General features: G+C 42.4%; 4 protein-coding genes and 1 long non-coding RNA gene across 5 annotated transcripts in view; 4 read left to right on the top strand and 1 right to left on the bottom strand.

Moving 5' to 3' along the window:
- The first annotated feature begins 5,071 nt into the window (after positions 1 to 5,071).
- LOC306921456 (saxitoxin and tetrodotoxin-binding protein 1-like) lies at positions 5,072 to 8,037 on the top strand. Its single transcript, XM_079498592.1, has 6 exons — positions 5,072 to 5,233; positions 5,508 to 5,650; positions 6,462 to 6,547; positions 6,648 to 6,785; positions 7,008 to 7,127; positions 7,914 to 8,037. Exons 1-6 carry the CDS (start codon positions 5,105 to 5,107, stop codon positions 7,973 to 7,975), a joined length of 678 nt encoding a protein of 225 aa, XP_079354718.1. The 5' UTR covers positions 5,072 to 5,104; the 3' UTR covers positions 7,976 to 8,037.
- A 12,827-nt stretch (positions 8,038 to 20,864) lies between these two features.
- Positions 20,865 to 22,843, top strand: LOC306922546. Its single transcript, XR_013789940.1, has 3 exons — positions 20,865 to 20,992; positions 21,743 to 21,831; positions 22,718 to 22,843. It is a non-coding gene; the product is annotated as an uncharacterized lncRNA (long non-coding RNA).
- A 203-nt stretch (positions 22,844 to 23,046) lies between these two features.
- Positions 23,047 to 30,164, top strand: LOC306928406 (saxitoxin and tetrodotoxin-binding protein 2-like). Its single transcript, XM_079508477.1, has 12 exons — positions 23,047 to 23,159; positions 24,255 to 24,325; positions 24,538 to 24,683; positions 24,831 to 24,916; positions 25,346 to 25,483; positions 25,672 to 25,791; positions 27,337 to 27,407; positions 27,637 to 27,782; positions 27,949 to 28,037; positions 28,678 to 28,815; positions 29,068 to 29,187; positions 29,997 to 30,164. Exons 1-12 carry the CDS (start codon positions 23,141 to 23,143, stop codon positions 30,035 to 30,037), a joined length of 1,185 nt encoding a protein of 394 aa, XP_079364603.1. The 5' UTR covers positions 23,047 to 23,140; the 3' UTR covers positions 30,038 to 30,164.
- Positions 30,165 to 37,569: 7,405 nt separating this feature from the next.
- Positions 37,570 to 47,151, top strand: LOC306920148 (saxitoxin and tetrodotoxin-binding protein 2-like; the record flags this gene model as incomplete). The annotated part of the gene is made up of 10 exons (XM_079496792.1): positions 37,570 to 37,689; positions 37,831 to 37,976; positions 40,669 to 40,802; positions 41,597 to 41,716; positions 42,396 to 42,466; positions 43,184 to 43,329; positions 43,465 to 43,550; positions 44,232 to 44,369; positions 46,196 to 46,315; positions 47,108 to 47,151. The coding sequence occupies 10 exons, from the start codon at positions 37,570 to 37,572 to the stop codon at positions 47,149 to 47,151; spliced, it is 1,125 nt and encodes a 374-aa protein (XP_079352918.1).
- A 20,864-nt stretch (positions 47,152 to 68,015) lies between these two features.
- The window catches only part of LOC306923782 (ecto-NOX disulfide-thiol exchanger 2-like), a 118,161-nt gene continuing 114,087 nt past the window's right edge, over positions 68,016 to 72,089 (bottom strand). Inside the window, exons 15-17 of the mRNA XM_079502090.1 lie at positions 70,919 to 71,074; positions 68,761 to 69,048; positions 68,016 to 68,476 (exon numbers count right to left, since the gene is read on the bottom strand). Coding sequence (XP_079358216.1) covers positions 70,943 to 71,074 — 132 coding nt within the window. The 3' untranslated portion in view covers positions 68,016 to 68,476; positions 68,761 to 69,048; positions 70,919 to 70,942. The remainder of the gene's footprint in view (positions 68,477 to 68,760; positions 69,049 to 70,918; positions 71,075 to 72,089) is intronic.

Consider the following 72,089-nt stretch of genomic DNA (forward strand, 5'->3'; position numbering starts at 1 on the left):
ACCCGTGCTGTATGTCAGAACAAATGCCTGCACACTGCTGTGCTGCTGTGCTGTGCTGTTGATAGTGTTTGTGGATTAACCTTTCGGTTCTTTGGCTAATGTTCTGATTGAACTGCACTCCTCAAATATTTATTTGTATCCACTATAATAGATATGAGAGAGGAGATACTTTTGGAAATGCTTTACTTTGTGCTGTTCACGTATATGTGCTTGCCCGAGTTGATGGATTATTAACCTCTCGTTTCCTTGACTTCTCTCAGGAGAGATTAATGCCCTGATTTAACTTCACTCATCAAACATTCAGTTTGATCCAGTATGTCAAATGTGAGGTAATCTGAATTCCAGGATTTTCCAGGAATGGGAGGGTCGAGAAGTGCATATAATGACTCGATCAGCTGTTTGTAACTGTATGTTGCTATTTAACTATAATATTTAAGTGTCCTGCCCTACAGAGACATGCAGTATGAAGCTGGGAAGGAAAGATCGTGTGTCGTCTTAAAAGGATCCGTAATGAATTGTATAAAATACCTTTAGATTTTGATATTCAATCATGTTATCAGTCATACACTCGATTTCCCTGAGTCATTAACTCGATTTGCATGAGTCATGACATGTGCTTACTTTTTTTGCAGGCTTATTTTGGCTGGACCATTTCTTTTGGACCATTACTGCTCCAGTCCCAAGCACAACTACAATGACACCCTTGCTTGCTTGCATTAATATTTGTCAGTATCCCCCTCTACTAGAGTGACCACATGTCCCCCTTTGCGTGGGACAGTCCCTCATTTCCAAGACATTTCAGGCGTTCCACAAATTGAGACCCAGCTGTCCCAACATTGTGACTGGCAGGCTCGAATGCTCAATAGTTTACAATTTACAATTTAGACATTTAGCAGACGCTCTTAATCCAGAGCGATTTACATTAAGCAAGAACAAAAAGCATGGGAATACATCACATATGTAAAATGTATTTATCGCGAAACATGCGTAAGCTAAGAACGTAACTAGAACATATCTATATAATGACACTATACATATAAACTATAACTAGAACATATCTATATAATGACACTATACATATAAACTATACATATATGCTATACTATGCTGTACATATATACTATGAAGTGCTATGACTACATACAATGCACTTATTGTGCTGTCTACATGACATGCTATAAGTCTGTTTCAAATGCTATATAAGTCTAAGAAGTGCTGTCTAAGGGGGTAGGGTAAGTGCTATGGGCCATGATGGAGTCTGAAAAGGTGGGTTTTCAGACTACGGCGGAAGATCGGGAGTGATGCTGCAGTTTTGGGGCCAGAAGGGAGAAGAGTTTGGGACGTGTGGAGCATTGTCCCGGCGTTTTTAGTGAGGGTATTTCCAGCTTCCCTGCGTTGGCTGATCTGAGTGCGCGGGAGGGTTTGTAGGGTTCAATCATGCTGGCAAGATATGGGGGAGCCATACCTTTGGTTGCTTTAAATGCCAGCATCAGAGTTTTGTATTCTGTGCGGGCAGCGAGAGAGAGGCTTCAGTGCACATGCCGGTAGGCCAGTAAGGAGAGAGTTACAATAGTCAAGTTTTGACAGGACTGTTGTCTGAATTAGGAGCTGGGATGATTCCTGGGTGAGGAACGGTCTAATTCGTCGTATGTTATAGAGTGTGAACCTACAGGATCGAGTGACAGCTGTGATGTGAGTTTTGAACGAGAGCTGACTGTCCAGGACAACACCAAGGTTTCTGGCTGTTGGGACAGACGTTACCAGAGCGTTGTCTACGGAAATAGTTAGCTCCCGCATAGGGCAGGACTTAGCTGGGAAGAAGAGAAGCTCAGTCTTGTCTGGGTTCAGCTTGAGGTGGTTGGAGGACATCCACTGTGAGATGTCAGCCAGGCAAGCAGTGATGCGCTCTTCCACCTGGGTGGCAGAGGGGGGGAAGGATAGAAACAGTTGTGTGTCATCGGCATAACAGTGATAGGATATATTGTGAGCAGAGATGATAGTGCCAAGGGATTTAGTGTACAGTGAGAAAAGGAGGGGACCAAGTACAGATCCCTGTGGGACCCCAGTTTGGAGGGTTCGGGGGATGATAACAGACCTTTCCAGGAGACCTGGTAGGTCCGATCGGTGAGGTAAGAGGAGAACCACTTTAGTGCCGTCCCGCCGATGCCTAGATCCGCTAGGGTGTCTAGGAGCAGCTGGTGGTTCACTGTGTCAAATGCTGCTGATAGGTCTAGGAGAATCAGGACTGCAGAGTGGGAAGCAGCCTGGGCAGCATGTAGTGCTTCTGTGACTGCCAGCAGGGCAGTTTCTGTGGAGTGGGCCTTTTTGAATCCGGACTGGTTGGGATCCAGCAGGTTGTTATGTGAGAGATGGAGAGAGAGCTGGTTGGAGACAACACGTTCAATGCTTTTTGACAGAAATGAAAGGAGTGATACCGGTCTGTAGTTCTTGACATCTGAGGGGTCAAGGGTTGGTTTCTTGAGGAGTGGTGTTACTCTGGCTGACTTGAGGGCAGATGGGACGCAGCCTGAGGTTACTGAGGTGTTGATGATGGAGGTGATGAAGGGGAGCAGATCAGGTGCGATGGTCTGGAAGATTGGAGACGGGACAGGGTCGAGAGGACAGGTTGTAGGTCTAGTGGAAGTCACTAGTTGTAGGACCTCGTCTGGGGAAAGAGGAGAGAAGGAGGACATGCATGGTATGTTGGGGTTAGTGTTGGTTGAGTCAGATGCCACTTTATGGGGGAGGGGGGGAAGGAGCTGCTGATATCGTCAACATTCTTCTCGAAGTAGTTGACAAAAACATCAGCAGTGAGGGATGAAGGTTGAGTGGGGGGAGGGGGCTTAAGGAGGGAGGAGAACTATTAGTTTGTCCCCTAATAGTTGGCTTTCTGTTCTTTCTGCTCCCATTGTCTCTTTACCTGCAAGAGACATTGAGAGCCTGTTATAGGCTACAGTACCAAGTTGACCATACCACCCATGACCCAGTTTAAAACAATGTGAGACACCAGAGGGGTTTAATAACAAAATAATATGCGATATTAGGCCTCTGGTCAAATATGACATCAAGGCATTTAATAGCATCTTAAGTAGGCCTATTAGGTTGATAACCCTCTCCCGTCCCACACAAGCGATACTTCTGTCCCTCAAATGAACAGTTTGGTTCTGGTCACCCTACCCTCTATATCAAGTATACCTGATTCATTTCCCACTGTTATTATTATACAACAAAGCATCTTAGATGGTCTACAGGTCTTAGAGCGAGGGTGCTTTGTCTACCCTGTGGCGAGACACTTTAATACAGCAGAGCATGAGATTCCAAGGCTTCGAGATGGTACAGTCTAAAAGAAAGGTGACTGTTTTTTTGTTGTTTTTGAGGCGCTAGCCCCTCCTATGTCCAGTTTTGATAGCCTGGCTAATAAGCCAGACTCAAATCACACTGTCGTGTGGTATTTGAGTCTGGAGATGCTGTGTATGGATCTTGTTTCCCGGGGGGCGGGTTCAAACATTTTATCTTTGACGCAATTGGTCAGAGCTACTGTCAGTCAAAGGTCTCAAGCATTGAACGTCACTGTACCAAAGCCCGCCCATATTGCATACCGTGTCCCGATTGGCCACACCAGTTCTCTGGTGTAGGAAATGGGCGTACAATTGAGCCTCTCCAGACCGTAATTTTTGCCAATGGCTGATTCGGTCTGGCTTATTAGCCAGGCTACAGTTTTGAGGGTGTGTGTAAACACAAACATTGAATTCCATTGAAAATGAAGGGCCAGTTTTGAGTGTTTGTGTAGACAAACATTACTGTAAACACAAACATTGAAGACAAAAGTGAGGCCACAAATTGTGATTGGCCGGAATGAGATGCTGTATGATGATGTATGATAAGAATGCCTCTCAGTTCACACAGGTGTGATTTTGTTTTTAAACTTTCAACTGGTATTTTGGATTTTTGTAGGTCTACGTAGCCTAATGTCCTCTGTCCAAAAGGGTTATGGGGACGTATGTGTGTATTTTTGATGAGGTCTCTAACGACAGACCGATTTCTGTGTTGCACCCAGGTCCCGCCATAATTGTCTTAATGTTTACATTGCCCATACACGCTGAGGAAGTCTTGATGCAGAAACACGATCTGTGTTTGCAGTGTGTGTGCACACTGTCTTAATTTATAGCAGTAGTTTATTAGGCTACTGAGGTTACAACGTTTCGGACTATTACCATTTTCATCAGGTATCGTCTACTAATTAAAAGTACTAGAAGGACTTTGAGTGCTGGCTACTACTTTCTTACTGCGGAGCTGCTTTGTGAAATTTCTTTTGAAAGAGGTGGCCGCCGGCAGAGTTACGGCAACTGGCAATAACAGCCGTGGTAGTGTTTCCTCTGCTCTCCCGACATGCGTGGCCGGACACATGCGTGGCTGGTTAAGACTCAGCCATGGCTCCCGACCTTGCATTGCAGGTTAAAACTCCACCGTGGCTTCCCTGTGACTGAGGTTAGGGTTAGGTTAGTGTTTGGGGTAGGCTGACGCTGCTGCCGGAGAATGCACTCGATTACTGAGCATACCCTGAGCTAATATCTTAACATCTTAAACCCTAACCACACCAAAGGGTCACCATGCAACTCCTCGGGTCAAAACGGTTGCAAGGAGTTAATGCTAAAACCGTCTTGACCCTTTGGTGTGGTTAGGGCTTTAGACTGATTTCCACAAATTTGGCCTCATAGCTCCCTCAACTATGCATGTCCTGATTAAGGTAAAAGGATGCTGTACAGATTGAGAATAAAAGTCCACTGCTCAGAATCTATCAAGGATGCTTCTTTGGAATCCAGACATGATTTCCCTTCTTCTATAATAAGACACACTGACACATGTGCGCACGCACACACACGCACGCAGTTGAGGAAGTCTACTGTGAAATGCTATTAAGTGAATTCTGGATAATTCTGTTTACATAAAGTGGGCACATACACTCACACACTTTGGACTTTGAGGTCTAAAGTTCAGGCCATGTAGGGAAGGCAGGAGGTCTTTATAAAGACCAGCAGGTGCACACATCAAACCAGGCTCAAGTCCCATTTCCACTGATCCAGCAGCAAGTGACGCTTCCACAATGTGTGCTCTGTACAAACTGATCGCACTGGTTGCACTGGCTCTGAGCTGCAGAGCGGAGGAGCCCACATACACAGAAGAAGAATGTGAGCCCTTGACTCATACTCTGCCCGCTGCTGAGGTGGACAAGGTAAGTCTAATTAATTCCTGTACTGTGTGCACTGTACTGTCTAACATCTACTATCTATAATGTCCACTCTCTAATGTCTACTGACAATTAAAAAATAATAATAATTAGGGGGAAAAACATTTGAAGTAGTGGTGAAAATAGTTTTGGAACCACTGGCAATGTCTTCTGTCTTCTTATCTTTGCATGTATTTTTTTAAAGCAAAGATTTTTAACACAAATATTTGGTTGCATAGAAGAATGGGTTAAATACAATGTAATGAATGTGACCCCTCAGATCTATGGCCACTGGGTGCTGGTTGCAGCGTTTTCAGATTTCGAGGCGGGTCTGCAAATGATCGGCAACATCTCCACATCTCATCTTGACATTGCTCTGAACCCCGACACCACCCTTCACTTCCACGAGAACAACAGAGACCTGTAAATACTTGTAACTTTAATAATATAATCTTGAATTGTCCCTTTATGCCCAGTTATGGTCCCATGTAGTTGTTTGTTTGCCTTTGCTGTTTTTATGCCATTGTTTTTAAACCCTGTAGCAATTTGAGGTTTGTGGAACTGTAAAGTGCATAACCTATATATTATTACTACTACTACTACTACTACTACTACTACTACTACTACTACTACTACTATTATTATTATGTATCTACTTAAAGCTGCTGTAAGTGATATTTCTGGGTAAAAACTAAAACATTTTTAGTAAAAAAAATAAAAATGGAAATAAGTTCTATATTCTGATAGTACCTAATCATTGTTATAGAGCAGGGGTCTCCCCGTCTCTTTGGCAAGCATAAAATACATTCACAAACACTATCGCAATATCTATTAGAGAATATATATATATATAGTTTTTCTTTAAGCCCTATATTTTGTTGTACGAGAAATAGCAAAAATCTACTAATTATCAAGCTGCAGGTGTCACATGGCGATGTGTTATGTATGTTATGTGATGTGTTATGTGTGATGTGTTATTAGATCTGCAAATTTCACTAGTTTGGCAAGGCAGAGCAAGCACTATCGCAGATTCCACACCACAGCTATTACAACGGGAATTTACAGAGATCACAGTCTAGGTTTTCAGCTCAGTGTTTGACTAACAGTGTGTGTGTGTGTGTGTGTGTGTGTGTGTGTGTGTGTGTGTGTGTGTGTGTGTGTGTGTGTGTGTGTGTGTGTGTGTGTGTGTGTGTGTGTGTGTGTACGCGCGCGCACGTGCGGTGTTGTCCTGCAGGACTGGCGTCTGTTCGGGTCGCTCTAGTGATGCCACTGTGGTTGACCCAGCGGGCACAGCTCTCACTCTGCATATTGGAGAATTTGGTGAGTTCCACACTATAGCATTGCCGCCGGGCAGAAACCGAGTGTGTGTGTGTCTGTGTATAATGAATTGTTTGTGTGTGTGTGTGTGTGTGTGTTCCAGTGAGGGAGCATGACGGCATTACGTCCAAGCACAATGCCTCAGCCGATGTGATCTTCTACAAGACCTGCCCCGACTGCCTAGTCAGAATCTACAAAGCAGTCTTCTTTGGACATGAGGCACGAGCCCTCTTCTTCTACAGTAAGTCACGTGCGCACGCACGCACGCACGCACGCACACACGCACACACACACACACACACACACACACACACACACACACACACACACACACACATTGTACTTTGTCATGACTATCATGCAACGACTGAATGTCCAGTGTAGTTGTCAATTATGTCTTTACAGTATATAGCCTTCAGTATGTTTATGCAGTGTGTCTAATGTATTTGTCGGTGTATATTAGGAACGGAAGGCAAACATCTCGAGGCTGATAAGCTGGTCACTTCTCACGAATACATTAAGAAACAAGCTGTATGTCTGAAGTTCTTGCTCGAGCGTCACTACATGTACGACGGGAAGTCTGGTATGTATTATTACTATTACTATCATCATCATCATTATTACTATTATTATTATTATTATTTTATAGTTATTCTGCTGTTTTCATTGAATAATTCAATAAAGAATTTGTGCACCTATATGTTGTTTCATCTATTTAATCCTGACCTATTTTTTTATTTCATTGCTAAATGAAAAAAGGAAAAACAATGTCCAAAATATGTGACCCAAAAAGTATTAACAAGAGCTTGTGACTAAATAATAACTACATTTGGATCCATTGGAACACAGCAACCGTTTTGGACATACAAATGTTTCCATCCAACATAGATGACATGCATGCACACATGTAGGCTACTGTACCTCACCACCCACTGGTGGGCTGGGAGGGTACTATCCCCCAATCTACTACTATCTCACTCTACTATCTCACTACTATCTCACTATCAGGCAATGAATCCTAGGCCTTGTAGTCGATGCCCTACTGCTACACCTCGCCTTCTTAGCTACGTGTACAAAGACGGAGACAGGGTAGAGTAATGTTACATAATTGGAACTGGAATATTCTTTCTTTAAAAGCTTGAAAGAGTATACAGTATGTTAAACAGGAGCTTAACTAACTACATTAGTACCATTGAACCAAGCCAGGAACACAATCAATTGATTGATAATTAAATCGTGTTTCACGTGCTCTGAAAATGCAGCCCATCCATCTGACCAGAATAGTGGGTGGGCTGCAAACACTTTGGAGATCCAGAACAGGTTGAGAACCACTGCCGTGTATATATGTCTCCTCTCTCCCCTCATGCAGAGATTTGCACCAAGAAAGCGGAAGAGCCAGAGGCAGAGGCAGAGGCAGCGGCAGCGGTCTGACGCCTTAGTAGGTGCAGTGGTGAAGTGGTTGTGGGCTTGAGCCCCATTGTGTTATTACATGTAATACACCTGAAAAATAAAATAAAAACTTTAAAAGATAACCAGCAACTCAATGTTCCATCATTCATTCTGTTTTGTTTGTTTTGCTTGTTTTTTTGTTTGTTTTTTCAGATTAATTAATTTACAGAGTTGGAAATGCACATAAGCGTTAGCATCTTATAATGTTTGGACAAAATCTGTGGGGGGACTCTGCACATATAGTCCGGCAGACATGGGTGGTGATACTTATAAGGGAGGTCGTGTCATGATTCAAATAATCCACTATGTTCCAAACCTTCAATAAGTGGTGTAAAGCAACAAAGTATATTTACTGAAGTATACTGTACCAATTTTCTGTACTTTTACTTCTGCTCCACTACATCTCAGAGTCAAATATTATACTTTTACTTCTGCTCCACTACATCTCAGAGTCAAATATTATACTTTTACTTCTGCTCCACTACATCTCAGAGTCAAATATTATACTTTTACTTCTGCTCCACTACATCTCAGAGTCAAATATTATACTTTTACTCCAATACAATTATTTGAAAACTGTTACATCTTACTTTTTTAGCCGACTTACAAGGTCACAATGCGTCGCGATGGGGCACATTGTAGGCTTGTAGATCTAATATTTTATACCATTTATACATTTGAAAACGTGTGAAATGGGACATTCTGCATGATGAGTACAGAGTTTTCTGCTTTTGGTACTTAAGTAGAATCAGGTAACAAATGTGTAAAATGTGTTTTTGTGCATATAGTTCCCATCATATCGTTATTTCCATTGAAAAATAAAAGGGAAGAAAATGACATATTTACACATAGTACCTGAGATAAATAAAGGTATGTGAGCGTAGCAGCAGATGTACTGTGCAGGACGTTAGTTAAGGTGCTAAAAAAACACACAAAGAGAAACTAGGTGCTTTTTTAAACTGTATGTAACTGCTATTTAAGTGTCTTACATACAGTATACAACTGGCAAGGAAAAATCATGTGTCATCTTTAAAAGGATCCGTAATAAATTAATTGTATTAATCTGAGAATAGATTTTGATATTCAATCATGGTGTAATTATTTAATTAATACACACATTCAACCCAATCCAATCTACTTTATTTATATAGCACTTTTCACAACTCTAGGTTTACAAAGTGATGTACTGAAAAATAAAAGCTAAATACACTATATAAGCTAAAACACAGAAAACAGCAACATCACAGTAAAAAAGAACAAAATAAACCACAAGGGAGACACATCATTGAAGAATATACGAGACACAGCAGTGTCAGCAGACAGTGAAACAAAAACATAGACCACAGAACTCTCAAACGGAATTAAAGACAAGGTGTAAAGGTGGGTCTTAAGGCGAGATTTAAAAGTCTCGATGGGGGCCAGTTTGATGTGGGAGGGGACACAATTTGGGCGCTACGACAGAAAAGGCTTGCTCACCTCTAGTCTTTAAACGTGTATTCTACTCTTCTTTATGACCTCAATTTACAACTGGCCTGCAAGAACACAATGACCTTGAGGGATTATAAACCTTTTTGAGTTCAGATAGATACTGAGTCACTGACTACCGGGAGCTAGGCCCAGCCCTCATAATATTTTTTGCTACATTTTTTTTCACTATTATTTCCTGTTAGCATATACCTTGGGCCATCTCAAAATGAAGGGACCACCCCCAACTCGGCTCCGTTTGGTTTCAGGGGCCCCAAAACCCCTTTTTTGGTATATGTCTCTGGCGAAATTGTGTAAAGGCAAATACAAATTCACTAAAATTACATAAATACACATGGAAGTGTGAAATTTGGCATGGAGTATCCTGACACATAGGGGTAAGTAGCATAATAGGATTTTGGGGAGCATCTACCATTGTATTCTTAAATATGCGCTTGACAAATAACAACAAAGATGGTTATTTTCCAGCACATTATGGTGAATATCACTGCCTCACTTGTATATAGAAAACTTCCCATATCCTTAATCTTCAATTTAAGACCAAGATGACCTTTCTATCTTGAAAATTGCTCTTTCTGTAGCCAAAAGTCTGCACTATACAGTACCTCAAATCGGTGAAAATTGTATATTCAGTCAGTATCAGCTATAGGCCTACTTTTAGAATGAAATTAATGAATGACTGGGTTTGAACTGACTCCACATTATGGAATATTTCTTGCTGTTTCTTACTTGAATAAACTATGTTAAAAAGTTTTGTCCCCGCTACCATTTTTATGCAAATTAGTGCTGCCATCTCAGCCAATATTGCACTTAAATTAACAAATAAGGTGTCTAGACCTACCGGTATGTTTTGAGGGTCAAGGATCTCAGTGAAACTATTCTTAAAGTGACCACATATCTTTACAAATATGGTATATAGACAGATGCTGCATTTTAAAGCGAGCATTATAGCAGTGGTTTTCAACTCTTTTCATATCAGGGTCCATTATTTGTTTGGCATTTGAGCCACGGACAACCATTTGATGAAATTTAGTCTCATACCCAAAACGTACAATGTTTTGTCCTCGTCGGATTGGATTTTGTTCACAATTCCATAATGTATTGATGTTGGTAGTGGTACTATAGGAGAGATAAATAACTACTGTGTACTGTTACATATTTGCCTGTGTACAGGGCAGAATACTGTAATGGATTGTGTGACTGTTTGTATTTAGTTCTGCATAGTGCAGGCCATTCTATAATGTGTATACTGCCGTATACTATTGTTCATTACTCTAATTATGTAGATTTCTTGTAATTTAAGTAATGCAGATGTTTAACAATAATTTAACTCTTGGTCCATCTGGTTTAATTTTACACTCTCAAGAGTTAAAGATCTAATAAGGGTCCATTTGGTTACCAACTCTCCATCATTTAGCTGGGGACCACCTGGAACCCCTCAAGGACCACTAGTGGCCTGTAGACCACTAGTGGTCTACAGGCGTGAAGAGTCTCCACATCCAACCACGGGGGACAACGCGGCTGGAGACGGACCTAATCGGCCACACCGTGATAGTTTACCTGCTATTTTTCCAGTCGACACCATGGCTCAATCAACCCCACCAGAGCCCACAACGAACCTGGACGAGGGACCCCATCCCCCACTCCCGCCACCCCACGACGACCCCCACGCACCCCCCACCCTCCCCCCACGGCAACCCGCGGCTACTACAGACATCAACAATGGCCCTCCGCTCTCCTACTTCACCACGGAGGAAATAAGCACCATAGTCAGAGCCAACGGACTGTATATCTTTCACCTGAACGTCAACAGCCTTGGACCCAAACTGGCTGAAATCAGGCATATGTTTCAATGCGGTAAGGCTAACATCATTAGCTTCTCTGAAACTAAACTTGATGAGTCAACCAAAGACCCAGAAGTTGAAATAGAGAACTATTCTTTGATCAGAAACGACAGAAACAGGCATGGTGGTGGTGTGTGTATGTATATTCACAAAGACACTGAATATGTTACTCGTACTGACTTACAGCATGATGAAATTGAAACTGTGTGGGTTGAATTAATTTTCAAAAAGGCTAAATCGGTATTAGTGGGCACCGTCTACAGACCGCCTGACCAACATGGGTTCTATGATATACTTGAGGGGTGCTTAGCTGGGGAGGAATGTGTAGAGAAAATCCTGATTGGCGACTACAATACAGACATGCAACGTAAGGAAGCACCTGTGTTTAAGTCATTCAGTAAGTTCAACCATCCCTATGCCCTTCATCATAGGGGTTTGGTTTTTCCACAATAGCTTCATCAGCTCGCTTGTATAAGTTAACATTAACGTTTAAGAATAGAAGAGAACCTTGACCATCAAAACATAGGTCTAGAGTGACACCTTATTTGATCTTTTAAATGCAATATTGGCTGAGTTACTGTATAGTGAAAATAGATTTTTTGAGTGGTGCTAGCGCCACTCAAACACACACACACACACACACACACACACACACGCACACACACACACACACACACACACACACACACACACACCAGGGAGGAGTACAGTACAGCATTTCTACTCAGATCTACAAGCTCACGTGTTGCCGTGCACACCACATGACAGTGGCACTCAACAACTACAGCACAGTACAGTACAGTACATCACAGCACAGTACAGTTCTATGAAGTACAGTACAGTAGTACTGTACTTCATAGAACTGTACTGTACAGTACAGTTATATGAAGTACAGTAAAGTACTACGAAGTACAGTACAGTACTGCAAAGTACAGTACAGTACTACAAAGTACAGTACAGTACTGTGAAGTACAGTACAGTAAAGTACAGTACAGTACAGTACTATAAAGTACAGTACAACAAAGTACGCAATTTTCAAGATAGAAAGGTCATCTTGGGCTTAAATTGAAGCTTAAGGATATGGGAAGTTTTCTATATACAAATGAGGCAGTGATATTCACCATAATGTGCTGGGAAATAATGTTTCTGGAGATGATGTAGGTCATATTTAAGAATATAGATAGCCCAAAAATCCTATTCTGCTACTTACCCCTATGTGTCAAGATACTCCATGCCAAATTTCACACTTCCATGTGTATTTATGTAATTGTAGTGAATTTTGATTTGCCTTTACACAATTTCGCCAGAGACAATGAGACATATACCAAAAAAGGGGTTTTGGGGCCCCTGAAACCAAACGGAGCCGAGTTGGAGGTGGTCCCTTCATTTTGAGATGGCTCAAGGCATATGCTAACAGGAAATAATAGTGAAAAAAAGGTAGCAAGGTAGTCCAAACGTGTGGAGATAAAAGCATGAATGACTCAAAATCGTTTGTAGCACTTTGTAGTCTTGCGGTTGTTGACAGTGAGAAAAATTATACCTTTGGCAAATTAGGAAAAAAGAGGAGTCCCAGCAGGCAATGTCCTTATTTCTAACTAGAATTGATTAAAGGACAAACATGATTACAAATTGTGACTTCAGGACTACATTTCTGAAAGAAGTGAAGTGCAGAGAAAACATGGCAAGCTTATATACGGGCTGAATATAGGGTGTCTGCTAGGGCTGTCTGAATTGACCAGTTTAATGTTTCTACGTGATATACATGATATAATATATATATATGGGGTAGTCAGATACTACAACTTAATTTGGGCAAGCAGCCTCAGATAATAAAAGCTGGATCTGACTACAGAACAGAAAAAAACAAGACAGAGAACATTAGAAGACAGTAGAGACAGAGGACATTAGAAGACAGTAGAGACAGAGGACATTAGAAGATAGTAGATGGTAGTATAGAGTAGACAGTACAGTACATACTGTACTCTCTATAGTAGGCTATAGAGATGTACATTATCGGCCGGTATTTGCAATTTTGCATAAAATTGTAATCGGTTAAAATGTATCGGTTTAATTAATTTAAATCTCCCGAATTTATTATAGTTTATTTTTATCTGGAAAACCTTACATTTATTAATGCATCCAGTGGGGCCTCACAATAAATTTACAATTTACAATTTAGGCATTTAGCAGACGCTCTTAATCCAGAGCGACTTACATTAAGCAATAACAAAAGCATGGCATACATCACATATATAAAAAGTAGTTATCATGAATCATGCGTAGACTAAGAACGTAACAGTGGAGTATCTATGTAAACTATACATACTATACTATATAATATATTATACATGTGTACTATAAAGTGCTATGACTACATAAAGTGCAATTCTAGAGCTGTCTACGTAACAAGCTATAAGTCTGTTTAAAATACTATCTAAGTCTACATAATGTGCTATCTAAGGGGCTAGGCTAGGGCAAGTGCTACGGGCCATGGTGGAGTCTGAAGAGGTGGGTTTTCAGACTACGGCGGAATAAAATTAGGTATAATGTGTTAATTCCACGACCGCATATATCGGTATTGGTTGATATCGGTATAGGAAATTAGGAGTAGGGCAATATCGGACAGTCCTTAGTAGGCTACATACATACATACTGTAGCCTACCGTACAGGAAGACATGACTTACCTTGTCCCCCGCAGCGGTCAGTGTATGAGTCATGGGCTCTCATTCTTCTGGTGTGAGCTCCGCTCTGCAGCTCAGAGCCAGTGCAACCAGTGCCATCAGTTTGTATACAGAGCACACATCGTGGAAGTGTCAGTTCTGGAAAGGAGTTTGATGTGTGCACCCCCTGGGCTTTATAAAGACATCCTGCCTTCCCTAAATGGCTCTTTTAGACCCTAAAGTCCAAAGTGTGTGTGTGTGTGTGTGTTTCATTTCTTTGCAAAAATAAGGTCACATAAATCGCATGTTGTTCAGACGTCAAATTGTTTTTATTTATTTATGTATTCATGTATGCATTTATGTATTTATGTTTGTTTGTTTATTTATGAATGGATGGATGAAAAGAATGATAATCCCCACCACTACTGCCTCACTTTAAGTTTGCTCATGGACAACTCAACACAACTTTCTCCATGGGACAGACAACCAGCAGCATGAAAGCTTTTATTGTGGGAGATGAGGATGGGATATAAGTCTATAAATCATAAGCCTATAAGTCATTCATTCAAAAAAAAAAGTTTGCAATACCGGTAACTTTGTTTTGAAAATTAAATAACATTCTGCATTCATAAAACATTCTCTAATGACCTCTGCTTTTGACAAATTAAACTGCATTGTTGCATACATATTTGAACACAGATTAAAGGTGATAATGCATTGTTGCATTGAACACAGATTAAAGGTGATAATGCATTGTTGCATACATATTTGAACACAGATTAAAGGTGATAATGCATTGTTGCATACATATTTGAACACAGATTAAAGGTGATAATGCATTGTTGCATACATATTTGAACACAGATTAAAGGTGATAATGCATTGTTGGGGTTTGGGGTCTTTCACATAGTAAGGGGATATACTGTACTATGGGCTTAAATTGACGAAAATATTATTTTGTACCTGTGCACCAAAAAAGTGCACTTGTGTTTGGTTTGTGTTTGAACTTGCAATTTTATACCTATAAAACTGTATTGTAATTATAGATATACATTTTACAATTAACATTTGTTAACAGAAAAAAATACCTCTACAAGCTGAACTCCTGCAATTGCTCAGGTACAGATTGGTTCTACAGATGCTCAGAATTGTTATAATAAGTTAAGTTAACGAATAAAAGTGTTCAACTTGTAGAGTGAAAACAAAAAACAAGCAAAGTAAAAGTATTAGTACAGATGTTACATAATTGGATTAATTATAGCAAACTCGGTTATCAGTTATCAGTCGCATGCTGTTGTATTATAGAGGAAAGTGCTGACTCAGCTTTCAGTCACAGGTCTTTGCTGCTGCTACGGTGTTCGGGGGCGGAGATCCATCGATCTACTACCTACCCACCTCATCATCATGATCCTATCACCAGCGGCCGTCCTGCGGAAGCCTACTTAAACCCAGCTGTGGCTTGCGTTTGTTGGCATTGTGTCTCCGTCTGTCATACGGTGCACACACTGTCCAGGGCGCTGCTGAATGATCATTTTCTAAACCTTAGAAGCTCTAAACACTACTGGGACTCTAAATGTTGAGAGCACCCCGAGTGGTTTATTGTTCCTCTTCCTCTGTCTCAGCATTGAAGTTACATTGAATTATACTTGAGTTGGTAAGGTATAATTTAATGGAGTATGGGAGCTTTCTTTCTGTAACCATCATTCTTTTTGGTAGGAATGAGTTAGAGTAGTGAGTTTATATAGTTCAAATATTTGTAACCCTTTTCCTTTTGTTGGCTAGGTTTAGGTAGAGGGTTTTTCTTGTGTTCAGTTCAGGCTTAGTTTGTTTTTGTTTGTTTCTCTGGGTTGCCCCATATATAGCCACTATATATAAGTAACTATACCTTTAAGTAATTGTAACGTCCGGCTCGAGCAGAGTGCTCGTCCCGTTTATTGATTTGGTTGGAAACCCATTCAATTACCATACTTTTAGTACATCACGGTTGTCTAGAAGAATATAGATATATATTGATTCCATGTGATTATATATTGCATTGTGTATTCTAAGTAAGTAAAAGTAAAGTAAAAATAAGTAAAAATACCTTGTTGAAGAACCGTGAATAAACTACACTTCACTTTCCAGCCTTGTTGCATCCTTTAACAACCCCTAGACCAACAGAATGCTTAGTTGGCACAGTGTCATATTCAGGTTTGTGGGAGAGTATCCTACAACATCCTTTTTATAAAGGAGTAGATTACCTTGCAGACCACATGTGATGCTTGCTGTCCAAATAGTTATTTTTTGTTCTCTTCATAAAGCCACTGTTCCACTAATGATTTGAGTTTGATCCACTAATGTTTTGAATTTGCTCCTACTTCTCAAATCTCAACCATGCTCTCCTGTGTTGGTTGCCAGTTTGGGCTATCCACACACTGTGTGCAAAATGTCACACACTAAATTTGCCTTAGTCATGAACTTGGTTTACCTTAGTCATGAACTTGGTTTACCTTAGACATGCGCTCATTTTGCTGAGTCATAATAATAATAATAATAATAATACATAAGATTTATATAGCGCTTTTCTGGGTACCCAAAGTCGCTTTACAGACATTTTAGTACAGACATTTTTATTAGAAAAACTAGTTTAAAAGGTTAAAAACTAGAAATCAAAAACAAAAAGGACAAACAAGAAGGGTGTGTGTGTGTGTGTGTGTGTGTGGGGGGGGGGGGGGGGGGGGGGGGGGGGTTATGTAGGGAAAGCCAGTTTGAAAAGGTGGGTTTTGAGTGTGCTTTTGAACATTTCGAAGGTGGGGGAGATCTGATGTGAGTTGGGAGTGAGTTCCAAAGAGAAGGGGCGGCCACTGCGAAGGCCCTGTCTCCCCAAGTTTGTTTGTTGGACTTGTGGGGTTCCAGTTGGTTGGCAGTGCTTGACCTGAGGGAGCGAGAGGGGACATGGCGGTTGTTGAGTTCAGAGAGGTAGAGGGGGGCCTGGTTGTTGAGGGTTTTGTAGGTGATGGTGCGTATTTTGAAATCAATTCTGGACTTGACTGGTGTTTACAGTCCTGGGATGTTTTGCCAGTCCTGGCAATATTTGGCTATTGCAATATTTGGCTGGACCATTTGGACCAGGGGTGCCCATTACGTCGATCGCGGTCGACCAGTCGATCGCAAGCGCTGCGCAGGTAGACCGCTTGGCCTTGCCATGAAAAAAGAAAAACAATCCTGCCTCAGGCAGGCGGCGGCGCGCCGGTGGCTTTGAAGGAGAACGTCGGGTCTGTTCTGTTGTTAAACAAACAAATTAAAAGGATATCTATCCATCATTGTTCATATAGAAAGATGCGCGCGGCAAAGAAGCCTAAAACATATCACTTCATAAATGGACTAGACTCCTCCGCGGGGACCCCCATTATCCGCGGACCCCCACACAGACTACCGCGGAGGCACGGACCCCCGCGGAGGTCGGCACGGACCCCCGCGGAGGTCGACGCGGACCCCCACGGAGGTCGGCGCGGACCACCGCGGAGGTCCGCGATAGTCTGCGTGGGGGTCCGCGATAGTCTGCGTGGGGGTCCGCGCCTCCACGGTAGTCTCTGTGTGGTCTGTGCGGTAGCATCATGATGCCATCATCCATGCATCACAACCAAAACAAACTAGGACTAGCTTTGATGGTTGCCACATTTCGTGACTGAGAGAGAAACAAGCAACCAGGTCTATGAAAATGTTAACAGGCCAGATCAAGTCAGAAAATCCGAAAAAGTCAGAAATTAAGTCTCTTCTTTGCAATGCGGGGAAACTGAAAAGATAAATAAATAGAATTGATTTTGAAACCTAGATTTTGAAAGTCCTAATGCCTTAATGTTATTTATTTATTCGCCATATAGGTACATATTTTGAGTATTTTAAGCAAAGGGATAATTATCTTTTGGTTGGTAGATCACCTTGAGCTGGCAATTTTAAAAGTAGACCTCAAGTCAAAAAAGTGTGGGCACCCCTGATTTGGACCAATACTGCTCCAGTCCCAAGCACAATTACAGTGGCATTCCTTGCTTGCATTAATATTCTTGAGTATATCAGTAGCCTCCATATTAACTTGATTAAACCTGATTTATTTTCCATTATTATTGCGACTGTAGGTCACAGATTACTATGAAAACCTGCAAAACCTGTCAGTCTGTCCATCCGTCGATCCATCAAGCCACCATATATGGCCATCAGTCCATCACGCCTCGTGCCACGCTCCATATATGGCCGTCTCCATATATTCAGCATATGGAATGAACTGGCCATATATGGAGCTTGTCTTGAGTGTACAGGGTTTGATGAGGTCAGATCAACATATGGAATATGTCAGAACAGGTCAGCTCCATATATGGATATCTAAGTATGGCAGCGGGGGCAGTGTTTCGACTGTACAGGGTTTGAAGTACAGTCTGTACAGGGTTTGATGTACCTGGGCCCTACATGGGCCCTACCGGGGTCCGGCCCAGGTAGGGCCCAGGTAGGGCCCAGCCTTAATTTCCGGGCCTGTTGAGAACTCTAGTTTTCGACGGCTGCCGGGCACGGCTTTGGAGCGGGCCCGTCTAGGGCAGGGGTCCTCAACTACAAATGCTGAAGGTCCACTAATATTTTGTGAAAAAGACTAAGGTCTGGTCCCATGAGCACGACGCGGGCCGCCGCGCGCCGACATTTTGGATTAATTAATTAATTACTGGGCAGACACTGCATGGGGAGGCACTGGGGAGACACTGGGGAGGCACTGGGGGGACACTGGGGAGGCACTGGGGGGACACTGGGGAGGCACTCAGGGGGACACTGGGGAGCCACTCAGGGGGGCACTGGGAAGGTACCGGGGAGGCACTGGACAGGCACTGGGCAGACACTGGGCAGACACTGGGGAGGCACTTGGTGGACACTGGGTAGGCACTGGGGGGACACTGGGTAGGCACTGGGGGGACACTGGGGAGGCACTGGGGGGACACTGGGGGGACACTGGACATTTCATATCACACACACCATGATTCACTACTCCCCCCCCCCCCCCCCCCCCCCCAGGGTCCACAGAGAGGTGGTCCGGGGTCCAGTCGTGGGCCGCGGTCCGCCAGTTGAGGACCCCTGGTCTAGGGTTTGAATGGACTGGTATCAGTCAAAAGGGAGACAGAGTTTTGCACAAAGAAAGCGGAGGAATGTGCACCCATGACTCATACTCTGCCCACTGCTGAGGTAGACAAGGTTAGTCTCATGTCTTCCGGCTATGTACTGAACTGTACCTATACATGAACTGTACCTACGTGAACTGTACCTACGTGAATTGTACCTACATGAACTGTGTTTTTTAAACTTTCGAGTGGTTCTGTTGAATTTGTGTATGCAATGTATCAGAGTCCTCTGTCCAAAAGGTGCAACACCTTACACCGGACTTAATGCCATGGTGTTCCCTCTCTGGAGCACGCACGCACGCACGCACGCACGCACGCACTTAGAATGTTTATCTTGGAATGCCTGGTCCATGTACAAATCAAAGACACAGCCCACCTCCAGAATCAGGACCTCCTTGTGACTGGTGTCAACAAAGACAACATCAGGTGTATTTGGGATGTTAGCAAAGACATCGCATGCACAGCTAAACCAATCTGGTAAGTTAACACTCTTGAATGTTTATACATTGCTGCACTAGATGGCACATACTTTCGAACTGCATCAGACACTAGGTCAACAATCTGGTCGTGGCGAGCAATATACACATTTTTGTATGCACTACATCCGTTTGTTATGTGTGCGATGGATTCTAGGTGTTGTTCAGAATCATGATGGTTTATACAGAGTGGAGTGTGGGTGTCGGGATACCAGATTGACAGATTATACTTGGTTGGTAATACTTGCAGTCTTGCTTTGATGGTGAATTTTAAAACATCCTCCCCAATAGCAGCATTTTTGTACATCGAATGTGAAACAGAGTGATCAGCTGAATCAACACAGGCCAACTTTCCCTGCAGTCTGTTTCGGGGTAGCCTTCACTACCACGCTGGAGTCTGTAATTAATCCATCAGAGTTTTGTTGGTTTTTGCCCATTTTAGCTGGACTCCTGTCCGATGATCTGATCGACGCATGCACGCGCACGTGCGTAAATTGTAAATTTACCCTTTATCCCCAGTATGGTCCCATGTAGTTGTTTGGTTGCCTTTGCAATCGATGTTTTTAAACCCTGTGGCGCACACACACACACACCCACACACACACACACACACACCCACACACACACACCCCCCCACACACACACACACACACACCCCCCCCCCACACACACACACACACCACAAATATTTACAAAACAAATATTTACAAGGTGCTTACAAAATGCAATCGGCAAATCTTGGACAAATACCTACAAGGAGTGGACTTTGAGGTCTAAAGATCAAGCCATGTAGGGAAGGCAGAAGGTCTTTATAAAGACCAGCAGGTGCACACATCAAACCAGACTCAAGTCTAATTTCCACTGATCCAGAATACAATCAGCAAGTGACAATTCCACGATGTGTGCTCTGTACAAACTGATGGCACTGGTTGCACTGGCTCTGAGCTGCAGAGCGGAGCTCACATCAGAAGAATGTGAGCCCATGACTCATACTCTGCCCGCTGCTGAGGTGGACAAGGTAAGTCTCATGAACCTCCTCTACTGCAGGCTATGTAACCTACTGTATGTATTGTCTATAACTTCTACTATCTTCTATGTCCACTGTGTAATGTCTCTACTGTCTAATGTCTATATTCTCAGGGCCACTCTCTGATGTCTATACACCGGTCTGATGTCCACTGTCTTCTGATGTCTACTGTATCATATCTACTGTCTGTTAAATACAATGTAATGAATGTGACCCCCTCAGGTCTACGGCCAGTGGGTGCTGGTTGCAGCGTTTGCAGATTTCAAGGCAGGTCAGCAAATGATTGGCAAAATCTCCACGTCTCACCTTGACATCTCCCTGAACCCTGACAACCAAGCCATTCACTTCCACGAGAACAACAAAGACCTGTAAGTACTTGGAACCTTTATTATTAATGTCATGAATTAATCTTGGGTCTTAACAAAAAGAGAAGCCCTGATTATACCTAGTTTTTAAATTGACCCTTTATCCCCAGTATGGTCCCATGTAGTTGTTTGGTTGCCTTTGCAATCGATTTTTTTAAACCCTGTGGCACTTTGAGGTTTGTGGAAATGTAAATGCGTTATAAATAAAATGTTTTATTATCATTACTTATCCACTTAAAGATGTTGTAAGTGATATTTCTGGGTTAAAACTAAAAGAAAATTTGTAAAAAAAAAAACAAGCCCAAATTGATTAAATCAATTCATTACCAGCTACATTATTATTATTATCTGCGGGGGTCCGCTATAACTGCCTCTGTGTCAGTTTCAGCGCAGTAGTTTAGGTAGGAACCACATTTCTTTAAGGCAGAACTATTGTGTTCTGAGTCGTTCATTGCCGCCCGGACATATTTGCGGTGCGCATACATCAGCCAATGAGAAAACCAGCTGGACTACAGGACCAGAGTAATCTAGTAAGAGAGTGGCGACACTAGCGTTGACTCCTATTGTAACAATGGAATGCGGAAGTGCTGATTCTATCTCAATGGGATCGTTCCAATGTTTGGAACTATAGCCCATAGGCACCCAGTTTGCGGCGAGATCAAAGCATGTCGCCACTCTCTTACTATTCCACTCGGTACAGGACTACAGACTGTGTGTGCTTGCGTGTATATGACATATATTGTTGTCCTGCAGGCATGGCGTATGTTCGAGTCGCTCTAGTGATGCCACTATGGTAATTGACCCATGGGGCGCAGCTCTCACTCTGCATGTTGGAGAATTTGGTGAGTTCCACACTAACATTTATGTTGGGCAGAAACCTCCTATCTCCATAATACCTTTTGTGTTTCTTAAATGAACGCCCTACTTGGATCATACAGTATCACACAAAAGTAGCAAAAATAGCAGATCTACAAGCTACTGTACAGTTTTGTACATATAGGAGACGATATAAGGCTACAAGAGATGAGATGCCTGCAGGAGGTAAATGTTGGTGTCATGCTGTCACAGTGGTGAGAAACAGGAGATGTACAGAATACAGATACGAGGAAGAGTCAATTAGGGACCAAACCAAGATAAGAAAATAAATACATAGTCAATATAAAACAAAATACTGAGTTGCTGGCCCTTTGCTTGATTGATTGAATACTTTAGTCGTGGCACAGTAAGACGTCAAAGCTAAAAGGATAACACAAAAACGTCCTGGGGACTCGTTTCCATTGTGGTCCTTGATATCTGCAGTGGATCTCCGAATGAATGAATGAATTAATCAATCAATGTGAATATCTATCTCCACACGCCCCTCACATACAGACACTATTTTACATCCAAATCATTGTTTTTTAATGATTCAAAGTTTTTTTCAGTGCTTTTTCAGTTTAAGCACAAAGGAATGTCTGAGAATGTGTATAAAAGAATCATACAAACAAACAACAACAAATGAAACAACTAGAGAGAAAAAAAATACAATATACACTACCAAACCTTTACAGACAATACAATACAATACAATACAATACAATACAATACAATACAATACAAAGACAATGCCAATGCCTTTGAACCTGGGTAATATTAAGTGTGTGTGTGTGTGTGTGTGTGTGTGTGTGTGTGTGTGTGTGTGTGTGTGTGTGTGTGTGTGTGTGTGTGTGTGTGTGTGTGTTGTTCCAGAAAGGGAACAGGATGGCATTAAGTCCAAGCACAGTGTCTCAGCCGATGTGGCCTTCTACAAGACCTACCCCGACTGCCTGGTCAGAATCTACAAAGGAGTCTTCTCTGGACATGAGTCACGAGTCCTCTTCTTCTACAGTATGTCAGACACATAGGCCTACATGTATGCACGCACCGTGTTACGAGCTAGCAGGCAACTCTCACATTGTACTTTGTCATGACTTTCATGCATTGACTGAATGTAGTTGTCTATTACAGTATATGTAATTACAGTATATACAGTATGTTTATGGAGTGTGTCTACTGTATCTGTGTATATTAGGAAGGGAAGGTAAACATCTGGAGATTCATAAGCTGGCCACTTCTCAGGAATACATTAAGAAACAAGCTGAATGTCTGAAGTTCTTGCTCAATCCTCACTACATGTACGACATGAAGTCTGGTATGTACCAACATTAATATTATTATTATTATTATTACATCATTATTTATTCTGAATGCTTTCTTTCACAGGAACAACAATTCAATAGGAATTTATGCATGGTGACAGCATGGTGTTGCTGCTGGGCAGAAATATTTCATCAATTAATCTCCTATTTTTTATTTCATTGCTAAATGAAAAAAGGGGAAAACAATGAGGATTTTAGCCTGTAATGTATATGTAAAATATGTAACGCCAGGTGGTTACGTCTGTCTGTGGGTTTTAAAATATTGAAACAATAGAATAGTATTAACAAGAGATGTTAACTGTATAATAACTACTTTGGATCAATTGGAACACAGCATCTTCTATTTTATAATAATAATAATAATAAGTAAGACGCCCTGAGGGCAAGAAGCGACCTCGCCCTAAAGGGCGTGCATGCATCCGTCTGGGTGACGGCAGACTACTGGGCAAGCGCTGGCGCTTTGGCATGGGGGGTCAGATCAACATTAGGAATGAACTGGCCATATATGGAGCGTGTCTTGAGTGTACAGGGTTTGATCAGATCAACATATGGAATATGTCAGAACAGGTCAGTTCCATATATGGAGATCTAAGTATGGCAGCGGGGGCAGTGTTTTGACTGTACAGGGTTTGATGTAGGCCCAGGTAGGGGCCGGGCAGGGGTGGACTGGCCACAGGACGTACCGGTCATATTACTGGTGGGCCGCGACCGTAGGGGGGCGGTTGTGGTGGGCCGGTCTGGGCAAAATTTGCGCGAAAATGACCGTGCCGAATTTTTGTCCCAGTCCATGGGGCCTTAATTTTCAGGGCCTGTTGATAACTCTAGTTTTCGCCGGCTGCCGGGCACGGCTTTGGGGCGGGCCCGTCTAGAGTTTGAATGGACTGGTATCAGTCAAAAGGGAGACATCGAAGAGGAAGGACAGGTGGGGAAAGATCAACATATGGAATGGAATTGTCAGAACAGGTCAGCTCCATATGGGTTTGAGGTCAGATGCAGAGTTGCTCCACTTTGGAGATCCAGAAAATATTCAGAACCACTGCTGTTTAGTTGACTGACAGCTGTCCTGCCTCCTCTCTCCCCTCATGCAGAGTTTTGCACAAAGAAAGCGAAGGAATGTGAGCCCATGACCCATAGTCTGCCCGCTGCTGAGGTAGACAAGGTTAGTCTCATGTCTTCTGGCTATGTACTGTATACTTATACCCTCTACTATCTTCTAATATCCACTGTCTGTCTCTACCGTCTTCTAATGTTCTCTGCCTTGTGTCCACTGTCTTCTATTGTTTACTGTCCACTGATGTATACTGTGTCTTCTGATGTCTGTATCATATCTACTGTCTGTTAAATACAATGTAATGAATGTGACCCCCTCAGGTCTACGGCCAGTGGGTGCTGGTTGCAGCATTCGCAGATTTCGAGGAAGGTCAGCAAATGATTGGCAAAATCTCCACGTCTCACCTTGACATCTCTCTGAACCCCGACAACCGAGCCATTCACTTCCACGAGAACAATAGAGACCTGTAAGTACTTCATTTGTTGAATTAATTAGTTTAAATTGACACTTGGTTGCCCTTGCAAGATGTTTTTAACCCTGTACTACGTTGAGGTTTGCGGAAATGTTAAGTGTGTTATAAATTAAATGTACATGCATGCGTGTTGTCCTGCAGGCATGGTGTATGTTCGGGTCGCTCTAGTGATGCCACTGTGGTTGACCCAAAGGGCAGAGCTCTCACTCTGCATGTTGGAGAATTTGGTGAGTTCCACACTATAATGTTGCTGTTGTGCAGAAACCTCTTATTGCAGATCTACAATCTACAATTTTGTACATATGATTTTGTACATACGACAGAGACGATATAAGATACAGATACAAGAGATGAGATTTCCTCCCTGGAGGTAAACACAGGTGTCCTGCTGTCACTAGTGCCTCTCTATCGATTCACCTATTGTCCGGATGTTCAATCGATATATTGCCATATTGATTAATTGAATGTACCAGCTGTCACAGCAGTGAGAAACATAGGAGAGGTACAGATACAAGCAAGAGTCAATGAATGAAGAACCAACCAACATAAATAAGAATAAAGTCAACATAAAACGAAATATTGAGTCGCTGGCCCTTTGCTTGTGTATAATGGTGTGTGTGTGTGTGTGTGTGTGTGTGTGTGTGCGTTCGTTCCAGAGAGGGAAAACCATGGCATTAAGTCCAAGCACAGTGTCTCAGCCGATGTGGTTTTCTACAAGACCTGCCCCGACTGCCTGGTCAGAATCTACAAAGGAGTCTTCTCTGGACATGAGTCACGAGTCCTCTTCTTCTACAGTAAGTCAGACACAAGCACACACTCACGCATGTATGCACGCACCGTGTTACGAGCTAGCAGGCAACTCTCACATTGTACTTTGTCATGACTTATGCATTGACTGAATGTAGTTGTCTATTACAGTATCTGTAATTACAGTATATACAGTATGTTTATGGAGTGTGTCTAATGTATCTGTGTATATTAGGAAGGGAAGGTAAACATCTGGAGATTCATAAGCTGGCCACTTCTCAGGAATACATTAAGAAACAAGCTGAATGTCTGAAGTTCTTGCTCAATCCTCACTACATGTACGACATGAAGTCTGGTATGTACCAACATTAATATTATTATTATTATTACATAATTATTTATTCTGATGCTTTCTTTCACAGGAACAATTCAATAAATAAGGAATTAATGCATGGTGACAGCATGATGTTGCTGCTGGGCAGAAATATGTCATCAATTAATCTCCTATTTTTTATTTCATTGCTAAAAGAAAAAAGGGGAAAACATTGAGGATTTTAGCCTGTAATGACATGTCCAAAATATGTAATGCCAGGTGGTTACGTCTGTCTGTGGGTTTTAAAATATTGAACCAATAGAGCGTCGCAGTCCCGCCCCCTTTCATGACGACGCCAGGCCCAGGAAATTCCCAATACATTTCAAAAAGTATTTATTTAAAGACCTTTTAAGTGTCGTACGAAGCCAACTCGAGTCGTGACAAATCATGACAACAAACAATATTTTGGACCAAACAAATAATTACAAAGAAGAAAAACAACAAAAAGTGTTGTAACCTGCCATTTTCTTCTTCCTTCTAATTCTTTGTTTGGCCCAAAACATTGTGTTTATTGTCATGATTTGTCACAACAAGAGTTGGCTTTGTCCGCGGCATAAACGTCTTTAAATAAATACTTTTTGAAAAGTCTATGAGGAAAATGAACGGGGAATTATTTTCCGGGTCTCTCGAGGGGGCGGGACTGCGACGCTCTATAGAATAGTATTAACAAGAGATTTTGACTGTATAATAACTACTTTGGATCCATTGGAACACAGCATCTTCTATTTTCTGAAAAGTAACAGTTTTGCGCAAGGTTTCCACCCAATAGGCTATTGGATATTGCAAGTGGGGCCGCAAATAATTGGCAAAACTCTAATAATAATAATAACCAGTAAGACGCCCTGAGGGCAAGAAGCGACCTCGCCCTAAAGGGCGTGCATGCATCCGCCTGGGTGACAGCAGACTACTGGGCGAGCGCTGGCGCTTTGGCATGGGGGGTCAGATCAACATATGGAATTAACTGGCCATATATGGAGCGTGTCTTGAGTGTACATATGTCAGTGTAATATGTCAGAACAGATCAGCTCCATATATGGAGATCTAAGTATGGCAGCGGGGGCAGTGTTTTGACTGTACAGGGTTTGATGTACAGTATGTACAGCGTTTGATGTACATATACAGTCTGTACAGGGTTTGAAGTACCTGGTCCGGGCCCAGGTAGGCCCCTACCTGGTTCCGGCCCAGGTAGGGCCGGGCCTTAATTTTCGGGCCTGTTGAGAACTCTAGTTTTTGGCGGCTGCCGGGCGTGGCTTTGGGGCAGGCCCGTCTAGAGTTTGAATGGACTGGTATCAGTCAAAAGGCCTGTCTAGAGTTTGAATGGACTGGTATCAGTCAAAAGGGAGACATCGAAGAGGAAGGACGGGTGGGGAAGGACAACATATGGAATGGAATGTGAGAACAGGTCAGCTCCATATGGGTTTGAGGTCAGATGCAGAGTTGCTCCACTTTGGAGATCCAGAAAAGATTCAGAACCACTGCCGTTTAGCTGACTGACAGCTGTCCTGCCTCCTCTCTCCCCTCATGCAGAGTTTTGCACAAAGAAAGCGGAGGAATGTGAGCCCATGACCCATAGTCTGCCCGCTGCTGAGGTAGACAAGGTTAGTCTCATGTCTTCCGGCTATGTACTGTATACTTATACCCTCTACTATCTTCTAATGTCCACTGTCTAATGTCTCTACTGTCTTCTAATGTTCTCTGCCTTGTGTCCACTATCTTCTAATGTATATTGTTTACTGTCCACTGTCTGATGTATACTGTGTCTTCTGATGTTTACTGTATCATATCTACTGTCTGTTAAATACTATATATGTAATGTGACCCCCTCAGGTCTACGGCCAGTGGGTGCTGGTTGCAGCATTCGCAGATTTCGAGGCAGGTCAGCAAATGATTGGCAAAATCTCCACATCTCACCTTGACATCTCTCTGAACCCCAACAACCAAGCCATTCACTTCCACGAGAACATTAAAGACCTGTAAGTACTTAATTTGTTGAATAATTTAAATTTACCCTTTATCCCCAATATGGTCCCATGTAGTTTGGTTGCCTTTGCAAGATGTTTTTAACCCTGTACCACGTTGAGGTTTGCGGAAATGTTAAGTGTGTTATAAATTCAATGTACGTGAATGTGTGTTGTCCAGCAGGCATGGCGTATGTTCGGGTCGCTCTAGTGATGCCACTGTGGTTGACCCAAAGGGCAGAGCTCTCACTCTGCATATTGGAGAATTTGGTGAGTTCCACACTATAATGTTGCTGTTGTGCAGAAACCTCTTATTGCAGATCTACAAACTACAATTTTGTACATATGATTTTGTACATACGACAGAGATGATAGAAGATACAGATACAAGAGATGAGATTTCCTCCCTGGAGGTAAACTCAGGTGTCATGCTGTCACTAGTGGTGGACGTTTATACGTTTATTGCCGTATCGATACGGGAACTGGCCATAGATCCGAAGTCCCGTTAGTCCGCACCGATACGGGAACTGCCCATACCGTAGATCCGAAGTCCCGTTAGTCCGAACATGCATTAAGGTTGGCGAACATGCACTGCTCCCGTGCTTGCGGTTATGTTTAGGTTAGGGTTAGAGATAGGGATAGTAATTTCGGAACAATGAACCTTCTGACTAATGACACGGCACGATTCACCTAACGTCCAGATGCTCAATCGATATATTGCCATATCTATTAATTGAATGCACCACTAGCTGTCACGGCAGTGAGAAACATAGGATAGGTACAGATACAAGCAAGAGTCAATGAATGAAGAACCAACCAACATAAATAAGAATAAAGTCAACATAAAACGAAATACTGAGTCACTGGCCCTTTGCTTGTGTATAATGGTGTGTGTGTGTGTTCGTTCCAGAGAGGAAACACGATGGCATTAAGTCTAAGCACAATGCCTCAGCCGATGTGGTCTTCTACAAGACCTGCCCCGACTGCCTAGTCAGAATCTACAAAGGAGTCTTCTCTGGACATGAGTCACGAGTCCTTTTCTTCAGCAGTAAGTTGCACGCACGCACGCACACACACACACACACGCACACACACACGCACACACACACACACACACACACACACACACACACACACACACACACACACACACGTACTAAGACCTAGCAGGCAACACTCACATTGTACTTTGACTACCATGCATCGACTGAATGTCCAGTATAGTTGTCTATTATAGTATGTGTCTTAGTATACATATATGTTTATGCAGTGTGTCTAATGTATTTGTCTGTGTGTATAGGAAGGGAAGGCAAACACCACGAGGCTGATAAGCTGGCCACTTCTAAGGACTACATTAAGAAACAAGCTGAATGTCTGAAGTTCTTGCCCGATCGTCACTACATGTACGACGGGATGTCTGGTATGTATTTGTATTATTATTATGCTTTCATTCACAGTGAACAATAATTCAATCAATAAGGAATTCATGCACCTAGACAGCTAGCATGCATGGTGTTACTGCTGGGCAGAATTGTTTTTATCAATTACTGTACTATATTTTAGTTCATTGCTAAATGAAATGCAGACACTATGATGTAACATTCTCCATTCATTGTCAATGGGAATGTAATGTTTGTGTAAGACAAAGTTTGTGGACAGACACCAAAAGCTGGATATTAGGAGCCTAGGAGGGGCTAGCGCCCCTCAAAAATATTGAACACATTTTTCAGTATTTCCTGTAAAGTAACAGCTTTGGGCATACAAGGTTTCCTCCCAACGGAGATGACGTGTGCGTGCACAGTTCTGCATACATACTGTACCTCAGATGAGCATATTGCAAGTGGGTCCCCAAATAATTGGCAAACTACTATGTGTTTTGTGATAATGTACGACCAATGTCATGGTGTTTTCTCCTTTCTAACCTTGAAAGAATATGTTAAATATAGGAACTAACTACATTAGTACCAATTACCCAAGCCCTGAATACGATTTGATTGATCATTAACCCATTAAAACCGGAAAAGCATCCGTGTCATTTTAGATTTTTTTTTTCATTGGATATTCAAAAATAGCAGATCTACAAGCGTGTGTCACTTTGTTGAGTGGGTTTAGAAGGCATTTGTAGAATCAGTTAAAATGGGCTGCGGACATTTTGGAGATTCAGAAAAGGTTGAGAACGACTGCTGTATTGCTGACTGACTCTCCTGTCTCCTCTCTCCCCTCATGCAGAGCTTTGCACTAAGAAAGCCTTCGCTCGGGCCGAGCTGTAACCCGCGGGGCGGGTCAAATTATCATGAATGCACCGGTCGTATTTTTCCCCAAGATTAGCATCACTAGCAGACGCATGAGGAGTTGCAGTGACATACCGTACTGGAGTGGATGTGGGCTTGAGTCCCATTCTATTATTACATGTCCTCATCATACAAACACACTGTTTACTGTTTACTGTACTGTAATACACCTGAAAATAATGTTAATAATAAAAATGATATACAGTATAACCACTGCCTCAATGTTCCATCAATCATTCAGGTGTGTGTGTGTGTGTGTGTGTGTGTATTAATTTACAGAGTTGGGAATGCACATACTGTAAGCATTAACGGTATATTCAGTGATTTCACTTAATTCAAATATCACTTCTATTTTTGTTTTGTTGTGATAATCCTCCCTACTATAGAATGTGTCAACCATAATGGAGTTCCTCCCTGTCCCCAGTTAACCCCTGGGGTCAAAAAACCTTAGGTTTCGTTTTTGGCTAGGTGGCCCAGCCTTCATTCGGGCAGGCTGAGCTATGGCAGAGTGTTCCGAGCTCTGTAGTCCCGGCTCTGGCGACGTCGTCTCGGCTAGCTTCTGGGTCGTACTCATGTCGTATCGGCACCGGGCAGGCTGAGCTATGGCAGAGTGTTCCGAGCTCTGTAGTGGAGGTTTCCCGGCTCTGGCGACGTCCTCCTAGGCTCGGCTACTCTCATGCACGGTGGAAAGCCTCGTAGAGACTAGTGTCTCAGTCGTAAATTCAGCTGTATTTTTTTAGCCTTTTCTCCCGCAGGGGCCCAGGAGTGTTCCCGGTACTGAGAGTACTGCCTCTTTTGTGAAAGTTTAAAGTACAAGTGATGAAAAACTCTTTGCTTGCGGACGGCCGTGCTAAAACAACTCACTGAAAGAAAATATTTCGCGCCAAGCTCTCTGCACTCCTCTGTCCGGGTTTATGCGTACTGTGGTTTTCTTTTCCCCTGCGCTGCTGGCGCTGATAAGAAAGTGGGCGTGTCTATCCGAGTTAGCATTGCAACAATGCTAACTCGACAAAAATACATGCTAATGCTAAAGACAAAAAGACATCTCTTTGCCATCTACTGTTGACGTCACGCAACCAACATCAACACATTCCGAAGATTTTTCCCAAAATGGCGGATGTAATGATTTTATTGTATAAACCTCAAATGTGTATTTCACCCCCAAACATTTTTTATATATCGTTGGAAAACTTAAAGGTTTTCTGAGAGACGTGTGTCAACAGTTTTGCAAATAAATAACATGTTACTCTTTCTTTAATTAAAAAAATCATTATGAAGGAGAAACAATGTAAATTTGAGTTCAGGCTGTTGATGTCTCTATGGTTGAACAAATGTTATTGTGCCTTTCTGATGATACATCTCCAGGCATTGACAATTTGGGATGGTACATTTCTCAAGGTGGCAGCTAAAGAATGATCTATTCCTATATGTCATATCTTTAACAGATGTCTGGCCAGCTCTGTGTGTCCTACACTATGGAAAGAAGCTAAAATAATTCCATTGCCAAAAGATTTTTAAAAAAGCTGCATTTTCTGGGGCTAATAGTAGGCATATAAGTCTACTACCGGTGCTCAGTAAAATGTTAGAGAGGATAGTTTTCAACCAAATACAGCATTATTTTCTAAGTAAGGAGCCAATTACAAAATGTCAACATGCGTACAGAGCTGGTCACTCAACTACCTCTGCTATAGTTCACATGTCTTACAAATGGTTGAATGAATTGGACAATAAGAAAATGGTTGGTACAGTGATGCTTGACTTCAGTGCAGCGTTCGATGTTATTGATCACGAACTGCTAAGAGCCAAACTGAAAGCATATGGTTTTCTATCCTCTGCCCTCTCTTGGATGGATAGTTATATGTCTGGGAGGAAGCAAAGAGTGTTTTTTAATGGTAGTCTATCTGAGAGTAAGGATGTAGAAAAAAACCTATATGGAGTTCCTCAGGGTAGTTGTTTAGGTCCACATTTATTTTCAATTATTACAAATGATATACCTATGTTTTAGATAAAGCAACTATGGTCATGTATGCAGATGATTCGACCATGTTTAGCGCTGCAACAACGTGCAATATACTGAATGAAGTTTTAACGAAGGAATTACAATTAGTGTCAAATTGGGTAAAAGAAAACAAATTGATCTTGAATGTCTTGGGCACTTTGTGCCCAAGACAAAGTGCATTGTCTTGGGCACTAAACATATGCTGGCTGGAGACTCCCGACTGAGTTTAACTATGGCGGGGACCCCAATACAGCAAGTTAATAAAATAAAGTTACTTGGTGTCACAATTGATGAGCGCTTGACTTGGTCGGATCATATTGATACTGTTGTAAAAATGGGGCAGGGTATTGCGGTTACACGCAGATGCTCTCCCTATGTTACACCATTCATTAGAAAGGAGGTAACACGTACAGGCATTAGTGCTTTCACAGTATGGTTGTGTGGTCCTCTGCTGCTAAAAGAGATGTAAAAAAAACTCCAGCTAGCACAAAATAGAGCTGCAAGAGTGCTGAAACCAATGCTGCGATGCACCACAGTTTAGTATGGCTAACTGAAGAAGCTAAATTAACTGCTAGTCTTATAGAATTGACCAGAAATGCAATCATTTCATGCAATCCTGTGTGGAGTTTGCATGTTCTCCCCGTGTCCCCTAGGGTAGGTACTAGGGATGTCCCCTATATATATATATATATATATATATATATACATATACATATATATATATATATATATATATACACACACATATACATATACATATACATATATATATATACACACATACATACATACATACATATATATATATCGTGTTGTGTTTATAGCGGACTCCTCACTTATGTGCACTTGCAGTTTGGGCAACTCCAAAGCAAACTCCACATGTCCCAACATTTGATTTGCCTGCCATAGTGTCAACCCCTTACCCCTGTGTCGGATCGGTGGTTACTGGTTAGACTGGCATATTCACCGATACCGATATGACCCGATATGACAAATAAGGACCGATCCGATACTTTACCCTCACAAAAAACATGCAGTAATCCTGGTCTCTAAACTGCCTCCCCCTGGCCAGCCGGGGCGCCTGATGGAGGGGAAAGGAACTGGTTGGAATAACGTGTTCCTTCCACACTCTACGTCCAACCAGGGAAACTCCCCCCTGTCAGGTATAAAGGAGCAACTTGGACACTCAGGCATGATGAGTTCAAGTCCGTTGATCTCCCCATGTCCCCCATATATGGGGACTAGGTTGGCGGAGGGTGTGTAGAGCCCAGGATCACATTAGATAATTGACACAGGGGTGAAAAATGGGTTACAAAATCGTGGGATAAAAAATATATATATAAAAAAATAAATGCAATCATTGAGGGAAAGCCAGATTTCTACAGAGATCAATTATTTAGTTCAGGTCTAAAACATAGATATCAAACTAGACAGGTAAGCTCAGGGTATTTGGAAAAATCGGTTATTTATAGAGCCACCCAACAGTGGAACTCATTATCTGTCAGCATAAAACAAATCAAAAGTAAATACTCACTTCACAAATACTCAATCACTTAAAAAACATTATTGGGAGAGGTCACACAATTGGACTGATGTGCTTTTGTACATGATATTGCTTTTGTACATGTGATGATATTTAACCTACATTATCTATATATCTTTGGTATTCTAATGTAATTGAATTTAGATTTAGACAGAGTGTCAGTTGTTGTTTGTATGTATATGGTATTGTATATGTTGTTTTTATGTTGTGATATTTTGTGTGGACCCCAGGAAGACTATAGCGACCGCAGCAGTGGAAGCTAATGGGGATCCAAATAAAGAGCTGGTCCATTTCACATTGCAGATATATGTATGTGCTGTAGCATACAATTTTTTTGGAGGGACCAGATTAATTGATTCAGGATACAACAGACACATGAGCTCATAGGCCTGTACTGTAGGTTATATACTTATTGACCAAAATAAACTATCCTACTATAAATGCGCCACGTCTCTTGTGTGTGTGTCTGCGTGTGTGTGTGTGGAGACACAACCCGCAAATTGATTACTTAACCACTCCACTTTTCACAGTCAGGGACTTTTAAGTGTGTGTGTGTGTGTGTGTGTGGGGGGGGGGGGGGGGGTGGGGGGGGGGGGGGGGGGGGCTTTAAGTTTTCAGTTGAAAAGACAATTAAACTAGAAAAAGTGCCCTTCTGGGAACAGGTCTCCACCAGGAGGATAGGAGTGTGTGTGTGATGTTTGGCAAAATGTTTAGGAGCAATATAAACGTGTGTGTGTGTGTGTGTGTGTGTGTGTGTGTGTGTGTGTGTGTGTGTGTGTGTGTGTGTGTGTGAGAGATGCGGCTTGGCCTGTTGTAGCGCCACCATGAGGCTGATTTGAAAACTGTCAAGTGGCATTTCTTCCAAAGCCTAGTGGGAATATGCATGCACGGTTTCACCACAATCGGACGCTGCGTTTAGTAGTTGTGGCGATTTGTAAAAACGGGCTACTCCTGAAAAGTTTAGAAGCCAATCATAGCCAATGAGGGTGGATTATGATAAATCAAACAAACCCGTCTTGATCACATGACTATGGAGAGCATGTGTACCGATTTGCGTGAAATTTGGATACAATCTGAAGGAGTAATATTAGAAAATGTGTTTTACATATGTCGGCCTCCTGGTGGCGCTATAAAGAGCAGATGTGAAAAATTCCAGTCAAAGGTTTTTCCTTGGCCTCTAGGGAGTTGGCATACAAAGTTATCCACAGATCCGTGCAGTTAGAGGTAAAAACACTTTTCGGCCAGTTATAGCGCCACCATGAGGCTGAGTTGAAAATGTTCATGTGGCATTTCTTCCTCGGCCTAGTGGGAATGTGCCTGCACAATTTCATGGAAATGACACGATGTGTTCATGATTTGCAGCATTTTGTTTTAAACTGAGCACTCCTGCGAACTTTGGAGGCCAATCTTAGCCAATCAGGATGGAGTCTGAGAAATCTGAAAGACCCGTTTCGTTGAATGGCTCTAGAGAGACTGTGTACCAATTTGCGTGATGTTTGGACAAAATCTGTAGGTGTACTGTCCAAAAACTTGTTTTGCACAAAGCAGCCTCCTGGTGGCGCTATAACAGGCCGTTCTGGAATTTTTGGGGCCGAGGTTCATCGTTGGCATCCAGGGAGTGTGTGTGCAAAATTTGGCATCGACCGGGTTAACGGTTCCGGAGATTAGCTGATCACAGACGGACGGACGGACGGACGGACGGACGGACGGACGGACACACGGACGGACGGACGGATTGCAAAACATACTCTCTCCCCATGCCTTCGGCCTGGTGGAGACAATGAGCATCTGGGAACAGGGGAATTGTGGTAATTTAAATCAGTTGTTCTCAACATGTGGGCCACGAGGGTATTGGGAGTGGGGCCCCTAATAATTGTCAAAACACTAACATTTTTGTCATAAAATAACAATAATATAAAAATAATGTAGAAAACAAAGTCATGGTATTTTCTATGACGGCTTATTAGCCCCATCATGTGCCAGGTGCAGAACCATTCTACAAGGCTGAAGTTTGTCATATTCAGGTTTGGAAGAGAGTATCCTACAGCATCCTTCTTTGTAGATTAGGATTACCCTCATCACACACCAGACCGTGTGTGATGCTTGCTGTCCAATGTTGTATTATTTATATATATTATTTTAATGTTGTTTTTTGCGGCTTTCGCCTTTATTTTATATTTTTAAGTGGTGCAAACCACTTTCTTAAGTGAGTATGTGTGTGTGTGGGTAGCTGGCTGGCTGGGTATGAGCACGAAAACAGCATGGTTGTTTTTCACCACCTGTGCGCAACCTAACACACACACAAACACATATTAACTGTATATATGGTGATTTCAGGTGTGCCAGTACAGTACAGTGACAGTACATTACAGTAGAGGGTACAGTAGAGGGACCCCCACACGGTAACTGTCATTTCTCAACTGTTTCGGACGCGGGCGGCCTATATGTGTTATGTGTACTGTCATTTTGTTGCAGTTGTTTTGTTTTCGTATGTCTTGTTTTGTCTTGTTGAATTGTCTGTAATAAAAATGTCTTTATGTATGAAGTGTAATGTTTAATTTGCGGACTCCCTTGAAAACGAGATGGTTCATCTCAAGGCGTTACTCCTAATAAAGACATTTCAGACAGACAGTTCTCTTCGTCCTTCATAAAGCCACTGTTCCACTAATGATTTGAGTTTGGTTTGTTCCACTAATGTTTTGAATTTGAGTTTTCAAATTCTGCCATCTCCTACTTCGACCATGTTCTCCTGTGTTGGTTGCCAGTTTGGGCTATCCACGCACACTGCAAAATGTCAAGCACTCAATTTGCCTGAGTCATGAACTCGGTTTACCGTAGTCATGAACTTGGTTTACCTTAGTCATGCGCTCGATTTGCTTGAGTCATGAACTTGTTTTACCTTAGTCATGCACTGTTTGCTTGAGTCATGTTTACCTTAGTCATGCGCTTTATTTGCCTGAGTCATGAACTCTGTTTGCTTGAGTCATGAACTCTCGTTTGCCAGAGTCATGTTTGCCTTAGTCATGCGTTCGATTTACCTGAGTCATGAACGCAAATTTGCCTCAGTCATGTGTGACACAGCAGTATTGGTGTTTACATAATCCTGTGATGTTTTTTGCAATATTTGGCTGGACCATTTGGACCAATACTGCTCTAGTCCCAAGCACAATTACAGTAACATCCCTTGCATGCTTGCATTATTATTTTTGAGTATATCAGTAGCCGCCTCTACATATTGACATATATAATAAATCAAGTAAACCTAATTTATTTTCCATTACACACTCTTTTACACTCACACAAGCACTGGCACCAATACAATAACCTGCAGGGGGACTCCCAGCATGTATAAACAATCTTGGGAATTCCAACCTTCAGCTCCATGGTGGGAGAAACCTAGCCTGGCGCGGCCAGCGAGGATTCACTGGATTCACTGACGCTTAAGCTATGAGTCTGGCCGCGCCAGGCTAGGAGAAACCATGTTGCACTCGCATACACTGATGATTTCGGGATGCATTGCCAGAGCCTCCTATGTGGCATGAAGTTGTTCGTTATAATTTTGATCCATAGAGTCTGAGCTGATATATTCAGAGTGGTGTAAGTTACATAGATCAGTGTAGGCTATATGTGTTGCATTTGTCACTACATTCCTGATCCTGTTTATGACCGTAAGTCAAGGGAGTGTACCTACATGAACTGTAGCCACATGAACTGTACCCACATGAACTGTGTTTTTTAAACCTTCGAGTGGTTCTTTTGGATTTGTGTATACAATGTACTGTATCACCCTTCAAGGGTAGCAGATTGTCTGATTACATGCACCATTTGGACTTTGAGGTCTAAAGATGAGGCCATGTAGGGAAGGCAGGATGTCTTTATAAAGACCAGCAGGTGCACACATCAAACCAGGCTCAAGTCTCATTTCCACTGATCCAGAATACAATACAATCAGCAAGTGACAATTCCAAGATGTGTGCTCTGTACAAACTGATGGCACTGGTTGCACTGGCTCTGAGCTGCAGAGCGGAGCTCACATCAGAAGAATGTGAGCCCATGACTCATACTCTGCCCGCTGCTGAGGTGGACATAGTAAGTGTATTTTAATATACGTTCAGCTGTCCACTGTCTAATGTCTACCGTCTTCTCAGGGCCACTGTCTGATGTCTATACGGTCTATTGTCTTCTGATGTCTCTACTGTCTGTTAAATACAATGAATGTGACCCCCTCAGGTCTACGGCCACTGGGTGCTGGTTGCAGCGTTCGCAGATTTCGAGGCAGGTCAGCAAATGATAGGAAATATTTCCACCTCTCACCTTGATATCTCTCTGAACCCCGACAACCAAGCCATTCACTTCCACGAGAACAACAAAGACCTGTAAGTACTTGGAACCTTTATTATACATTTTATGAATTAATCTTGGGTCCCGATTTCACCTTGTTTAAAAAATTAAAGTATGGTCTCATGTAGTTTGGTTGCCTTTGCAAGCTGTTTTTACACAAGTGTTGTCAAACCCTGTATCACTTTAAGGTTTGTGAAAATGTAAAGTGTGTTGTTCAAGTTACTTTTAAAAAGTAAAGAGTTATAGTTATAGTTACTTATCTAAAAAAGTAACTTTTTTTAGATAAGTTACTTTACTTTACTTTATGAAAGTAACTTTTAAAGTTACTTTACTTTAAAAAATAATAATATAAAAAACGATTTAAAAGAAGGTTTTTTGTTCTGTCGCACAGTAAGAGAAAAGACAACTCCCTCCTAACATTATGAAATTTAGTGGAACAATAAAACATGTTCAGAAATTTTGACAGGCATCTTTATTGTAGCCTCAACTTGCCTTCAAAACAAATTTGCAATATGAAAAAAATAATAATAATCAAATAAAAAATGAGTCCATATATCTGCAGTGGTAGAGAGATATTCTAATTCATCAAATGTATTTTTGAGCTCATCTTCCATTTTAGAATATTCACTGTTCAGGTATTTGGAAAATGTATTTCTGCACATTGGCCCTGCTTTCACTGGTATTTTGCTGACCAGTGCTCTGAAAGGAACAGACCACCGTTGAGAGGGGAAGCATTTCCTCAACAAAATACCTGGCAATCATTTTGTCAAGTTGACTCTTGGTGACATGCCTCTGTGGCGATTTAAAATCGATCTTTGTCTGTTACTTTACTTTACGGTGATATGAGGCAGCCTAGCTCATGGACTGATTTAAGATGCTTTCTTAGATTTGCATTGCTCTTCTTGGCTGTGGACAATGCTTTCTGTCCGTCACATAATTAGCATTTTCACCTCGATGTTTGTCTGGGGGGGAAGGGGGGGAGAGGGCAGCCCTATCACGGTGCCCATAGATAGTTTATATATATCTGTGCCCGGGGAGGTGGCCACGGTCCCGCGGGGATCCGTTAGCATGCAACGGTGTGCAAGGCTAACGCACGGCTAACGTCAGGCACTGTGCTGCGGCGCCCACTAGCTAATGCTGGCTAGCGCAGGAGGGTCCCTCCTGGAGGGATGCAGCAGCAATAATAATAAAGGAAGTGCGGGGAATCACACACAGCAGGGACACTCCATGGCATGTTAAAACATTTCCTTTACCCGCAAGTACTCAAATAATGCTTGTATTTCCAACCCACAAAGCATCCGATCTCGCTGTCGTAGCGTGTGGTAATAATGTTCGTTCAACCGGCCTTTTCTGTGTATGCGTTACAAGGGTTTGTTTGTCTGTCTGTGTTTACATACGAGTACATACGAGTAAGACCCGCCCTACTCTGTCAGACTGTCTCTGATTGGTTTACCCTGAAATCTGGCCCTACGTTAGCCAATCAATGACCTCTTCTGCGACATGCTTTGTTCATGTTAGGGTGCGTAGCCATGTGGGCTCAGAGGCTAGTATGAGAGCACAAACGAAACTGTCAACACAGTACAACACAGCGCTCTCTCAGCAGCAGTCAGCACAGAGCATGTATGACAGACTCACGGCGCTGTATGGGGAAACTTTTCACTTGGATCATACGTTGACATAATAACGCTATAACACGGGTAACGCTCGGACAATAACTATAAGGCCGTTATGGAATAGGGAAATGTAAAGCCTCGCTTACAAGTTACTGCAAAAAGTAGCGCCGTTAGGTAACGTAACGTGATGTAAGGGCGTTAGTTACAACACTGGTTATAAAGTGTAAAGTAAAAGAAAACAACGTCCTAATTCAAGGGGATGCAGAGTTCACACCACAACTATTAGGTCACAGTCTAGATTGTCAGCTCATTGTGTGTGTGTGTGTGTGTGTGTGTGTGTGTGTGTGTGTGTGTGTGTGTGTGTGTGTATGCATGTTGTCCTGCAGGCATGGTGTATGTTCGGGTCGCTCTAGTGATGCCACTGTGGTTGACCCAGAGGGCACAGCTCTCTCTCTACATGTTGGAGAATTTGGTGAGTTCCACACTAACATTTTGGTTGGGCAGAAACTGCCTATCTCCATAATACCTTTAGTGTTTCTAACGCCCTAATTGGATCACACAGTGTCAAACAAAAGTAGCAGCTCTACAAGCTACAGTTTTGTACATATAGGAGACTATATAAGATACAGATATAGGCTACAAGAGATGAGATGAGATTTGCTTGCTGGTGGTACATTTTGCTGTGATGCTGTCACTCACAGTGGTGAGAAACAGGAGATGTACAGAATACAGACACGAGGAAGAGTCAATTAAGAACCAAACCAAGATAAGAAAATAAATACATAGTCAATATAAGACAAAATACTGAGTTGCTGGCCCTTTGCTTGATTGATTGAATACTTTAGTCGTGGCACAGTAAGACGTCAAAGCTAAAAGGATAACACAAAAACAGTCCTGGAGACTTGTTTCCATAGTGGTCCTATGCCAAGGACCTATATGTGGTCCTCGATATCTGCAGTGGATCTCTGAATGAATGAATGGTTTTTGAATGGGTAGTGTTTGCAGTGCAAGCAGTATACAGAATGTGTGTTTGTATAATTTATGTGTCTGTGTGTGTGTGTGTGTGTGTGTGTGTGTGTGTGCACGTGTGCATGTGCGCGCATGTTCCAGAAAGGGAACACGATGGCATTAAGTCCAAGCACAGTGTCTCAGCCGATGTGATCTTCTACAAGACCTGCCCCGACTGCCTGGTCAGAATCTACAAAGGAGTCTTCTCTGGACATGAGTCACGAGTCCTCTCCTTCTACAGTAAGTCAGACACATGCACACAGACTCACGCATGTATGCACGCACCGTGTTACGAGCTAGCAGGCAACTCTCACATTTTGTCATGACTATCATGCACTAACAAAAAAACATTGCATGGATGCACCTGGGACGTATCCTCAGTGATGTATCCCAAGGTCTCGAACATCATACCCCTCACTCAGGCGACCCAGCCGGGGGCTATTGGGACGTAAGTCCCGACTTACGTCCCAGTAGCTACCCACTACTAGGGCAAAACCAGGGCCACACAATCCGTTGGAACTACTCCAGAACAACTCTGCCAGGGCTGGGAGGTATGCTTCTGGCGCATGGAAGGACTAGGCTCTGTGGGTTGACTCCTGTCCGGGCCTCTCCTACGTCTCACCAGGTCCCCTCCTGCTCTCACCAGTCCCAGGACCTGTGCGTTGCACCAGAGTTCCAGCACCAGACATGTTCATTCAGGAGTGGTGGGCAATGGTTCCACAGACTCCACCCGAGTGAGAAGGTGGTGCTGCGGGCTCCGCTTGCTGCTTGAATGGCCCTCCTAAAGGCCTCACCGAGGGTTTGTTGGGCTTCCTCCTCACAGAGGACACAGGCTGGGACTCTAACCCATACTGCTCACCCGGGTGTCGTCTACCGGCTGTCACCCGTCTCTCTGGTGGTCACCAGACTCTGGTTGTCACATAGTCTATTCCTATGAGTCACTATAAATAGAAGAACTGAATGTAGTTGTCTATTACAGTATCTGTAATTACAGTATGTTTATGGAGTGTGTCTACTGTATCTGTGTATATTAGGAAGGGAAGGTAAACATCTGGAGATTCATAAGCTGGCCACTTCTCAGGATTACATTAAGAAACAAGCTGAATGTATGAAGTTCTTGCTCGATCCTCACTACATGTACGACATGAAGTCTGGTATGTATACCATTATTATTATTATTTATGTATACCATTATTATTATTATTATTATTATTACATAATTATTTATCCTGATGCTTTCTTTCACAGGGAACAATTATTCAATAAATAATGAATTCATGCACATAGACAGCATGGTGTTGCTGCTGGGCAGAAATATTTCATCAATATTTTCTTATTTCATTGCTAAATGAAAAAAGTCGAAAACAATGAGGATTTTAGCATACATGTTCAAAATATGTAACGTCAGGTGGTTATGTCTGTCTGTCTGTCTGTGGGTTTTAATATATTTTACCAATAGAAAAGTATTAACTATTAATTGACTGAGTAATAACTTTGGAACACAGCATCTTTTATTTTCTGAAAAGTGGGGGCCCCAAATAATTGGCAAAACTCTAAGGTTTTAATGATAACATGTTTAAATAATAACAGTAATAATAATTATTATTATTTCATGGTATTTTTCTTTAAAAACCTGAAAGAATGTTAAATGGGAGCTTAACTAACTACATAGATTGAACAAAGCCAGGAACACAATTGATTGATTGATCATTAAATCGTGCTCTGAAAATGCACGCTGGCCACCCATCTGGGCTGCGGACACTTGGAGATCCAGAAAAGGTTGAGAACCACTGCCATTGACAGCTGTCCTGCCTCCTCTCTCCCCTCATGCAGAGTTTTGCACAGAGAAAGCAGAGGAATGTGAGCCCATGACTCATACTCTGCCCGCTGCTGAGGTGGACAAGGTTAGTCTCATGTCTTCCTGTACTGTAGGCCAGCTAGAGGTTCCCTACCACTGGTACTAGTACCACTGGTGGTACTTGAGTCCCCCTCTGGTGGTACTTGAGCCCCCCTCTGGTGGTACACAGAGGAGTCACCCAAAAAAGAAAACAAAAGTGGAATGAAATATTTATATTACTACAGGTAGTTCTTCTCACCAAGAAATTGGTTGAAATAGGCTCTGCAGCCGTGCTGAAATGAACATGACAGCACACCTAGGTGTTAATAGAAGATTTGAGGACGGATTAATAATGGAACGGAACAAAAAGAAAACAATTAAAAAATAAATTACATTGTCCTCCTGTGTTAATAGCTGAATAGGATGGTCCAGGTCTACGCTCCTGTATTTTAACATTAGTTATTACGGCGTGTACTTGGAGAGCCAGATATTTTCTGTGGTGGTACTTGGTATAAAAAGGTTGGGAACCCCTGCTGTAGGCTATGTGCTGTATACTGTCTAATCTATAGTATACCATCTACTATCTTCTAATGTCCACTGTCTAATGTCTCTACTGTCTAATGTTCTCTGCCTTGTGTCCACTGTATTCTAATGTACACCGTTTGCTGTCTGTACTCATGACTACTGTCTGATGTATAGGCCTACCGTGTCTTCTGATGTATACCGTCTACTGTATCATATCTACTGTCTGTTAAATACAATGTAATGAATGTGACCCCCTCAGGTCTACGGCCAGTGGGTGCTGGTTGCAGCGTTCGCAGATTTCGAAGCAGGTCTGCAAATGATTGGCAACATCTCCACGTCTCACCTTGACATCTCTCTGAACCCCGACAACCAAGCCATTCACTTCCACGAGAACAACAAAGACCTGTAAGTACTTCATTCATCATCTGATGAATTAATCTTGGGTCTTGATTTTAAATTGACCCTTTATCCCCACTACTGTCCCATGTTAAGTGTGCCAACTTATAAATGTAATGTACGTGCATGCGTGTTGTCCTGTAGGCATGGCATATGTTCGGGTCGCTCTAGTGATGCCACTGTGGTTGACCCAGCGGGGGCAGCTCTCACTCTGCATGTTGGAGAATTTGGTGAGTTCCACACTATAGCGTTGCTGTCTGGCAGGAACCTCTTATCTTGTTGTGTTTTATTTCTTTATTAACACCCTACTTGGATCATACTACAGTGTCACACAAATGTAGTAGATCTACAATTGTACATATGAGGTTTCCACCCCAACAGAGATGGTATAAAATACAGGTACTAGACATTAGATGAGATTAGATGAGATTTCCTCCCTGGAGGTAAACTCAGGTGTCATGCTGTCACAGCAGTGAGAAGCAAGAGTCAATTAATTAAGAACCAAACCAACATGAATAAGAACAAAGTCAAAATAAAACTAAATACTGAGTTGCTATAGCCCTTTGCTTTGTAAACAGCATGTGGTACAGTAAGTCGTTAAAGTTAAAAGAATAAAAGTCACAAAAACATCATGGGGACTTGTGGTCCTTGACATGTGCAGTGAATCTCTGAATGAATGAACGTACATTCTATCAATAAATATGCATGTATTAATGGATAAGACATGTATCACTACACCCCCCCCCCCCCCCCCCACACACACAGACACTAGACTACTTTACATCAGTCTTCTTATTAAAAAGTTATGTTAATTATACAATTAGTATTGTTTAGTGTGTTTGCAGTGCAAGCAGGATACAGTATATGTGTGTGTATACTGAAGTGTGTGTGTGTGTGTGTGTGTGTTCCAGAGAGGGAACAGGATGGCATTAAGTCCAAGCACAGTGCCACAGCCGATGTGGTCTTCTACAAGACCTGCCCGGACTGCCTGGTCAGAAACTACAAAGCAGTCTTCTCTGGACATGAGTCACGAGTCCTCTTCTTCTACAGTAAGTTGCTAGCGCAGTGGGCTTTAAGACTATTCAACTAGTTGACTAGTAAATCCACTAGTTGCCCTTGTTGGTACTACTTGACTGTTGATAAGAAAAGAAAAAAAGAAAAAAGAACTCCTCCCCCCCCCCCCCCCGTTTTTGTAGGCCTCAAGATCAGCTAGAATGCTAGATTATGTTTGTGTTTAGTTCAATGTTTGTTTTAAAAATGCCATTGACAATGAAGAGAAATTAATGTTTGTTTTTAGTTCAATGTTTGTTTTAAAAACACCATTGACAATGAAGGGAAAATGTACGTCATCTTGTCCCTAACACAAACATTAAAGGCCATTAACAATACAGATAATTTAATGTTTGTTTTACATCACCATTACATCACCTAATCAACATGAGTTAGACTTTAATATATTAGTGCCCCTCACGTCACACAGGTGTGATTTTTAAATAGGTAGTTAAACAACTAGTCGACTACTAAACTAGGCAAAATCACTAGAAGTGAAAGAGAACACTCTCACACTCACTCATTTTTTTTATTTAACCTTTATTTAACCAGTAAAAACCACATTGAGACTGAAGTCTCTTTTACAAGTGTGAACTGGCCAAGACAAGAGGCAAAATAAGTGACACAGCTCTGCCAGTAACAAAAAAAATACACAACAAAAAAACAGGACAGACATACAATGCTCATAAATACAGCAGTGTTGGGTAACTAACACTACGTAACTTAATATATTACGTAATATATTACCGGAATACGGTAACTTGTAATATAATACATTACTTAACAAAAAAAATTGTAATATATTCTAAAAATCTTTCTGTATTACTGCATTACTTTCTGTATTACTTTCTGTCTGTCTGTCTCGTTGCCCGTGGCTCTGTCTTGTGACATTATGTTAAAGAATTACGTATTTCCGCTCCCCACTAATAGTTCTCAAGTCTGGTGTTTGTCCTCTTTTTTTCTCAGTCGTGTTTTCAAATGGATTTGGCTAGGCGGCCATTTGACCTTGCCTTATTGTAGATACGCCACTGGTCTACGTAATGTATAATTTATAATTATACTAAATATTTAATTGTTCGATTTGAGCATTTAAAAAAAAGTAATATGTAATAGTAATATTAATATATTACTCTTGCTCAGACAGTAATATGTAATACAATATATTACTTGACAAATTAAGGTAATAAGTAATAAGAAATATATTCCAAATATAAAGTAATATACCCAACACTGAAATACAGTACCCACTACCAAGAAGCTCAAAGGGAGAAAAGGAACGTTTAGTAACGCGACCAATAAGGACTAATAAATAAAAACTAAGCATTGCTTAGTAGACTAAAAAGCAAGCAGACATGTGCTATACGTCAAAGCAGAAGTGTGCCCATGGCAATCCTTTTAAAGCTCACTAGGGGAATCACAGCAGCCAGTTTGAGTCTGGTCTGTAGGTCATTCCAAGACCAGGGTCCGAAATAAGCAATGCTTTTTTTCCCAGCCTCAGATTTTGTTGGGGGCTTAGCGTAACCAAGCATTTGATCTGAGGTTGAGAGAGTTTTGGACAAGTTCAAATTTAGAACCAATGTAACGTGGGAGATTACCAAGAATGGCTTTAATGAGAATATACACACACACACACACACACACACACACACACACACACACACACACACACACACACACACACACACACACACACACACACACACACACACACACACACACACACACACACACACACACACACACACACACACACACACACACACACACACACACACACACACACACCTATCAATGTGTCTAATGTATTTGTCTTATTGTATATTAGGAACGGAAGGCAAACATCTCGAGGCTGATAAGCTGGTCACTTCTCAGGATTACATTAAGAAACAAGCTGCATGTCTGAAGTTCTTGCTCGATCGTCACTACATGTACGACGGGACGTCTGGTATGTATTATTACGCTTTCATTCACAGTGAACAACAGTTCAATAAATAAGGAATTCATGCACATAGGCAGCATGGTGTTGCTGCTGGGCAGAAATATTTCATCAATTATTCTCCTATTTTTTATTTCATTGCTAAATGAAAAAAGGGGAAAACAATATTGAGGAATTTAGCCTGTAATGACATGTCCAAAATATGTAACGCCAGGTGGTTACGTCTGTCTGTGGGTTTTAAAATATTAAACCAATGAAAAGTATTAACAGGAGCTTGTGAAACAACTTCTTTGGATCAATTAGAAGACAGGATTATTTCCCCCCCCATTTCCTGTAAAGTAACAGCTTTGAAAATACAGCGTTTCCTCCCAACGGAGATGACGTGATTGTGCACATAATATACTGTACCTCAGATGAGCATATTGGTGGGCCCCCAAATAATTGGCAAACAACTAAGGGTTTTGTCATAATGTAGTTTTGCAGTTTTCTCCTTTAAAACCTTGAAAGAATAAGTTAAATATAGAAGCTTAACTAACTACATTAGTACCATTTACCCAAGCTGGGAACACAATTGATTGATTGATCATTAACCCATTAAAACCGTGTCATTTTAGATTTTTTTTTCATTGGCTATTCAAAAATAGCAGATCAAGCTCACAGTGCTTAAACCCACTTCGTTGAGTGGGTTTAGAAGGCATTTGTAGAATCAGTTAAAATGGGCTGCGGACATTTTGGAGATTCAGAAAAGGTTGAGAACCACTGCTGTATTGCTGACTGACTCTCCTCTCTCCCCTCATGCAGAGGTTTGCCCTAAGAAAGCGGAGGAGGCAGCACCTGCAGAGTAGACGCATGAAGAGGTGCAGTGACATACCGTACTGGAGTGGTTGTGTCCTCATCACATACAAACACACTGCACAGTACAAACACACTGCTGTGTCATGTACTGTAATACACCTGCAATAATAAGCGCAGCGATAGTTCATTGAGACACGGAAGGCATGAAGGTTTAATATATAATACCCCTTCATTCTCTATCAGCAATTCATTCTGCTCCTTTAAATCAGCTGTCTCTCTCCATGTCAACTACCCTCACTCTCGTTCGCTGCCAGCTAAGTCACTCACGCCCACATTCAATCAGGTGTTCTTTTTAAGCAGTCACTACCCTGTCCTCAGTCTTCATGCTAGCTGACTCTGTGGTTGTTCAGTCTTCATGCTAGCTGTCTCTGTTGTTCAGATGTCAGCATTCAAATTTCCTCCACCTCCAAATGTCCTCCTCCCTGTGGCATTAGTTCTGTAATGGGCAATTTTGTGATTATACATGTGATTTATGGATTGTACTATATGTGGTATCTAGTTCTGTTATGGGTATCCATGATTATAATGTGTTTTATGGATTGTATATATATATATATTATGATCATGTGATATGTTCTGTATCTATGTGATATGGAATGCATTGAAAGTTATGCTGTTGATGTAATGTCTTTGTTATGCTCTGGGGTTTGTTGTTATCAGAGCTGTGTCTCGGTGCACAGATAATCTGAGATATCAAATGTTGATATCGGAGCTGTGTCTCGGTGCACAGATAATCTGAGATATCAAATGTGATATGATATCAAATGATATGATATCACATGAACAGAGCCACACCGCCATACTAAATGCAATAGCTTTGCAATAAATGGTTAATGGTCATTCTGAGCTGAAGTGTTTCAATGAAATAATGTTAATAAATAATAACCATGCACTGCCTCGATGTTCCATCAATCATTCTGGTGTGTGTGTGTGTGTGTGTGTGTGTGCGCATGCGCGCTAGGCATGTAACGATATATCGTATATCGATATATATCGATATTATATCCCGCCGATTTATTAAAAATTAATATCGATTTTCAAAAAGAAAAACAAATATTTGTTCTTTTTTTAGGGGGTCTAGTGTGTGCTATTAAATGTGAGCTGTAATCATATTCCATCATATTCACGTGCTTTTGGAGAGAAATGAGACAGACTCCATGCAGTCACTTTCAGTAGTAGAGGCCTGCAGAGGGGACACAGGTATTGATGCTCATGAATACATCAAGCAATTATGTTTCTGCACTGTCAAATAGGTCTACATCTATCCTAAGATACCATCAAAGAAAAGAAGAAATGTTAAGTCGAGCTAGGTTTAAACATGTTTAACAAGCATGTTTACAGTTGTTGCACAGAAATTAAGTAATTTTACATGAAAAGTAATGCTACTTTTGCAATGTAGTTAAATAAAAATTGTGAAAAAAGCTTGGGGGGAAGATAAATCATATATAGCTGTCTCCTATAATCCATTTACTATGTAGCTGAACTTAGCAGCAGAAAGCTTTTTAATTGGACGGCTGCATCAAAGCAAATTCTAGATGAAAATTATTCTAGCGGTTGCACCACTCTACAAATGAAGGTGCTCACTGCTCAGTTGCATATCCCACATGCCATGATATAGTTTATCAGCCTTATAATTGACTATTCTAATTAACCAAAGCCTCGACCCCAGATGTCTGATCATGGCTATAGTGATGGTGCATGGTGTTCCCTGGCCCAGTTCCTAATTAATAAAGGAGAGGGGAAATCAAATTAATCCACTCCATTAGAACGACCACGGGCACAACATGTCACAACAACATTAATTATCAGGTCATAGAAGATTAGATGAGAGAAAACAAGCCAAGAGCCAAAAACAGCCACACTTGACATCATGGCCATAGGCCTATATACCACCCCATTCGACTGGTATCATCCATCTTATGGGCCCAGTATGTCCCGTTTATCATCCATCTTATGGGCCCAGTATGTCCATACTCACTGTTTCAGTATGTCATTATCAGCAATTGTCATTAGAACTGATGTCCTGACGGAGGCGCGCCGTGTCTGGTGGCCTTGAGCTACATGAGGCACCGCCGAGCGAGGCGCTAGCCGAGCGAGTCGCCGTGCCGAGCGTTGCGAAGGCCACCAGACCCGACTCAGCGCCGTCCAAGTTACGTCCAGATAGGCAGAGAATAGTATATATTAGTAGCCCCTAGTTTCCATGCGCTGACAATAGTTGGAAATGACACATCCACCAGGGGGAAACCTTGACCAGGCTATGGTGAGTATGCCAGTATGGCCATACTGGGCCCATAAGATGGATGATAAACAGGACATACTGGGCCCATAAGATGGTATGATAACTAGGGCCGGGACTTTAACGCGTTAATTGAGATTAATTAACTACATAAAAAGTAACGCGTTAAAAAAAATTACGCATTTAATCGCACCTTTTTTTTCCACCGCGGAACGTTTCTCACTGTGTTTCTAGTAGTACTGAATTGGCTGCGGCACGCGAGCAGCAGCAGCAGCAGCTGTTCACTCCAGAGTAATCCACTCTACACTACAGGCTACAGCTCCGTCAGAAAGCCCAAACCCAAATGAATCGAATGAAGAAGCCGCTTATATCGCTTTTGCTCCATGGATGGGACATTTAGATGTAAAAGCTATCGGATGGACGCGTGGATAGCGGCATGGCTGTGTGCAATGTCAGAGGGAAAGGATCCATTTATGACCAACGTTAGCTTATATGCTAGGCTTGCTAGCTGCTTCAGTTTAACATGTCTCACAGACCACCGGAGACGCGCGGTGATTTCACCACAGCACGAAGCTGTCAAGCTGTCCTCGATGCGAAACATACTGAAGTAGCAAGCGACAAGCGTGGGTCAGCCCCAACCTCATGTGAAATGTTTCCCCCATAATAAAGTTGTTTTTATTTGTTCTCATGCCCCGCCATGTAAAGCACATTTGAGTATTTCATATACACACTGAAGACACTATATAGGCACTTGCTACTCTTGTTTATCTGTTGGGATAAAAAAGTTGTATTGCTTAAAGGGGAATACCACTCATTTTCAACATTTTTCTATGGAGTTGTGTGCACTGGAAATAATAAAGTCCCCCCATTATGTGTTACCTATAGAACTGGAGGTCTGAAAAAAACAGTAACATTATGAAGTACATTTTTGTGATGTCACTGAGATGTACTTCATAATGTTACTGATTTTTTCAGACCTCCAGTTCTAGGCAACACAGAATGGGGGGGGACTTTCTTATTATATCCACACAACAACTCTAAGGTATATTAATGACAGTAAAATGTTGAAAATGAGTGGAATCCCGTAGTCACTATTCACTGGGATACCAAAAAACATTTGAAAAAAAAGGTTTCTCACTGTTCTCGGGTTGAATATTGATATGCGATTAAAATGCGATTAATTAACTACAAAGCCTCTGTTTAATTAGATTAATTTTTTTAATCGAGTCCCAGCTCTAATGATAACGGTCGAATCGGCTGCCTATACTCCACACTACAAAACACAATCTATGACAGTGTGTATGTGTGCGCGTCTGTCTGTCTGTCCTGAGCTAATCTCACAAAACTCTGCCAGTAGTCCAGGTACCTCAACTATTTTTATTCATCGTCACCTGTCTTTATAAAGGAAGTTAAAGGGGCCGTGCTCGCACTGAAACCTTGCCCGAATTTTCATACATTCGTCACAGACATTATTGTCGCAGGCTGGTCACATGAAGTCGGAGTAAAAGTAGAGCAAATTATTTACAGATAATTGTTATGAAAATTGTTACATTTAAAGCTAGACAAGTGAAATAACAAAAGCAACATGTCATACGGAACCCGCGACAGGAGGAAGTGAGGTGAAATTGCGAGGAAAGTAATGGTGGGCTTATAAGAAGACACTCTGTTCTGCACCACCCTCCCTCACCGTCCTCCTCGGCGCCCAGACACTTAAAGGGTTTCAGGCAGATGTTCAGGGCTCCAACACTCCCCTGATATTAAACTGTAATCACTCAAAGAGGAAGCACACAAACATTTGATTGAAGCAGCTGTGATTGATGTGGAGTTGTCCCAACCTGAGCTGGATCCATCCCTTCCACCATTAAGAGTAAACATCCAGACATATGGTTCACCCAACCCAGGGATGCACTTACAGATGCACATAAAACATGAAGGCCACCTGCAGAGGTGCATATAATGGTGCTGCTCAGCATGTCTGACTGGTTAACGCACAGGTTAACAGGGCTGCAGCCTGGGGCTTGGTGCCCCAGGCTGCATGACTTAAATTGGACATACTGTACAGTGTAAAATGGTAAATGGTGCATTTATATAGCGCCTTTATCCAAGGCGCTTTACATAGATTGTGCATTACATTCACCCATTCACACACACATTCATACACCGATGGCGACGGAAGCCATGCAAGGTACCAACCAGCACATCGGGAGCAATTTGGGGTTCAGTGTCTTGCCCAAGGACACTTCGACATGTAGACAGGAGGAGCCGGGATTCGAACCGCCGACCCAGGGCTCATTGGACGACCTGCTCTACCTCCTGAGCCACAGTCGCCCCAGTGTACACTACAGCATGTTATGGATTACTTTCACAGTGTGCTCTGCAAACCAGCGTTTAGTACAGTGGTTCTCAAACCTTTTCAAGTCAAGGACCCCCAAATTGCTAGCATGTAATTGGTGTTTTATGCCAGGGACCCCCAGAAGAGAAGAAAATTCAAAATTTCCAAACATTTTCGATATTTTTCAAAAATAACACTGAAGTACAAGCTTGCAGCGTGGTACAAAAAGTGGACATAAGGTTAAAGTTAGGACATAAGACCTGGTAATGAAAATGCACAAAACATGGCCTGTGTATATGTACCAATATGTACTGTATGTACGGTCTGTCTCCGTGTAGCATGAAGACCTGCAACCCGATTTCAACACAAACGGAACAGCAGCAATCACACTCAAAGACAGCATGCATGCCATGCATACACTGGTCACCACACGCACAGACACACAAGAGGGAACACACACTGATGCGCGCACACACACACAAACACATGCATTTGCACACAAGCACACAGCGTGTGTAGTTTTGATCTTTAATTACCAGTATATTGGTATAACTATGACAGTCGACATGAACCAACTCCTTACTGTGAAGGCAATGGATGACACGCTGAGACACACTTAAGCAACAAGCACAAATAAACACATCAAAGTCACCACTTACAAGCAACATAATGTACAGTATGTTGTTTGTCTTGTATCTGTGTGCTCTATCATGCAGAGCAAAGTGAGGGGATTCACTAATGACGTATTTGATCTAAATGCAAGGAGGAACAGCATGTAATTTGATAGACCTGCTGAACTCAAAGAGTATGTCATTAAATATTTTATTAGCTGAGCTAAAATCAGTGACAGCGTCAGCAATTCCATCTCATTATATTATAATTGTAGCATTTCAATGTTGATCCTAGGTGATTAAATATGTGGATGAACTAGGTTTATGTGCTTTATTAAAAAAAAGAACTGAGTGACTCTACAAGCCAAATGAGTATGTAGACCTATTTTTGAGGTGATTCATATGGATGAGAAAGGACATTATTTGGCTCTCTCTAGAGAAGCAAACATTGTTTACATGAAGGGAACAGAGTTTGTGTCCTACCTTTCTCTAAATAGTTTAACCACATTAACCCTAGTGTCCCTAATGTTGGCAAATTGTTTAAAAAATAAATAAAGTTTAAAACAAGCAATATTGACGTTATATTGACAAAGTGGGGCTTAATCCACTTTGTGGCAACAACCCCGTCTATATGCTCCCCTTCCTTCTCATGTAATCTGTTCTTTTATAAATCAACAGCAAGCATAAACCAAACAAACACATAAAATGTCATAAATACAACCTGACACACGGGACCTGAGGTTTGCCTGTTGGTTGTGTTGAGCTAAACCGTGTTTGCTCCACAGTGTGCTAATCCTGGAGCCTGGCCCAGTTCTGTCTCACTGCAGCTGTGGTTCAGAGAGCACATTAACATGCTTAAAGCCACCATCCGCAACTGTTGAACCCGGGTCCCCCGCGCAAGCGCCAACAGTTCTACTGTTGAGTGTGTTGTGTTGGTAGAGGGTTTATTGCACTTTGACCTTCATGCAATACCACTTGTCTACCAATATCCAACCCGACCACAGGATGTATACATTTCTCAACAGAAGAGCATGTAGGCCAAATACATCCACCACATTTAAGTTAGTTATATTGTGTTCAACACAAACTGGTCACAAATGTAATATCCCCCCAAAAAGTTATGGATTGCCGCTTTATGCTAACATGCCAGGAGAAACCCAACAGATTTCACCCAGCATATGGAAGCTCTTTGGGGGCCAGAACAAAAACAGCCTGCCCGTGATGCCCTCTGCACCTGCAGAAAACATTTAATCCTCAATTCTCTCTGCATCAGTGACTCCTGTTTGGACAAACGGTTTGCTGCACAGAAGTATTGGGGAGAAGACGGGAGCATTAATGATAAACTGAAAAGAAGCAACATGGCTGTTTGTTCACCACACGCTGTATTCTCCTTGGAGAATAGAGAGTACTCACTCTGCCATAATAAACAGGCAAAAATAGAGACAGGGAAAGAAAGTAATCTCATTGTCATACTTAGATGTGGTCATTTGAGATCAGCATTTTCCTTCCTTTTACATTTGAACTTCAAACAGCCTCCTATGGACAGGTGGTTTGTAGCATGTAGCAACACCAAACAGTGAATGTGGTCATTGCAATGTCTAATCTAATTCTACCATGATATTCACATCTAATACAATTATGGTCATTTTGTCACTTCATATGGACACCTCCATTAACTCTGACCATGATACGGACATGATATTGACCACGATACCAACAATGATACTGACATGATAAGCAAATTACAATCAATCAATCAAGTCTCTCCCATGTAATGGGTTGCAGTGTTCAATGTCATGATGTCAAGTCAGCTGTTGACAGTGTCTGTCTCCAGAGCATCTGCCTCCACAGAGAATCACATCAAGTGTATAGAACACCAGGGAACGTCCTTTCCCATAGCACAGCCATCTGTACATTATGAAATCATAAGCATACTTCAGAGTTGAAGCACTGATCAGATGGAAGGACCCTGTCAGCATAATTGCAGTGCTTTAGATTGACTGGTAGAGGGGGAGGAGTAAGACATGACAATAATTTGTTCCCCTGTTGCCTGTGAGAAAATATCACACACAGTAGCCTATCCATTTCACTGGTGTGTGCATATTCAGGAACACATCTTCATAAAGGTGCTTGTGATGAAGTGATGAAGTTAGTAGCTCAGAGGGGATGAGATGAGTCTTTGCTGACAGCGCAGTGGGAGCACATTTGGCATCAGTTGACATCTGGAAAACCGACAGGCTGCTGAGATTATTTCCACCAGGGGCTTGCGTCTCACTGTGGGAGCAAGGCTCCCTGCATGGGACAGAGGCCTCTGAGATGTGCCAGACTATTTCACTGGCATGTTAGGAATTGAGGTGGAAAATGCACAATACATTCACCTCACTTAGCCCATCATGTCACACAAAAAGAACAGTGGCGAGGGCATCCATCAAACAGCTGGTGAGAGATGGAATGCAGGAATGCAGCCATGATGATAAGTCAGATTCCCACCATGCTGAAAATCATCATGGTTGCTGGTTTTAACTGGTCTAACCTTGATGCCCAGATGTAGTTGGAATCAGTAAATGAGTTTCCCCAGCGATTTGCAGCTTCAGAGCCCATTTCAAGATGACACAGCCTCCATCTTGGATAGCAAAAATAGCATAGCATCTTTCCAAAACACCACCTGGGGGATCGCCGACCAACGGAGGTATGGTTACTTCTAACGTGACTACCGACGGGACCGCGATGGGCCGTCAAAAACACAATCTTGAGCCGTTTGAATATCACAGGTGATTGTATAGTCTGCAGTACTGGCTCTTTGTTCAGTTCAGAAAGACGTGTCATGTGTCACTGAGCTCTACTTGTGGACAAATTTGGTCCAGAGATTAAAACAGACAGAAGAAATTAAGACAAACAGATGTAGATGATAGAAAAATAAAGAAAGAAAAAGGTCAGAGTATGTTAACCTACAGTACCAAAGTGCAATAAGCTGTGTCTTCACAAAGCAAAGGCAAAGTCACACCGCTACTCGGTAGATTCAGAGTTAATCGCGTTTAGATTTTTAATCCCATCCATTAACTAACTGGACTTAACTTAACTTTCTAGGTTAAAGTATGAAGGAACAGCGAGGTGCCAAAGTATTCAGATAACAAAATACAAAATACGTCAAAGTAAATCTTGTATTTCCATTTAAAAATAAATGTGAAAAGATTATCTATAGGTGAAAGTGGTTTTATTTTAAGCCCAGTTTCCTCCCACCCCAACTTTACACCAGAAAAAAGTGACCTTTCAAATGACCAGGTTCGGATTTGAGTGAACTGCTGGTGACCAGAGGCCATGCAGATATGCCAGAGGTGACGAGGTCTATGTCCAAATTCACACAGTACACTATAGCCAGCATCCAACACAAACAGCATAAAGTACAGTACACCAAGCCAGCATCCAACACAAACAGCATACAGTAGCCTACAGTACACCAAGCCAGCATCCAACACAAACAGCATACAGTAGCCTACAGTACACCAAGCCAGCATCCAACACAAACAGCATACAGTACACCAAGCCAGCATCCAACACAAACAGCATACAGTACAGAACACCAAGCCAGCATCCAACACAAACAGCATACAGTACAGTACATCAAACCAGCATCCAACACAAACAGCATACAGTACACCAAGCCAGCATCCAACACAAACAGCATACAGTACAGAACACCAAGCCAGCATCCAACACAAACAGCATACAGTACAGTACATCAAACCAGCATCCAACACAAACAGCATACATCAAACCAGCATCCAACACAAACAGCATACAGTACAGTACACCAAGCCAGCATCCAACACAAACAGCATACATCAAACCAGCATCCAACACAAACAGCATACAGTACACCAAGCCAGCATCCAACACAAACAGCATACATCAAACCAGCATCCAACACAAACAGCATACAGTACAGTACACCATAGCCAGCATCCAACAAACAGCATAGAGTACAGTACACCAAGCCAGCATCCAACACAAACAGCATACAGTACAGTACACCACAGCCAGCATCCAACACAAACAGCATACAGTACAGTACACCAAGCCAGCATCCAACACAAACAGCATACAGTACAGTACAGCCAGCATCCAACACAAACAGCATACAGTACACCACAGCCAGCATCCAACACAAACAGCATACAGTACAGTACACCAAGCCAGCATCCAACACAAACAGCATACAGTACAGTACACCACAGCCAGCATCCAACACAAACAGCATACATCAAACCAGCATCCAACACAAACAGCATACAGTACAGTACACCATAGCCAGCATCCAACACAAACAGCATACAGTACAGTACACCAAGCCAGCATCCAACACAAACAGCATACAGTACAGTACACCACAGCCAGCATCCAACACAAACAGCATACAGTACAGTACACCAAGCCAGCATCCAACACAAACAGCATACAGTACACCACAGCCAGCATCCAACACAAACAGCATACATCAAACCAGCATCCAACACAAACAGCATACATCAAACCAGCATCCAACACAAACAGCATACAGTACAGTACACCATAGCCAGCATCCAACACAAACAGCATACAGTACAGTACACCACAGCCAGCATCCAACACAAACAGCATACAGTACAGTACAGTACAGCCAGCATCCAACACAAACAGCATACAGTACAGTACACCAAGCCAGCATCCAACACAAACAGCATACAGTACAGTACACCAAGCCAGCATCCAACACAAACAGCATACAGTACAGAACACCAAGCCAGCATCCAACACGAACAGCATACAGTACAGTACAGCCAGCATCCAACACAAACAGCATACAGTACACCACAGCCAGCATCCAACACAAACTGCATACAGTACAGTACACCACAGCCAGCATCCAACACAAACAGCATACAGTACAGTACACCAAGCCAGCATCCAACACAAACAGCATACAGTACAGTACACCAAGCCAGCATCCAACACAAACAGCATACAGTACAGTACACCAAGCCAGCATCCAACACAAACAGCATACAGTACAGTACATCAAACCAGCATCCAACACAAACAGCATACAGTACAGTACACCAAGCCAGCATCCAACACAAACAGCATACAGTACAGTACACCACAGCCAGCATCCAACACAAACAGCATACAGTACAGTACACCATAGCCAGCATCCAACACAAACAGCATACAGTACAGTACACCATAGCCAGCATCCAACACAAACAGCATACATCAAACCAGCATCCAACACAAACAGCATACACCAAGCCAGCATCCAACACAAACAGCATACAGTACAGTACACCAAGCCAGCATCCAACACAAACAGCATACAGTACAGAACACCAAGCCAGCATCCAACACAAACAGCATACAGTACAGAACACCAAGCCAGCATCCAACACAAACAGCATACAGTACACCACAGCCAGCATCCAACACAAACAGCATACAGTACAGCCAGCATCCAACACAAACAGCATACAGTACACCACAGCCAGCATCCAACACAAACAGCATACAGTACAGTACACCAAGCCAGCATCCAACACAAACAGCATACAGTACAGTACACCAAGCCAGCATCCAACACAAACAGCATACAGTACAGTACACCAAGCCAGCATCCAACACAAACAGCATACAGTACAGTACACCACAGCCAGCATCCAACACAAACAGCATACAGTACAGTACACCATAGCCAGCATCCAACACAAACAGCATACAGTACAGTACACCACAGCCAGCATCCAACACAAACAGCATACAGTACAGTACACCATAGCCAGCATCCAACACAAACAGCATACATCAAACCAGCATCCAACACAAACAGCATACAGTACACCATAGCCAGCATCCAACACAAACAGCATACATCAAACCAGCATCCAACACAAACAGCATACAGTACACCAAGCCAGCATCCAACACAAACAGCATACACCAAACCAGCATCCAACACAAACAGCATACAGTACAGTACACCACGCCAGCATCCAACACAAACAGCATACAGTACACCATAGCCAGCATCCAACACAAACAGCATACAGTACACCATAGCCAGCATCCAACACAAACAGCATACAGTACAGTACACCACAGCCAGCATCCAACACAAACAGCAGCACCCAACACCAACAGCATACACCACAGCCAGCTAGCCCGTCTCCGGACCCCCCGGGTTGAGCTCCTTTGGACCCCTAACCCGTAGGGTCCGGTCTCATCGACTTCAAGCGACGTGCTCATTTCAATACGCAGGCTGACTTTACCATCTCCGACGGGTCTCTGCGCTGTGGGTATGATGCTGACATATTCCAAAAGAAGCATATAAGAGCTATAGGAGACAACGAACCCTCTGACCCCTCCGCGAACGGCTCAGAAGCCGTTAAGTATTTTTAATGTTTGTTAGACCGTTTTGGCAGCTCTCTTCCTTCCTTCCTTGACTTCCTTATTGACATCCTATTGTACCGCCTCCAGCACCGTGGCTGGCTACCTGCTACAGAGGCAGGAACGCACAGATAGCCAGTTCCGGCGCTGGAGGCGGGACAATGGGATGTCAATAGAGAATTTCAGAGCTGCCAAAACGGTCTAACAAACATTAAAAATACTTAACGGCTTCTGAGCCTTTCGCGGAGGGGTCAGAGGGTTCGTTGTCTCCTATATAGCTCTTATATGCTTCTTTTGGAATATGTCAGCATCATACCCACAGCGCAGAGACCCGTCGGAGATGGTAAAGTCAGCCTGCGTATTGAAATGAGCACGTCGCTTGAAGTCGATGAGACCGGACCCTACGGGTTAGGGGTCCAAAGGAGCTCAACCCGGGGGGTCCGGAGACGGGCTAACAGCCAGCATCCAACACAAACAGCATACATGCATGTGATTATTTTTCTAAGTTTGGAAGCACTCATTTTTATTAACGGATCGCGCTGCTGCCAGTCCTGCATTATGTGCAGTGGCCGTTCAGTGACTTACAACGAGTGCTTCCAAACTCCAGCACTTAGAAAAATAATTACCTGCACAGAATTTCTTGACAGAAAGTAGCCTAGCTCATAACATGTCTACGGTGGATTTTTATGAAACAAAAGCTTGGCAGATTGAAAGAGGATAATTCAAGCTTGGCCTAGAGCTGCAATGTTGGTGAGTTTGTAACAATCGCCCTTTGTGAATTAAGGCAAATCGTTAACTAAGGAAAAATTAAGCGGGATCGTAGGTTTATAATTTGTATATTTTATATAGAGATGCCACACAAAAGGTAACTGATAGCACAAACGTTTCACAATTAAACCAGTGCACTTGGCAAAGTGCGAATGTCCCCATCTCTCTCCCTACAAAAGAAAATAAATACACAGGCAAACCAACTTACATCAACAAACAATAATACAGTTTCACAACCCCTCACGCCCCAAACGAATCCCGACGCTCTCTGCAACGCTTAGCGTCACGACGTCAACTATACGAACAACAAACAATAACCCCCCCAAAGTCAACGATGCAAACCCGCGCTCAGGGTTAAATAAATAATAAAGTCCGCGTCCTCCTCTTCTTAAATGAAGCGCGCGGTATTCAGTTCCTTTATCCACAGGTTCCAAAGAAGCGAAACGATCGGGCGTCCGCTCTAAACAGTCTGACGACGAAACTAAAATGTTCGGGGTTCCAAGTTTGGAAAGATCTCACCGTTGGCCCTGACTGTCACACGCACGCCAGCGACGGTGATTCCAAACGAGGGTCGCCTCTCCAACGGCAGCAGCAAGCGCGTTACTTTTCCGATGGACTCGACCATTCTTCACAAAGGCTGCAGATACACGCAATTAACCCTGAATAATAGTTAGTTTGCTATCTGGCGCCTGGAGCTCCACTTCTCCCGTGTAGGCCTACACCTTTCTTGAGTTTTTCAACACCTTTCCCCCTGTGTCACTTCCTCTATTTGAAACCTTGGGTGGGTGGCGACATCAGTCTCTGACAGCTGTCAATCACCCCTGTACGAGGTCCATTACCTTTCTCGTGAACAGGAAATAATTCTAATAGGCTATATTAAAAATCAGCACCACACGTTACATTTCATTTCAAAATAAATAACATGCACAGGATAAACAAAGCAGAATAACATAACAATGTGCTATGTTTAACGTTGTTTAATACAAGCAGTTTGATGAGATGCATTTTTACACACAAGTGCTGCAAGTGCAGTGACTACTTTTACATTGCATCTTATGGTCAGTCTTTTTCCCATGCAGCCTGTACCATCTATAGCCAGTGTAGATCGACTATCGGCCTTGAGTCGGTCGGATACACTGTTGTCCAGTCAGTGCAGAACCGCCAGAAAAGGCTCTGGCCAGGCTCTGCCAGTAGACCTAATGACCCCACACCTGTCCAATTTCCAGGCTCTGCCTGAGCCAATTGATTGACATGGCAACCCCAGACTATACTGCCAAATTCCCCACACCTGCCATTTGATTACTTTGATTACATTTGATTACTTACTGTACTCCACTTCTCAGTCTTCAGACATTCTCCACAGGTCTACGTTTACCACTGCAGAAGGACTTTCCACAACTACCGTTCAACTTTTCTCTATATAATAAGCAAATAAGCAAAGCCAAGCCAATGTTGGTAAAATGTATAACATTAAAAAGGAGCGGATATATCAATTCTATTGAGTCATGCATGTATTTGAAAATAAATTAAAGCAGCAATTCAACCAATAATATCAATAAAGAAAAGTACAAGTTTAGTAACTGAGCAGACAAAGCAGATTCTTCAAAGAGGGATCGAGGGACTCCAGGACAATGACACCTTAATTCTTTCAGCGCCATTGCCGTAGATGTAGGTCAATTGAAGCCTATTTTTTGATACTACGCTTACTGCCATTGCCGTTGATTAATGGCAATTGTGCTTTTATAGTGCATTCGATCGATCGAGCCATAATGCTACTTACTGTACGTTAGCCGGTTAGCTAGCTATGTTGTTGTCACAGCACTGGATCGTCCATCTTAGATCGTCGTCGCCATAATAATCCATTCTATCTGTTTCTTTCAATCGCCTGTGATGATCCGACGATGTGGAGCTCTCCAGTGCCCCTGTTTGGATTCATATTGTAAACAAGGCCTGTCCAGGCTCTGTTGAGCTTACTAGGATAATACTACTTCTGGTAGACTGGAAATGTGGCTTTTCAAAATAAGAGCTCAAATGGGAAAAATGCTGGCGTGAATTAGATCCTAATTTTTCAATAAATGCTAGCGGGCTAAGTTTAAGCAGAAATTCTACAAGTGAATCCTTGTTGTGCTGTGAGATCTGAACAATTTCCACCTGCTGTTGGATGATCAGGTCTACCTAACCTCATGCAAAGTAGACACACATGCAGACATACACAATCATGAGTATCAAGGACACTCACTTTTACAAACATTTTTCTTTCTCTCCCCTCATATCTCTCTCTCTGTGTCTCTCTCTCTCTCTCTCTCTCTCTCTCTCTCTCTCTCTAAGGGACCCCAGCTTATGTTGCCTATTCTGTACTCGCTCAAGGACACTGCAGGGTATTGAGTAAGAGCGCTTTGTCTTGAACAAAGAAAGAAGGCAAGATGAGGAGAATGTAATTCATCCACTATTTGCTTCCAGAGACTATTTGCTTCCCTGTCCTGAGAGAGCTGTTCTTTCTGCACTGTGTGTGTGTGTGTGTGTGTGTGTGTGTGTGTGTGTGTGTGTGTGTGTGTGTGTGTGTGTGTTGCCATTTTCAACCTGGCATACGTATTTTGGACATGCCATTTTACTGTAGGTGAAAACTTTATAGTATATTTTTAATGTATACTATTTTTTGACAAATAAAAATACAATCTAAAACAGCTGATCTACAAGCTCACACCATGCTGCATTGCAGTTATATTTGCCATGAACACATGGCGTGCCTTGAGATTTTGACTTTCCCATTTGTATGCTTTCGGCACAAAATGGTTGAAAATCACTGTCCTGCAGACCCACGCCGTAAAAATGTACTTCCTGTTGTTTGATGTTGTTCAGAGCCATGCTCTAGCTGTAATTTCACACTGATAAATCTCTGACCCAGTCAGCAACCTCCTGGTACCACCAACCATCCTAAAATGTGTTCTCTAATTTTGTTCTCTATAATACAAAGTTGAGGTCGGAGATAAATTATATCTTGGTCTCCTGACTGTGCTCTACTGCTCTAATATTATCGCGTCCCCCGGCCCGCTCTTAAGTAAAGTCTGTTGTGTTTGGAAGGGGAGAGGTACCAAGGACACCTCAGGGGTCTTCACCGTTTTGAGTGGTGCTACCACTCCCTTATGGAGCTACTGTATATGTGTGGGTGGGTGGCTGGGTGGCTGGGTGGCTAGGTATGAGCACAAAAACAGCATAGTTGTTTTTCACCACCTGTGCGCAACGTAACGCACACACAAACACACACGCACGTATTAACTGTATATATGATGCTTTCGGGTGTTACAGTACAGTACAGTACAGTACAGTACAGTACAGTACAGTACAGTACAGTACAGTACAGTACAGTACAGTACAGTACAGGGTACAGTAGGGACTGCCACACGGTAACTTCTTTCATTTCTCAACCGTTTCGGATGTGGGGCGTCACGCCGGAACCGGCCCGGCCCCCTGGGCGTGTTCCTGGGGGCCCTTTATTTTTTTGTGGACCGCTCGCCGCCCAGCAGTTTTTATTCTTGTATTAGTTTTACTGAGGTTAAGGCTGGGAATACGTTCAGGGTTAAAATAGTGTGAGAATAGTGTGTGTGTGTATATATATGAGGATACGTCCCAGTTGCATCCTAGCGATGTTTTTTAGTTCTTAGTTCTTCTATTTATAGTGACTCATAGGAATAGACTTTATGTGACAACCGGGAATAGTCTGGTGACCACCCGAGAGATGGTTGGCAGCAGGAATGTAGACAGCACCCGGGTAAGCAGTTTGGGTTAGCGCCCCAGCCTGTGTTCGCCGTGAGGAGGACACCCAAAAAACGCACGTGAGGCCTTTAGGAGGGCCATTCAAGCCGCAAGTGGAGCCTGCGGCACCACCGTTACCCTGCGGAATCCACCACTCCCGAATGAAGTGTCTGGTGCTGTGAATCTGGTGCAACGCACAGGTCCTGGGCACACCTGGTGAGAGCAGGAGATGACCTGGTGAGGCCTAGGAGGTGCCCGGCCAGGAGTCAACCCACATTCCCTGGAATTAATGTGGCCGCAAAAGCCTTGAAACTACAAGGGTATGAAAGCAATGCTGCTAATATACGTCACGCCCAGCTGTCAACACATTGCGTTCCTGAGATTACTCGCTGGCGTAAGCTCAGCTGGCAGTGGCTCGACTAGTAGTAACCATGAAACATTAAATATCAATACAAAATAAAAAATAAAACTTAATTAACATGTCAGCTTTTGTTGTGCGACGGGCAGCTGCAGCCACCCCGCCATTTCCACCTTCAGTCGATGCTTCATATCCATATGAGTGAAAAGGCCGGTTTATTTTTCAAACATATATATATATATATATATATATATATATATATATATATAATTAGGTTCAGGCATAGTTTTACTGAGGTTACGTGTAGGAATGAGCCAGGTTTTGGCATAGTTTTACTGAGTTGACGTTTAGGAATAAGGTTAGGTTAAAGCAGGGGTTCTCAACCCGTGGGTCGCGACCCCTCGGGGGGTCGCCAAATTATTTTAGGGGGTCCCCAAATTATTTTCCAAAAGGTCTGCTATTTTAAAAAAATAGCAGACCTACAAGTCTACAGCAGATCTACAAGCTCATAGCACGCCACCGAGTGGCGCGCTATGAGCTTGTAGATCTGCTATTTTTCAATAGCTACATTATAACAATGCTTAAAACACCAAAAGGGGTTCCCGCCCAAAATGGTTTAAGGTTATTGTAGCAGTCAATTTATATTGGGGGTCGGGAGGGGGCGGGGCGGGGGTCCCGAGACATTGCCAAAGCATTTCCGGGGGTCCCCGGCCAAAAACGTTGAGAACCCCTGGGTTAAAGCATAGTTTTACTGAGGTTATGTTCAGGAATACCTGGTGGTGACCATTACTATACCTGTTTTTCTATGATGCTATAGTATAGTAGCCTATAGTGCTTACCTGTTTTATATTATACTTACTATGTGGTACCATGTTGGGAACCCATCGCAAATTATTTCACCAAGATTTATGTTTTCAAAACAGGTAATCTACAGTACAGTTTTTTTGTCTGCTGAACTGGGAGATTATTATTTCCATTAGCGGCTTTCAGCTGCAGTGGGCGCTGTCTAGCCTGGCATGGCCAGACTAAAATCACTGCACAGATTCCAACGTCACAGCAAAAAAAGTCTCCCTTTGAATAGTGGGCTCTGATTGGTCACCCACAACTTCAAGTAAAAATATCTCAAAATTGTACAGTACTTGAGTAAATGGACTTAGTTACTTCACCACTGAATAAAAACACAAACCAACACACATTGTGATGCTGGGAAAATATAATATGGTCCTGTGAGTACATACATTCACCTTGTGACATCACTGCCCAGAAAGGCACAGGCCAATGCAGGGCTCTGCAGCAGTTTCCAGATACTGGATTCATCATGACAACCTTTACCAGAACTGATCAGCAGCACTCTGGGTTCTTCTGTATGCTGTGGTTGTGTCTCAGCACACATGCCCATCTCTATGAAGTACCCTTTTGTTTTTGATTTTTACTGATAGTGCTTATTATCCCATTTAGTTTAAAAAGCAGGTGGCTTGCGCACATCCAGTTCCTGGCTGGTGCTGGACTAAGGTAAGTACAGTGAAGAGAAGAGAGTCCGCACACAGGTTTGCTCCAATGGTGTTTTCTTTTATTGAAACACCATAATAATATAAGACACAACGTTGTGATGAAGGCCGCCTGCGGTCGAAACGTCAATACGTCAATAATTTCAATAATGCTTAAAACACCAAAAGGGGTTCCCGTTCAGAACAGGTCGTTTTGAGGAAGCAATCTGATTGGTTGAACATCTTTCTAGCCGTGCTACAAACAATTCAGCCGTGCTTTTCTCTCAGAGCAGCAGCTCGGCTAGCTAGTTTCTTGGGACATTTGTGGTCGTGACGTATAGTGAATACATCATCATTGAAAAAATATTATTTTCCAGCGATTTTCTTAGTTTCAAGGGTAACTGTTGTATAATTGCAATATTACTCGGTAGCAGACTCGGTGACTAGGCTAGCTAGTTTCTTGGGACATTTGTGGTCGTATAGTGACTACATCTGTCATTGAAAAATATATTTTCAGCGATTTTCTTAGTTTTAAGGGTAACTGTATAATTGCTGTTTAAACTGTTTAACTTAATGACGTTAAACCACCTCTCGTGTAATATTGCTTAATTGAACAATGTACATTTTTGAAAAAAATATACTGCACTGACTGTAGCATGTTGGAATTTGATTTATGTAAATGTTATAGCCTACCTGATGACGAAGGTCGTAGAGGCCGAAATGTTTTTTTTTTGGGAACAAGACGGAAACGGTGTTTCTAGTTTATATATTTTGATAGTGATGTGCGTGCACCTCTTGACCGCTTACTATTCAAACAATCCCTCCTAGCTTTCAACAATCCCTTAATTCAGTAACAGATGTCTGCTTGCGTATTTATAGTATACACCCGGACGTAACAAAATTTAATAAGTAAAACCCTCAACAGGGAAATAATATTTTATATTCAATTTATTTAAAGATACTGTAGTGAACCTGCATTATGGGTGACATTGGCAATGACGGGCTGATTGTGACTGACAGACAGAAGCGCTGATCATTCATGACTGGACATCATTGTTTTCGGGAAGGGACACTATAGCAGGAGACATACTGTTTTCCTGTGCGTTTGGGGTGAGGAGCCTGTTACGTCGGCATTCATAGTATGTCCCCAATATACGTAACGTTACTTATGTCGGTGATAATTCAATACACCTACTCATCCACATCCACAGCTGCGTAACCCGGTTAGCCAGTCTGATGCTTCTTTACCAAAGCTGTGTTTGTCACGGACCACGTTGTTATTAACAATGCAAGAAACAAGAAATGGCAACATTCATACACTCATCTGATAATGATCCATCACCTGTCTGCAGTACACACCTTGGTGGATTAAATGATACAATAGCCCAATTTGCTGGAGAAAATATGAACTACTCTTTGAAATTATTGTCATGTCTTAATGTTGCTAAAATAATCAAATAAGTATTATACCATGGTTGATTTGTGGAGCGAATGTGAATCACTCGTTAGTAGACTACGTAAATTGTAGCTGCCGGCTGCCTCTGTAATTGCAGATCGTTTTGAAGAATTAATCCAACTTTTTGAGGTGAAGTCCAGCTCAGTCCAGTCCACAAAGTTATATACCAGCTTTTTCTCATTATACCTTACGGAAGGAGAAGAAATGACGGAAACAATATGAGACATATAGCTTTACTTTGTGTTTTACAATGTGTCAGTATGAGTGGAAGGTGGGGGATAAATAAATAAATAATAACTGCATCAACCTGCACCACAATAAGGCCCATTTGAAAAATAATTGGGGCAAAGGTTTTTCCTTGGCCTACTGGGAGTGTGCGTGGTCCAGCAGTGCCTGAGTTTAGCTGTTCACAGATGGACACAAGACAGACTGACAGACACACGGGCGAGAACGGGCAAGGCTGTGTAAGTAGGATAATCAAACATAAATATCTGTTAAATATTGAAAAAAGCAGCATAATGTCAACAAGTCACAACGAGGAGTACAGAAATGTGGTGGAGAAATGAATCAGCTGGGCTGAACAAAACCACCTACTATTGAATATCAAGAAGACCAAAGAGCTGGTGATTGATGCCAGGCAGATGACCCCAGTACCTATCACCATCCAGGGGAAGGAGTTAGAGATTGTGGACTCCTATAGAGCGTCGCAGTCCCGCCCCCTCGAGAGACCCGGAAAAGAATCCCCTGTTCATTTTCCTCATAGACTTTTCAAAAAGTATTTATTTAAAGACGTTTACGCCGCAGACAAAGCCAACTCGAGTTTTGGCAAATCATGACAATAAATACAATGTTTTGGGCTGATCAAATAAAGAAGAAAAAAAAGGCAGGATACAACACTTTTTGTTTTGTTTTTCTTCTTACATCAAGGCCGGGGAGTTCAACAAGCTCAATAAGATCATAAAGAAAGCCAGCTATGTTGTTGGCCTCGGAATGGAGAACCTGCAGTCAGTCGCGGAGAGGAGGATCATGGACAAACTTAACTCCATACTGGCAAACCCCTCCCATCCTTTTTATGTCATGCTGCAGGATAGGGTCGAGCACCTTCAGTCGAAGGCTACACCTTCCCCCCAAAAATGCATACGGAGCGGTACAGACTCTCTTTCATGCCAACTGCCATCAGACTCTATAATGCAAATGTTATGTAAGAACTGTCTCCCCAAATTGCATATGGTCCTATGGTGGTCCTGGTTTTGTGTGCTTATATGTCCACTTGTGTCTGTTGTTTTTATTGTTTGTGTTTGTCTAGTCATTTTATTTATGTGACACATTATGCTGTTGTAATGCTTCAATTTCCCTTTGGGGATTAATAAAGTATATCTCATCTCATCTCAATTGTCACATTGATTAAAATCTTTTTAAAACAAAAGATAGCACACAGTTGTGTTCTTAAACAGTAAGAACACAACTTACTTACTTGTTCTAGACAGTAATGTATAATGTTCTGTCTAGCACACTGTCCCTTAAAAAAGTTTAAACGCTCTTAAATTTTGCAAGGGCAAAACAGCCTCACATAGATCACCTTCTGCTGGTCTTCAGTAGAAGCTGGTTTTCAAAGTTTTTGCCCCTCAGTCTTTTGCCTGGGAAGATGAACCCAGCACAACTGAACTGTCTCTCTCTAGCTGCAGGGGCCAGTAGGGGCAGTACTTGTTTATCTTGACGAAGAGCATGTCGAATGCAGGAGCGTAGCAGGCCATTTTCTCTGAGGAAATGATGACAGGTAGCCTTCCAGTTCATCTGGGCTTTTGGTTCAAATACTGTAGATTGTTTTCTTGTTAAAAAGAAGCTGAGGTAGCTTCACTTTGTATCATCTCAATGTTTCTTCTGACATAGTCCATCCCTGTAAAATGCCAACAACAACTTATTACTATTACATATATGTTTTAGGGCGCGTTCAGAAATAGCGCACTGTGCAATGCAAACTAATAGGCGGGTGCACTCCGGTGTGGTATTTCCGAACGCGCCCTTAGTTTGTTATTTTTTTTCTCCATCATTTTCCAAATCAATATTTATAAATTTACCAGTTTCACTAACCAAATTGAAAATATTCTGTACCTAGTTAACACCAGTTTATTATTTTATTTTTTACTTGACAATAATTTGATACACTGCATGAAAACATACCCGAATTTATGATCCTTTCTTCATCTGTCCGGTTGGTTTTGAACTAGGAGCAGAATGTTTCAGAGAAGAGCCCTGCAGGGTCCTTCTTCATGTCCCCAGATAACATGTTGAGGTCATGTTGGACAGACTGTGGTGTGGTAGTGGGAGGCACACATTGATGCGCGTCTCCGTCTTTGCCAGCTTGTCTTCTAGGAGGTGAATGGTGTGGAGAAGCTCACACATGTGAGAGTTTGTTTCTACCTGGAGAATGTTGAGAGCTGATGCGATAGGCTGCATCACCGTGTAGAACTGTGAGAAATTAGTAGAGCAGAGACAAAAGGAGGGACGAATATCAATTAATCACATAGCTACTCGTTTGCTGGTGTTTTCTCTACAGAGCAACTGTAGCAGTAGTGGCTCAGAGTCTCTGCCTCATTACCAAAAGCCTAATAACTATATCCCCTTGGAATGAACATGATCAGGGAAAATATGTAGGCCCAGTGTGACTATGCGTGTCACCAGTTCTTGTCAAATACATACAGTATTATGGGTGTTTCTTTTTACGGCAAGGATAATTATAGAAAACGGTCACTGGTGCTACATTAATTTGTTCTTTCCCAAGTCCGTATATATACGTACTTCGACGCTAGGTGGCGTCATATCCCAAGTCCGTATATATACGTACCCCAACGTGGACTCCGTCTATATAATGGTTGATGCCTACAGAAGCCTTTAACATTGGTCCGGTTCCCATAGCAACGACCCACCGTTCCAACTATGGGATTGCATATATATTCTCAGTGCACAGCAGTGGAAGGGAAGATTTTCAAACAGTCATAACTCTTCTTCTAAAATCGCTGTCCTTGGTGGGTTTTCTGCCATCCATATTTCGGATTTAATTTGTGCCTTTGCACCGCGATTCTGGTACCATGTTAATTGTTAAAGCTTCTGACGAGAGGTAAGGAGCTTGTGTGTGTTCCAATGCTGTGTTTGTGTTTGTAGCAAGTGTGTGTGTGGGGGGAGGGGCGGGCAAACGCCGTCTATTAAAAGTGAATATAGGCCCCTGGAACTGGGGGTTATGCTATCAGCTAGCAGCAATTATAGAGTTAAGAGTCATGTTGCAGCAAAAAGGAAAGCTGAAAAATAAATTGTTATCTTTCTTACACAAATAAATTGTCTAGGGGCCAGTATATACTTGTAATACAACCATACCTAACATAATAGACAGAAAGGTCATGTTTTTACAGTACCTCCATATCTAATGTAAATCCATCCAACATGAATCAATTCTCTAGTGATCTCCACATCCTGCTTTCACATGAAATCGACCTTGAATTTTAACACGTATCAATGAAAGTCAATTACGATGCAGATGTTGGCGTACAGCTACATTTTCATATTATTAGCTAACTTAGCCTACTTAAATGCAATGAGGTTAGGGGGCGGCTGTGGCTCAGGAGGTAGAGCAGGTCGTCCAATGATCCGTGGGTCGGAGGTTCAAATCCCGGCTCCTTCTGTCTACATGTCGAAGTGTCCTTGGGCAAGACACTGAACCCCACACTGCCTCCATCAAGTCGGTTGGTGTGAGCTTGTCACCATTGGTGTGTGAACGTGGCAAGTGAGGACACTGGCGTCGACTGTTCGCCGCTTCACCTCCCAATGTATGAATGAATTAACCATTGTAAAGCGCTTTGAGCACTTGGAAAAGCGCTATAAAAATGCAATTCATTATGAATTTTATTTATATATTTAATCAGAGGAACAGCCCAGCAAGCACTTCACCATAACCGTTTCCTTTTTGATATTTTGGTAAATAAACAGTGGGACCCAGGACCAGGTGTGGTCAGGGATTGTCACTGTAAGATAAAGCTCTCGTGGCTTTGACTCCATCGTTTTTCATAAATTAACGCCACTTAATTAACGCCCCTTACAAAAGCATCAACAGTATCAGATCTGCATGCATGCCGAATCCGATCTGCTACTTTTGCCATTTCTGAATTGGAATCCTGAAAGTAACAGTTTTGGACAGTTTCGGAGACTTCCACCCGATAGAGACGAACGATTTGCTTCTTCTGCTTTTGTTTAGGTAAGGTTGTCATACGTCGAAATCTCCATGACAGCTATTGTCTATCAATCTGCTGAATCGCCAGAAGACAGAGAGCACATCAGGACAGCTCACTTGGTTATGTTCAATGTAAAGAGTCTATGTGCTCTTGATGCTCTGGAAACCACAGAAGTTCCAGCGTTTCTCCAGACTGGCTCCCACCCCCGTCAGCTCCTGTTTGAAGGTGCAGGGCAGCCGAGAGAGCAGGGCATCCACCTCACTAGGGTTAACCTGGACACACATAAGTTACATAACACGCACGCACACGCGCGCGCACACACACACACACACACACACACACACACACACACACACACACACACACACACACACACACACACATGCATGCGGTAATGGTTAGACGGTACAAAAAGAGAGACAGTTTAAAACCCATTAATTCACACATCCGCCTCTGAGATCCTCACAACTTCCCTCATTACTTGTACGCTCGCTCTCACCTCCACCATCATGATCTAAGAATCATACAGTAGGCTACACGCAGTGTTAATGTTGTTGACTAAGATTAAAAGACTAAGATTTTGATATTCAGTCCACTAAAACTAGACTAAGACTAAAACAACTTCAAATTACTAAAATAGGACTAAAACTAAATGGTGTTACTAAAATAGGACTAAAACTAAATGGTGTGTTATTCAAAAGGCTAAGACTAAGACTAAATCAGATTTTGCTGTCAAAATGAACACTGGCTACACGTGTGACTTGGCAGTTAAGGCTGACTCCACTCCCTGTGCGTGAGTGTGTGTGCGTGTGTGCGAGACAGCGACACAAATTCAGACTGCATAATTTGGTGCTCATGCACGCATGCATGCACACACACACACACACATAACAGACCTTCTTGTTCTATTCTCTGCATGCGTGAGAACAGAGAACAAAGTACATGCAGTCATCAGCAGACAACTGGGGTAGTTTCAGAGATGGGGTGTCAGTAAGGGTCGGTATCTAAGGAAGACTGCGTAGACTAAGTTGGGTTACTCTTGAACGTCCCATCAGTGGAGGATGAAAGGTGTTGATGGACCTCTTTGCTTAAGGCTTGAGTTCAGACAGTCATCACCTGGCAGACAGGAGTGGCCATTAAACAATTAAAACAGTATAGTTGTTGATGTATCCTGGGGCTCTATACCAGGTCCGCTCTTTTTTTCCCTCTATACCAAATATATGAAAATAGTCGACCTATATGCTTAACGCAACGCGATGCATTGTGAACTTGTACATCGGCTATTTC

This window comes from Electrona antarctica (assembly GCF_951216825.1).
Source record: "Electrona antarctica genome assembly, chromosome: 1".
Taxonomy (NCBI): Eukaryota; Metazoa; Chordata; class Actinopteri; order Myctophiformes; family Myctophidae; genus Electrona; species Electrona antarctica.

Coding starts and splice junctions, on each gene's coding strand:
- LOC306921456 (XM_079498592.1), top strand. CDS start 5,105: ATGTGTGCTCTGTACAAACTGATCGCACTGGTTGCACTGGCTCTGAGC. Junction 6,786..7,007: donor ACGAGCCCTCTTCTTCTACA/GTAAGTCACGTG, acceptor GGTGTATATTAG/GAACGGAAGGCAAACATCTC. Junction 7,128..7,913: donor CATGTACGACGGGAAGTCTG/GTATGTATTATT, acceptor CCCCTCATGCAG/AGATTTGCACCAAGAAAGCG.
- LOC306928406 (XM_079508477.1), top strand. Junction 25,484..25,671: donor ACGAGTCCTCTTCTTCTACA/GTAAGTCAGACA, acceptor TGTGTATATTAG/GAAGGGAAGGTAAACATCTG. Junction 28,038..28,677: donor TCTGCATATTGGAGAATTTG/GTGAGTTCCACA, acceptor TGTTCGTTCCAG/AGAGGAAACACGATGGCATT.